Raw genomic sequence first — 72,089 nt, forward strand, 5'->3', positions numbered from 1 at the left:
AGTTGCAAGTTACTATGTAGGAACAAGTTTGTATAGGTATTTCAAAGATGCCCAGAACTGAGCTAAACGTGGTATGTCTCCAACTCCTAGAAATAAGTTCATGCCCCATCTCACTTACTTCCAGCTAGTAAGGATCACATAATTCCTAACAAAGTTTTGACACAGATTCCCAATTCGGGCATTCAGAACATATAGCACTTTGCTGTAAGCAAGCACATTCTCATTCAAAGTTGCAAGTTACTATGTAGGAACAAGTTTGTATAGGTATTTCAAAGATGCCCAGAACTGAGCTAAACGTTGTATGTCTTCAACTCCTTGAAATAACTTCATGCCCAATCTCCCTTACTTCCAGCTAGTAAGGATCACATCATTCCTAACAAAGTTTTGACACAGATTCCCAATTCGGGCATGCAGAACATATAGCACGTTGATGTAAGCAAGCACATTGTCATTCAAAGTTGCAAGTTACTATGTAGGAACAAGTTTGTATAGGTATTTCAAAGATGCCCAGAACTGAGCTAAACTTGGTGTGTCTCCAACTCCTAGAAATAACTTCATGCCCCATCTCCCTTACTTACAGCTAGTAAGGATCACATAATTCCTAACAAAGTTTTGACACAGATTCCCAATTCGGGCATTCAGAACATGTAGCACGTTGCTGTAAGCAAGCACATTCAATTCAAAGTTGCAAGTTACTATGTAGGAACAAGTTTGTATAGGTATTTCAAAGATGCCCAAAACTGAGCTAAACGTTGTATGTCTCCAACTCCTAGAAATAACTTCATGCCCCATCTCCCTTACTTCCAGCTAGTAAGGATCACATAATTCCTAACAAAGTTTTGACACAGATTCCCAATTCGGGCATTCAGAACATATAGCACGTTGCTGTAAGCAAGCACATTCTCATTCAAAGTTGCAAGTTACTATGTAGGAACAAGTTTGTATAGGACTTTCAAATATGCCCAGAACTGAGCTAAACTTGGTATGTGTCCAACTCCTAGAAATACCTTCATACCCCAACTCCCTTACTTCCAACTATTAAGGATCACATAATTCCTAACAAATTTTGACACAGATTCCCAATTCGGGCATTCAGAACATATAGCACGTTGCTGTAAGCAATCACATTCTCATTCAAGTTGCAAGTTACTCTGTAGGAACAAGTTTGTATAGGTATTTCAAAGATGCCCAGAACTGAGCTAAACTTGGAATGTCTCCAACTCCTAGAAATAACTTCATGCCCCATCTCCCTTACGTCCAGCTAGTAAGGATCACATAATTCCTACCAAAGTTTTGACACAGATTCCCAATTCGGGCATTCACAACATATAGCACGTTGCTGTAAGCAAGCACATTCTCACTCAAAGTTGCAAGTTACTATGTAGGAACAAGTTTGTATAGGTATTTCAAAGATGCCCAGAACTGAGCTAAAAGATGTATGTCTCCAACTCCTAGAAATAACTTCATGCCCCATCTCCCTTACTTCCAGCTAGTAAGGATCACATAATTTTTAACAAAGTTTTGACAGATTCCCAATTCGGGCATTCAGAACATATAGCACGTTGCTGTAAGCAAGCACATTCTCATTCAAAGTTGAAAGTTACTATGTAGGAACAAGTTTGTATAGGTATTTCAAAGATGCCCAGAACTGAGCTAAACGTTGTATATCTCCAACTCCTTGAAATAATTTCATGCCCAATCTCCCTTACTTCCAGCTAGTAAGGATCACATAATTCCTAACAAAGTTTTGACACAGATTCCCAATTCGGGCATTCAGAACATATAGCACGTTGCTGTAAGCAATCACATTCTCATTCAAAGTTGCAAGTTAATAGGTAGGAACAAGTTTGTATAGGTATTTCAAAGATGCCCAGAACTGAGCTAAACTTGATATGTGTCCAAATCCTAGAAATAATTTCATGCCCCATCTCCCTTACTTCCAGCTAGTAAGGATCACATAATTCCTAACAAAGTTTTGACACAGATTCCCAATTCGGGCATTCAGAACATGTAGCACGTTGCTGTAAGCAAGCACATTCTCATTAAAGTTGCAACTTACTATGTAGGAACAAGTTTGTAAAGGTATTTCAAAGATGCCCAGAACTGAGCTAAAGGTTGTATGTCTCCAACTCCTAGAAATAACTTCATGCCTCATCACCCTTACTTCCAGCTAGTAAGGATCACATAATTCCTAACAATGTTTTGACACAGATTCCCAATTCGGGCATTCAGAACATATAGCACGTTGCTGTAAGCAAGCACATTCTGATTCAAAGTTGCAAGTTACTATGTAGGAACAAGTTTGTATAGGTATTTCAAAGATGCCCAGAACTGAGCTAATCGTTGTATGTCTCCAACTCCTTGAAATAACTTCATGCCCTGTCTCCCTTACTTCCAGCTAGTAAGGATCACATCATTCCTAACAAAGTTTTGACACAGATTCCCAATTCGGGCATTCGGAACATATAGCAAGTTGCTGTAAGCTATCACATTCTCATTCAAAGTTGCAAAATAATATGTAGGAACAAGTTTGTATAGGTAATTCAAAGATACCCAGAACTGAGCTAAACTTGGTATGTATCGAAATCCTAGAAATAATTTCATGCCCCATCTCCCTTACTTCCAGCTAGTAAGGATCACATAATTCCTAACAATGTTTTGACACAGATTCCCAATTCGGGCATTCAGAACATACAGCACGTTGCTGTAAGCAAGCACATTCTCATTCAAAGTTGCAAGTTACTATGTAGGAACAAGTTTGTATAGGTATTTCAAAGATGCCCAGAACTGAGCTAAACTTGGTATGTCTCCAACTCCTCGAAATAACTTCATGCCCCATCTCCCTTACTTCCAGCTAGTAAGGAGCACATAATTCCTACCAAAGTTTTGACACAGATTCCCAATTCAGGCATTCAGAACATATAGCACGTTGCTGTAAGCAAGCACATTCTCATTCAAAGTTGCAAGTTACTATGTAGGCACAAGTTTGAATAGGACATTCAAAGATGCCCAGAACTGAGCTAAACTTGGTATGTGTCCAACTCCTAGAATTAACTTCATGCCCCAACTCCCTTACATCCAGCATGTAAGGATCACATAATTCCTAACAAAATTTCGACACAGATTCCCAATTCGGGCATTCAGAACATATAACACGTTCCTGTAAGCAAACACATTCTCATTCAAAGTTGCAAGTTACTATGTAGGAACAAGTTTCTATAGGTATTTGAAAGATGCCCAGAACTGTGCTAAACTTGGTATGTGTCCAACTCCTAGAAATACCTTCATACCCCAACTCCCTTACATCCAACTAGTAATGATCACATAATTCCTAACAAATTTTGACACAGATTCCCAATTCGGGCATTCAGAAGGTATAGCACGTTGCTGTAAGCAATCACATTCTCATTCAAAGTTGCAAGTTACTCTGCAGGAACAAGTTTGTATAGGTATTTCAAAGATGCCCAGAACTGAGCTAAACTTGGTATGTGTCCAAATCCTAGAAATAATTTCATGCCCCATCTCCCTTACTTCCAGCTAGTAAGGATCACATAATTCCTAACAATGTTTTGACACAGATTCCCAATTCGGGCATTCAGAACATACAGCACGTTGCTGTCAGCAAGCACATTCTCATTCAAAGTTGCAAGTTACTATGTAGGAACAAGTTTGTATAGGTATTTCAAAGATGCCCAGAACTGAGCTAAACGTGGTATGTCTCCAACTCCTAGAAATAAGTTCATGCCCCATCTCACTTACTTCCAGCTAGTAAGGATCACATAATTCCTAACAAAGTTTTGACACAGATTCCCAATTCGGGCATTCAGAACATATAGCACTTTGCTGTAAGCAAGCACATTCTCATTCAAAGTTGCAAGTTACTATGTAGGAACAAGTTTGTATAGGTATTTCAAAGATGCCCAGAACTGAGCTAAACGTTGTATGTCTTCAACTCCTTGAAATAACTTCATGCCCAATCTCCCTTACTTCCAGCTAGTAAGGATCACATCATTCCTAACAAAGTTTTGACACAGATTCCCAATTCGGGCATGCAGAACATATAGCACGTTGATGTAAGCAAGCACATTGTCATTCAAAGTTGCAAGTTACTATGTAGGAACAAGTTTGTATAGGTATTTCAAAGATGCCCAGAACTGAGCTAAACTTGGTGTGTCTCCAACTCCTAGAAATAACTTCATGCCCCATCTCCCTTACTTACAGCTAGTAAGGATCACATAATTCCTAACAAAGTTTTGACACAGATTCCCAATTCGGGCATTCAGAACATGTAGCACGTTGCTGTAAGCAAGCACATTCAATTCAAAGTTGCAAGTTACTATGTAGGAACAAGTTTGTATAGGTATTTCAAAGATGCCCAAAACTGAGCTAAACGTTGTATGTCTCCAACTCCTAGAAATAACTTCATGCCCCATCTCCCTTACTTCCAGCTAGTAAGGATCACATAATTCCTAACAAAGTTTTGACACAGATTCCCAATTCGGGCATTCAGAACATATAGCACGTTGCTGTAAGCAAGCACATTCTCATTCAAAGTTGCAAGTTACTATGTAGGAACAAGTTTGTATAGGACTTTCAAATATGCCCAGAACTGAGCTAAACTTGGTATGTGTCCAACTCCTAGAAATACCTTCATACCCCAACTCCCTTACTTCCAACTATTAAGGATCACATAATTCCTAACAAATTTTGACACAGATTCCCAATTCGGGCATTCAGAACATATAGCACGTTGCTGTAAGCAATCACATTCTCATTCAAGTTGCAAGTTACTCTGTAGGAACAAGTTTGTATAGGTATTTCAAAGATGCCCAGAACTGAGCTAAACTTGGAATGTCTCCAACTCCTAGAAATAACTTCATGCCCCATCTCCCTTACGTCCAGCTAGTAAGGATCACATAATTCCTACCAAAGTTTTGACACAGATTCCCAATTCGGGCATTCACAACATATAGCACGTTGCTGTAAGCAAGCACATTCTCACTCAAAGTTGCAAGTTACTATGTAGGAACAAGTTTGTATAGGTATTTCAAAGATGCCCAGAACTGAGCTAAAAGATGTATGTCTCCAACTCCTAGAAATAACTTCATGCCCCATCTCCCTTACTTCCAGCTAGTAAGGATCACATAATTTTTAACAAAGTTTTGACAGATTCCCAATTCGGGCATTCAGAACATATAGCACGTTGCTGTAAGCAAGCACATTCTCATTCAAAGTTGAAAGTTACTATGTAGGAACAAGTTTGTATAGGTATTTCAAAGATGCCCAGAACTGAGCTAAACGTTGTATATCTCCAACTCCTTGAAATAATTTCATGCCCAATCTCCCTTACTTCCAGCTAGTAAGGATCACATAATTCCTAACAAAGTTTTGACACAGATTCCCAATTCGGGCATTCAGAACATATAGCACGTTGCTGTAAGCAATCACATTCTCATTCAAAGTTGCAAGTTAATAGGTAGGAACAAGTTTGTATAGGTATTTCAAAGATGCCCAGAACTGAGCTAAACTTGATATGTGTCCAAATCCTAGAAATAATTTCATGCCCCATCTCCCTTACTTCCAGCTAGTAAGGATCACATAATTCCTAACAAAGTTTTGACACAGATTCCCAATTCGGGCATTCAGAACATGTAGCACGTTGCTGTAAGCAAGCACATTCTCATTCAAAGTTGCAACTTACTATGTAGGAACAAGTTTGTAAAGGTATTTCAAAGATGCCCAGAACTGAGCTAAAGGTTGTATGTCTCCAACTCCTAGAAATAACTTCATGCCTCATCACCCTTACTTCCAGCTAGTAAGGATCACATAATTCCTAACAATGTTTTGACACAGATTCCCAATTCGGGCATTCAGAACATATAGCACGTTGCTGTAAGCAAGCACATTCTGATTCAAAGTTGCAAGTTACTATGTAGGAACAAGTTTGTATAGGTATTTCAAAGATGCCCAGAACTGAGCTAATCGTTGTATGTCTCCAACTCCTTGAAATAACTTCATGCCCTGTCTCCCTTACTTCCAGCTAGTAAGGATCACATCATTCCTAACAAATTTTTGACACAGATTCCCAATTCGGGCATTCGGAACATATAGCAAGTTGCTGTAAGCAATCACATTCTCATTCAAAGTTGCAAAATAATATGTAGGAACAAGTTTGTATAGGTAATTCAAAGATACCCAGAACTGAGCTAAACTTGGTATGTATCGAAATCCTAGAAATAATTTCATGCCCCATCTCCCTTACTTCCAGCTAGTAAGGATCACATAATTCCTAACAAAGTTTTGACACAGATTCCCAATACGGGCATTCAGAACATGTACCACGTTGCTGTAAGCAAGCACATTCTCATTCAAAGTTGCAAGTTACTATGTAGGAACAAGTTTGTATAGGTATTTCAAAGATGCCCAGAACTGAGCTAAACTTGGTATGTCTCCAACTCCTCGAAATAACTTCATGCCCCATCTCCCTTACTTCCAGCTAGTAAGGATCACATAATTCCTAACAAAGTTTTGACACAGATTCCCAATTCGGGCATTCAGAAATTATAGCACGTTGCTGTAAGCAAGCACATTCAATTCAAAGTTGCAAGTTACTATGTAGGAACAAGTTTGTATAGGTATTTCAAAGATGCCCAGAACTGAGCTAAACGTTGTATGTCTCCAACTCCTAGAAATAACTTCATGCCCCATCTCCCTTACTTCCAGCTAGTAAGGATCACATAATTCCTAACAAAGTTTTGACACAGATTCCCAATTCGGGTATTCAGAACATATAGCACGTTGCTGTAAGCAAGCACATTCTCATTCAAAGATGCAAGTTACTATGTAGGAACTAGTTTGAATAGGACTTTCAAATATGCCCAGAACTGAGCTAAACTTGGTATGTCTCCAACTCCTAGAAATACCTTCATACCCCAACTCCCTTACCTCCAACTATTAAGGATCACATATTTCCTAACAAATTTTGACACAGATTCCTAATTCGGGCATTCAGAACATATAGCACGTTGCTGTAAGCAATCACATTCTCATTCAAAGTTGCAAGTTACTCTGTAGGAACAAGTTTGTATAGGTATTTCAAAGATGCCCAGAACTGAGCTAAACTTGGTATGTGTCCAAATCCAAGAAATAATTTCATGCCCCATCTCCCTTACTTCCAGCTAGTAAGGATCACATAATTCCTAACAAATTTTTGACACAGATTCCCAATTCGGGCATTCAGAACATGTAGCACGTTGCTGTAAGCAAGCACATTCTCATTCAAAGTTGCAACTTACTATGTAGGAACAAGTTTGTAAAGGTATTTCAAAGATGCCCAGAACTGAGCTAAACGTTTTATGTCTCCAACTCCTTGAAATAACTTCATGCCCCATCTCCCTTACTTCCAGATAGTAAGGATCACATAATTCCTAACAAAGTTTTGACACAGATTCCAATTCGGGCATTCAGAACATGTAGCACGTTGCTGTAAGCAAGCACATTCAATTCAAAGTTGCAAGTTACTCTGTAGGATCAAGTTTGTATAGGTATTTCAAAAAAGCCCAGAACTGAGCTAAACGTTGTATGTCTCCAACTGCTAGAAATAACTTCATGCCCCATCTCCCTTACTTCCAGCTAGTAAGGATCACATAATTCCTAACAAAGTTTTGACACAGATTCCCAATTCGGGCATTCAGAACATATAGCACGTTGTTGTAAGCAAGCACATTCTCATTCAAAGTTGCAAGTTACTATGTAGGAACAAGTTTGTATAGGTATTTCAAAGATGCCCAGAACTGAGCTAAACTTGGAATGTCTCCAACTCCTAGAAATAACTTCATGCCCCAACTCCCTTACTTCCAGCAAGGAAGGATCACATAATTCCTAACAAAGTTTTGACACAGATTCCCAATTCGGGCATTCAGAACATATAGCACGTTGCTGTAAGCAAGCACATTCTCATTCAAAGTTGCATGTTACTATGTAGGAACAAGTTTGTATACGTATTTCAAAGATGCCCACAACTGAGCTAAACTTGGTATGTCCTAAACTCCTAGAAATATCTTCATGCCCCAACTCCCTTACTTCCAGCTAGTAAGGATCACATAATTCCTACCAAAGTTTTGACACAGATTCTCAATTCGGGCATTCAGAAAATATAGCACGTTGCTGTAAGCAAGCACATTCTCACTCAAAGTTGCAAGTTACTATGTAGGAACAAGTTTGTATAGGTATTTCAAAGATGCCCAGAACTGAGCTAAAAGATGTATGTCTCCAACTCCTAGAAATAACTTCATGCCCCATCTCCCTTACTTCCAGCTAGTAAGGATCACATAATTTTTAACAAAGTTTTGACAGATTCCCAATTCGGGCATTCAGAACATATAGCACGTTGCTGTAAGCAAGCACATTCTCATTCAAAGTTGAAAGTTACTATGTAGGAACAAGTTTGTATAGGTATTTCAAAGATGCCCAGAACTGAGCTAAACGTTGTATATCTCCAACTCCTTGAAATAATTTCATGCCCAATCTCCCTTACTTCCAGCTAGTAAGGATCACATAATTCCTAACAAAGTTTTGACACAGATTCCCAATTCGGGCATTCAGAACATATAGCACGTTGCTGTAAGCAATCACATTCTCATTCAAAGTTGCAAGTTAATAGGTAGGAACAAGTTTGTATAGGTATTTCAAAGATGCCCAGAACTGAGCTAAACTTGATATGTGTCCAAATCCTAGAAATAATTTCATGCCCCATCTCCCTTACTTCCAGCTAGTAAGGATCACATAATTCCTAACAAAGTTTTGACACAGATTCCCAATTCGGGCATTCAGAACATGTAGCACGTTGCTGTAAGCAAGCACATTCTCATTCAAAGTTGCAACTTACTATGTAGGAACAAGTTTGTAAAGGTATTTCAAAGATGCCCAGAACTGAGCTAAAGGTTGTATGTCTCCAACTCCTAGAAATAACTTCATGCCTCATCACCCTTACTTCCAGCTAGTAAGGATCACATAATTCCTAACAATGTTTTGACACAGATTCCCAATTCGGGCATTCAGAACATATAGCACGTTGCTGTAAGCAAGCACATTCTGATTCAAAGTTGCAAGTTACTATGTAGGAACAAGTTTGTATAGGTATTTCAAAGATGCCCAGAACTGAGCTAATCGTTGTATGTCTCCAACTCCTTGAAATAACTTCATGCCCTGTCTCCCTTACTTCCAGCTAGTAAGGATCACATCATTCCTAACAAATTTTTGACACAGATTCCCAATTCGGGCATTCGGAACATATAGCAAGTTGCTGTAAGCAATCACATTCTCATTCAAAGTTGCAAAATAATATGTAGGAACAAGTTTGTATAGGTAATTCAAAGATACCCAGAACTGAGCTAAACTTGGTATGTATCGAAATCCTAGAAATAATTTCATGCCCCATCTCCCTTACTTCCAGCTAGTAAGGATCACATAATTCCTAACAAAGTTTTGACACAGATTCCCAATACGGGCATTCAGAACATGTACCACGTTGCTGTAAGCAAGCACATTCTCATTCAAAGTTGCAAGTTACTATGTAGGAACAAGTTTGTATAGGTATTTCAAAGATGCCCAGAACTGAGCTAAACTTGGTATGTCTCCAACTCCTCGAAATAACTTCATGCCCCATCTCCCTTACTTCCAGCTAGTAAGGATCACATAATTCCTAACAAAGTTTTGACACAGATTCCCAATTCGGGCATTCAGAAATTATAGCACGTTGCTGTAAGCAAGCACATTCAATTCAAAGTTGCAAGTTACTATGTAGGAACAAGTTTGTATAGGTATTTCAAAGATGCCCAGAACTGAGCTAAACGTTGTATGTCTCCAACTCCTAGAAATAACTTCATGCCCCATCTCCCTTACTTCCAGCTAGTAAGGATCACATAATTCCTAACAAAGTTTTGACACAGATTCCCAATTCGGGTATTCAGAACATATAGCACGTTGCTGTAAGCAAGCACATTCTCATTCAAAGATGCAAGTTACTATGTAGGAACTAGTTTGAATAGGACTTTCAAATATGCCCAGAACTGAGCTAAACTTGGTATGTCTCCAACTCCTAGAAATACCTTCATACCCCAACTCCCTTACCTCCAACTATTAAGGATCACATATTTCCTAACAAATTTTGACACAGATTCCTAATTCGGGCATTCAGAACATATAGCACGTTGCTGTAAGCAATCACATTCTCATTCAAAGTTGCAAGTTACTCTGTAGGAACAAGTTTGTATAGGTATTTCAAAGATGCCCAGAACTGAGCTAAACTTGGTATGTGTCCAAATCCAAGAAATAATTTCATGCCCCATCTCCCTTACTTCCAGCTAGTAAGGATCACATAATTCCTAACAAATTTTTGACACAGATTCCCAATTCGGGCATTCAGAACATGTAGCACGTTGCTGTAAGCAAGCACATTCTCATTCAAAGTTGCAACTTACTATGTAGGAACAAGTTTGTAAAGGTATTTCAAAGATGCCCAGAACTGAGCTAAACGTTTTATGTCTCCAACTCCTTGAAATAACTTCATGCCCCATCTCCCTTACTTCCAGATAGTAAGGATCACATAATTCCTAACAAAGTTTTGACACAGATTCCAATTCGGGCATTCAGAACATGTAGCACGTTGCTGTAAGCAAGCACATTCAATTCAAAGTTGCAAGTTACTCTGTAGGATCAAGTTTGTATAGGTATTTCAAAAAAGCCCAGAACTGAGCTAAACGTTGTATGTCTCCAACTGCTAGAAATAACTTCATGCCCCATCTCCCTTACTTCCAGCTAGTAAGGATCACATAATTCCTAACAAAGTTTTGACACAGATTCCCAATTCGGGCATTCAGAACATATAGCACGTTGTTGTAAGCAAGCACATTCTCATTCAAAGTTGCAAGTTACTATGTAGGAACAAGTTTGTATAGGTATTTCAAAGATGCCCAGAACTGAGCTAAACTTGGAATGTCTCCAACTCCTAGAAATAACTTCATGCCCCAACTCCCTTACTTCCAGCAAGGAAGGATCACATAATTCCTAACAAAGTTTTGACACAGATTCCCAATTCGGGCATTCAGAACATATAGCACGTTGCTGTAAGCAAGCACATTCTCATTCAAAGTTGCATGTTACTATGTAGGAACAAGTTTGTATACGTATTTCAAAGATGCCCACAACTGAGCTAAACTTGGTATGTCCTAAACTCCTAGAAATATCTTCATGCCCCAACTCCCTTACTTCCAGCTAGTAAGGATCACATAATTCCTACCAAAGTTTTGACACAGATTCTCAATTCGGGCATTCAGAAAATATAGCACGTTGCTGTAAGCAAGCACATTCTCACTCAAAGTTGCAAGTTACTATGTAGGAACAAGTTTGTATAGGTATTTCAAAGATGCCCAGAACTGAGCTAAAAGATGTATGTCTCCAACTCCTAGAAATAACTTCATGCCCCATCTCACTTACTTCCAGCTAGTAAGGATCACATAATTTTTAACAAAGTTTTGACACAGATTCCCAATTCGGGCATTCAGAACATATAGCACGTTGCTGTAAGCAAACACATTCTCATTCAAAGTTGCAAGTTACTATGTAGGAACAAGTTTGTATAGGTATTTCAAAGATGCCCAGAACTGAGCTAAACGTTGTATATCTCCAACTCCTTGAAATAACTTCATGCCCAATCTCCCTTATTTCCAGCTAGTAAGGATCACATAATTCCTAACAAAGATTTGACACATATTCCCAATTTGGCATTCAGAACATATAGCACGTTGCTGTAAGCAAGCACATTCTCATTCAAAGTTGCATGTTACTATGTAGGAACAAGTTTCTATAGGTATTTCAAAGATGCCCAGATCTGTGCTAAACTTGGTATGTGTCCAACTCCTAGAAATACCTTCATACCCCAACTCCCTTACTTCCAGCTAGTAAGGATCACATAATTCCTAACAAATTTTGACACAGATTCCCAATTCGGGCATTCAGAACATATAGCACGTTGCTGTAAGCAATCACATTCTCATTCAAAGTTGCAAGTTAATAGGTAGGAACAAGTTTGTATAGGTATTTCAAAGATGCCCAGAACTGAGCTAAACTTAATATGTGTCCAAATCCTAGAAATAATTTCATGCCCCATCTCCCATACTTCCAGCTAGTAAGGATCACATAATTCCTAACAAAGTTTTGACACAGATTCCCAATTAGGGCATTCAGAACATGTAGCACGTTGCTGTAAGCAAGCACAATCTCATTCAAAGTTGCAACTTACTATGTAGGAACAAGTTTGTAAAGGTATTTCAAAGATGCCCAGAACTGAGCTAAATGTTTTATGTCTCCAACTCCTAGAAATAACTTCATGCCTCATCACCCTTACTTCCAGCAAGTAAGGATCACATAATTTCTAACAATGTTTTGACACAGATTCCCAATTCGGGCATTCAGAACATATAGCACATTGCTGTAAGCAAGCACATTCTGATTCAATGTTGCAAGTTACTATGTAGGAAGAAGTTTGTATAGGTATTTCAAAGATGCCCAGAACTGAGCTAATCGTTGTATGTCTCCAACTCCTTGAAATAACTTCATGCCCAATCTCCCTTACTTCCAGCTAGTAAGGATCACATAATTCCTAACACAGTTTTGACACAGATTCCCAATACGGGCATTCAGAACATGTACCACGTTGCTGTAAGCAAGAACATTCTCATTCAAAGTTGCAAGTTACTACGTAGGAACAAGTTTGTAAAGGTATTTCAAAGATGCCCAGAACTGAGCTAAACGTTGTATGTCTCCAACTCCTAGAAATAACTTCATGCCTCATGACACTTACTTCCAGCTAGTAAGGATCACATCATTCCTAACAATGTTTTGACACAGATTCCCAATTCGGGCATTCAGAACATATAGCACGTTGCTGTAAGCAAGCACATTCTCATTCAAAGTTGCAAGTTACTATGTAGGAACAAGTTTGTATAGGTATTTCAAAGATGCCCAGAACTGAGCTAAAAGTTGTATGTCTCCAACTCCTAGAAATAACATCATGCCCAATCTCCCTTACTTCCAGCTAGTAAGGATCACATAATTCTTAACAAAGTTTTGACACAGATTCCCAATTCGGGCTTTCAGAACATATAGGACGTTGCTGTAAGCAAGCACATTCTCATTCAAAGTTGCAAGTTACTATGTAGGAACAAGTTTGTATAGGTATTTCAAAGATGCCCAGAACTGAGCTAAACGTTGTATGTCTCCAACTCCTAGAAATAACTTCATGTCCCATCTCCCTTTCTTCCATCTTGTAAGGATCACATAATTCCTAACAAAGTTTTGACACAGATTCCCAATTCGGGCATTCAGAACATGTAGCACGTTGCTGTAAGCAAGCACATTCTCATTCAAAGTTGCAAGCTACTATATAGGAACAAGTTTGTATAGGTATTTCAAAGATGCCCAGAACTGAGCTAAACGTTGTATGTCTCCAACTCCTAGAAATAACTTCATGCCCCATCAGCCTTACTTCCAGCTAGTAAGGATCACATAATTCCTAACAATGTTTTGACACAGAATCCCAATTCGGGCATTCAGAACATATAGCACGTTGCTGTAAGCAAACACATTCTCATTCAAAGTTGCAAGTTACTATGTAGGAACAAGTTTGTATAGGTATTTCAAAGATGCCCAGAACTGAGCTAAACGTTGTATATCTCCAACTCCTTGAAATAACTTCATGCCCAATCTCCCTTATTTCCAGCTAGTAAGGATCACATAATTCCTAACAAAGATTTGACACAGATTCCCAATTTGGCATTCAGAACATATAGCACGTTGCTGTAAGCAAGCACATTCTCATTCAAAGTTGCAAGTTACTATGTAGGAACAATTTTCTATAGGTATTTCAAAGATGCCCAGAACTGTGCTAAACTTGGATTGTGTCCAACTCCTAGAAATACCTTCATACCCCAACTCCCTTACTTCCAGCTAGTAAGGATCACATAATTCCTAACAAATTTTGACACAGATTCCCAATTCGGGCATTCAGAACATATAGCACGTTGCTGTAAGCAATCACATTCTCATTCAAAGTTGCAAGTTAATAGGTAGGAACAAGTTTGTATAGGTATTTCAAAGATGCCCAGAACTGAGCTAAACTTAATATGTGTCCAAATCCTAGAAATAATTTCATGCCCCATCTCCCATACTTCCAGCTAGTAAGGATCACATAATTCCTAACAAAGTTTTGACACAGATTCCCAATTCGGGCATTCAGAACATGTAGCACGTTGCTGTAAGCAAGCACATTCTCATTCAAAGTTGCAACTTACTATGTAGGAACAAGTTTGTAAAGGTATTTCAAAGATGCCCAGAACTGAGCTAAACGTTGTATGTCTCCAACTCCTAGAAATAACTTCATGCCTCATCACCCTTACTTCCAGCAAGTAAGGATCACATAATTCCTAACAATGTTTTGACACAGATTCCCAATTCGGGCATTCAGAACATATAGCACATTGCTGTAAGCAAGCACATTCTGATTCAAAGTTGCAAGTTACTATGTAGGAAGAAGTTTGTATAGGTATTTCAAAGATGCCCAGAACTGAGCTAATCGTTGTCTGTCTCCAACTCCTTGAAATAACTTCATGCCCAATCTCCCTTACTTCCAGCTAGTAAGGATCACATAATTCCTAACAAAGTTTTGACACAGATTCCGAATACGGGCTTTCAGAACATGTACCACGTTGCTGTAAGCAAGAACATTCTCATTCAAAGTTGCAAGTTACTATGTAGGAACAAGTTTGTAAAGGTATTTCAAAGATGCCCAGAACTGAGCTAAACGTTGTATGTCTCCAACTCCTAGAAATAACTTCATGCCTCATGACACTTACTTCCAGCTAGTAAGGATCACATCATTCCTAACAATGTTTTGAAACAGATTCCCAATTCGGGCATTCAGAACATATAGCACGTTGCTGTAAGCAAGCACATTCTCATTCAAAGTTGCAAGATAGTATGTAGGAACAAGTTTGTATAGGTATTTCAAAGATGCCCTGAACTGAGCTAAACTTGGTATGTCTCCAACTCCTCGAAATAACATCATGCCCCATCTCCCTTACTTCCAGCTAGTAAGGATCACATAATTCCTAACAAAGTTTTGACACAGATTCCCAATTCGGGCATTCAGAACTTATAGCACGTTGCTGTAAGCAAGCACATTGAATTCAAAGTTGCAAGTTACTATGTAGGAACAAGTTTGTATAGGTATTTCAAAGATGCCCAGAACTGAGCTAAACGTTGTATGTCTCCAACTCCTAGAAATAACTTCATGCCCCATCTCCCTTACTTCCAGCTAGTAAGGATCACATAATTCCTAACAAAGTTTTGACACAGATTCCCAATTCAGGCTTTCAGAACATATAGGACGTTGCTGTAAGCAAGCACATTCTCATTCAAAGTTGCAAGTTACTATGTAGGAACAAGTTTGTATATGTATTTCAAAGATTCCCAGAACTGAGCTAAACGTTGTATGTCTCCAACTCCTAGAAATAACTTCATGTCCCATCTCCCTTTCTTCCATCTTGTAAGGATCACATAATTCCTAACAAAGTTTTGACACAGATTCCCAATTCGGGCATTCAGAACATGTAGCACGTTGCTGTAAGCAAGCACATTCTCATTCACAGTTGCAAGTTACTATGTAGGAACAAGTTTGTATAGGTATTTCAAAGATGCCCAGAACGGAGCTAAACTTGGTATGTGTCCAACCTCTAGAAATAACTTCATGCCACAACTCCCTTACTTCCAGCTACTAAGGATCACATAATTCCTAACAATGTTTTGACACAGATTCCCAATTCGGGCATTCAGAACATATAGCAAGTTGCTGTAAGCAAGCACATTCTCATTCAAAGTTGCAAGTTACTATGTAGGAACAAGTTTGTATAGGTATTTCAAAGATGCACAGAACTAAGCTAAAAGTTGTATGTCTCCAACTCCTAGAAATAACTTCATGCCCCATCTCACTTACTTCCGGCTAGTAAGGATCACATAATTTTTAACAAAGTTTTGACACAGATTCCCAATACGGGCATTCAGAACATGTACCACGTTGCTGTAAGCAAGCACATTCTCATTCAAAGTTGCAAGTTACTATGTAGGAACAAGTTTGTATAGGTATTTCAAAGATGCCCAGAACTGAGCTAAACTTGGTATGTCTCCAACTCCTCGAAATAACTTCATGCCCCATCTCCCTTACTTCCAGCTAGTAAGGATCACATAATTCCTAACAAAGTTTTGACACAGATTCCCAATTCGGGCATTCAGAAATTATAGCACGTTGCTGTAAGCAAGCACATTCTCATTCAAAGATGCAAGTTACTATGTAGGAACTAGTTTGAATAGGACTTTCAAATATGCCCAGAACTGAGCTAAACTTGGTATGTCTCCAACTCCTAGAAATACCTTCATACCCCAACTCCCTTACCTCCAACTATTAAGGATCACATATTTCCTAACAAATTTTGACACAGATTCCCAATTCGGGCATTCAGAACATATAGCACGTTGCTGTAAGCAATCACATTCTCATTCAAAGTTGCAAGTTACTCTGTAGGAACAAGTTTGAATAGGTATTTCAAAGATGCCCAGAACTGAGCTAAACTTGGTATGTCTCCAACTCCTCGAAATAACATCATGCCCCATCTCCCTTACTTCCAGCTAGTAAGGATCACATAATTCCTAACAAAGTTTTGACACAGATTCCCAATTCGGGCATTCAGAACTTATAGCACGTTGCTGTAAGCAAGCACATTGAATTCAAAGTTGCAAGTTACTATGTAGGAACAAGTTTGTATAGGTATTTCAAAGATGCCCAGAACTGAGCTAAACTTGGTTTGTGTCCAACTCCTAGAAATACCTTCATGATCCAACTCCCTTACTTCCAGCTAGTAAGGATCACATAATTACTAACAAAGTTTTGACACAGATTCCCAATTCGGGCATTCAGAACATATAGCACATTGCTGTAAGCAAGCACATTCTCATTCAAAGTTGCAAGTTACTATGTAGGAACAAGTTTGTATAGGTATTTCACAGTTGCCCAGAACTGAGCTAAACATTGTATGTCTCCAACTCCTAGAAATAACTTCATGCCCCATCTCCCTTACTTCCAGCTAGTAAGGATCACATAATTCCTAACAAAGTTTTGACACAGATTCCCAATTCGGGCATTCAGAACATATAGCACGTTGCTGTAAGCAAGCACATTCTCATTCAAAGATGCAAGTTACTATGTAGGAACAAGTTTGAATAGGACTTTCAAAGATGCCCAGAACTGAGCTAAACTTGGTATGTCTCCAACTCCTAGAAATAACTTCATGCCCAATCTCCCTTACTTCCAGCTAGTAAGGATCACATCATTCGTAACAAAGTTTTGACACAGATTCCCAATTCGGGCAATCAGAACATATAGCACGTTGCTGTAAGCAAGCACATTCTCATTCGAAGTTGCAAGTTACTATGTAGGAACAAGTTTGTATAGGTATTTCAAAGATGCCCAGAACTGAGCTAAACGTTGTATATCTCCAACTCCTTGAAATAACTTCATGCCCAATCTCCCTTATTTCCAGCTAGTAAGGATCACATAATTCCTAACAAAGATTTGACACAGATTCCCAATTTGGCATTCAGAACATATAGCACGTTGCTGTAAGCAAGCACATTCTCATTCAAAGTTGCAAGTTACTATGTAGGAACAATTTTCTATAGGTATTTCAAAGATGCCCAGAACTGTGCTAAACTTGGATTGTGTCCAACTCCTAGAAATACCTTCATACCCCAACTCCCTTACTTCCAGCTAGTAAGGATCACATAATTCCTAACAAATTTTGACACAGATTCCCAATTCGGGCATTCAGAACATATAGCACGTTGCTGTAAGCAATCACATTCTCATTCAAAGTTGCAAGTTAATAGGTAGGAACAAGTTTGTATAGGTATTTCAAAGATGCCCAGAACTGAGCTAAACTTAATATGTGTCCAAATCCTAGAAATAATTTCATGCCCCATCTCCCATACTTCCAGCTAGTAAGGATCACATAATTCCTAACAAAGTTTTGACACAGATTCCCAATTCGGGCATTCAGAACATGTAGCACGTTGCTGTAAGCAAGCACATTCTCATTCAAAGTTGCAACTTACTATGTAGGAACAAGTTTGTAAAGGTATTTCAAAGATGCCCAGAACTGAGCTAAACGTTGTATGTCTCCAACTCCTAGAAATAACTTCATGCCTCATCACCCTTACTTCCAGCAAGTAAGGATCACATAATTCCTAACAATGTTTTGACACAGATTCCCAATTCGGGCATTCAGAACATATAGCACATTGCTGTAAGCAAGCACATTCTGATTCAAAGTTGCAAGTTACTATGAAGGAAGAAGTTTGTATAGGTATTTCAAAGATGCCCAGAACTGAGCTAATCGTTGTCTGTCTCCAACTCCTTGAAATAACTTCATGCCCAATCTCCCTTACTTCCAGCTAGTAAGGATCACATAATTCCTAACAAAGTTTTGACACAGATTCCGAATACGGGCTTTCAGAACATGTACCACGTTGCTGTAAGCAAGAACATTCTCATTCAAAGTTGCAAGTTACTATGTAGGAACAAGTTTGTAAAGGTATTTCAAAGATGCCCAGAACTGAGCTAAACGTTGTATGTCTCCAACTCCTAGAAATAACTTCATGCCTCATGACACTTACTTCCAGCTAGTAAGGATCACATCATTCCTAACAATGTTTTGAAACAGATTCCCAATTCGGGCATTCAGAACATATAGCACGTTGCTGTAAGCAAGCACATTCTCATTCAAAGTTGCAAGATAGTATGTAGGAACAAGTTTGTATAGGTATTTCAAAGATGCCCTGAACTGAGCTAAACTTGGTATGTCTCCAACTCCTCGAAATAACATCATGCCCCATCTCCCTTACTTCCAGCTAGTAAGGATCACATAATTCCTAACAAAGTTTTGACACAGATTCCCAATTCGGGCATTCAGAACTTATAGCACGTTGCTGTAAGCAAGCACATTGAATTCAAAGTTGCAAGTTACTATGTAGGAACAAGTTTGTATAGGTATTTCAAAGATGCCCAGAACTGAGCTAAACGTTGTATGTCTCCAACTCCTAGAAATAACTTCATGCCCCATCTCCCTTACTTCCAGCTAGTAAGGATCACATAATTCCTAACAAAGTTTTGACACAGATTCCCAATTCAGGCTTTCAGAACATATAGGACGTTGCTGTAAGCAAGCACATTCTCATTCAAAGTTGCAAGTTACTATGTAGGAACAAGTTTGTATATGTATTTCAAAGATTCCCAGAACTGAGCTAAACGTTGTATGTCTCCAACTCCTAGAAATAACTTCATGTCCCATCTCCCTTTCTTCCATCTTGTAAGGATCACATAATTCCTAACAAAGTTTTGACACAGATTCCCAATTCGGGCATTCAGAACATGTAGCACGTTGCTGTAAGCAAGCACATTCTCATTCACAGTTGCAAGTTACTATGTAGGAACAAGTTTGTATAGGTATTTCAAAGATGCCCAGAACGGAGCTAAACTTGGTATGTGTCCAACCTCTAGAAATAACTTCATGCCACAACTCCCTTACTTCCAGCTACTAAGGATCACATAATTCCTAACAATGTTTTGACACAGATTCCCAATTCGGGCATTCAGAACATATAGCAAGTTGCTGTAAGCAAGCACATTCTCATTCAAAGTTGCAAGTTACTATGTAGGAACAAGTTTGTATAGGTATTTCAAAGATGCACAGAACTAAGCTAAAAGTTGTATGTCTCCAACTCCTAGAAATAACTTCATGCCCCATCTCACTTACTTCCGGCTAGTAAGGATCACATAATTTTTAACAAAGTTTTGACACAGATTCCCAATACGGGCATTCAGAACATGTACCACGTTGCTGTAAGCAAGCACATTCTCATTCAAAGTTGCAAGTTACTATGTAGGAACAAGTTTGTATAGGTATTTCAAAGATGCCCAGAACTGAGCTAAACTTGGTATGTCTCCAACTCCTCGAAATAACTTCATGCCCCATCTCCCTTACTTCCAGCTAGTAAGGATCACATAATTCCTAACAAAGTTTTGACACAGATTCCCAATTCGGGCATTCAGAAATTATAGCACGTTGCTGTAAGCAAGCACATTCTCATTCAAAGATGCAAGTTACTATGTAGGAACTAGTTTGAATAGGACTTTCAAATATGCCCAGAACTGAGCTAAACTTGGTATGTCTCCAACTCCTAGAAATACCTTCATACCCCAACTCCCTTACCTCCAACTATTAAGGATCACATATTTCCTAACAAATTTTGACACAGATTCCCAATTCGGGCATTCAGAACATATAGCACGTTGCTGTAAGCAATCACATTCTCATTCAAAGTTGCAAGTTACTCTGTAGGAACAAGTTTGAATAGGTATTTCAAAGATGCCCAGAACTGAGCTAAACTTGGTATGTCTCCAACTCCTCGAAATAACATCATGCCCCATCTCCCTTACTTCCAGCTAGTAAGGATCACATAATTCCTAACAAAGTTTTGACACAGATTCCCAATTCGGGCATTCAGAACTTATAGCACGTTGCTGTAAGCAAGCACATTGAATTCAAAGTTGCAAGTTACTATGTAGGAACAAGTTTGTATAGGTATTTCAAAGATGCCCAGAACTGAGCTAAACTTGGTTTGTGTCCAACTCCTAGAAATACCTTCATGATCCAACTCCCTTACTTCCAGCTAGTAAGGATCACATAATTACTAACAAAGTTTTGACACAGATTCCCAATTCGGGCATTCAGAACATATAGCACATTGCTGTAAGCAAGCACATTCTCATTCAAAGTTGCAAGTTACTATGTAGGAACAAGTTTGTATAGGTATTTCACAGTTGCCCAGAACTGAGCTAAACATTGTATGTCTCCAACTCCTAGAAATAACTTCATGCCCCATCTCCCTTACTTCCAGCTAGTAAGGATCACATAATTCCTAACAAAGTTTTGACACAGATTCCCAATTCGGGCATTCAGAACATATAGCACGTTGCTGTAAGCAAGCACATTCTCATTCAAAGATGCAAGTTACTATGTAGGAACAAGTTTGAATAGGACTTTCAAAGATGCCCAGAACTGAGCTAAACTTGGTATGTCTCCAACTCCTAGAAATAACTTCATGCCCAATCTCCCTTACTTCCAGCTAGTAAGGATCACATCATTCGTAACAAAGTTTTGACACAGATTCCCAATTCGGGCAATCAGAACATATAGCACGTTGCTGTAAGCAAGCACATTCTCATTCGAAGTTGCAAGTTACTATGTAGGAACAAGTTTGTATAGGTATTTTAAAGATGCCCAGAACTGAGCTAAACTTGGTATGTGTCCAGCTCCTAGAAATAACTTCGTGCCCCATCTCCCTTACTTCCAGCTAGTAAGGATCACATAATTCCTAACAAAGTTTTGACACAGATTCTTAATTCGGGCATTCAGAACATATAGCACGTTGCTGTAAGCAAGCACATTCTCACTCAAAGTTGCAAGTTACTATGTAGGAACAAGTTTGTATAGGTATTTCAAAGATGCCCAGAACTGAGCTAAACTTGGTATGTCTCCAACTTCTAGAAATAACTTCATGCCCCATCTCCATTACTTCCAGCTAGTAAGGATCACATAATTCCTAACAAATTTTGACACAGATTCCCAATTCGGGCATTCAGAACATGTAGCACGTTGCTGTAAGCAAGCACATTCTCATTCAAAGCTGCAAGTTACTATGTAGGAAGAAGTTTGTAAAGGTATTTCAAAGATGCCCAGAACTGAGCTAAACGTTGTATGTCTCCAACTTCCTTGAAATAACTTCATGCCCAATCTCCCTTACTTCCAGCTAGTAAGGATCACATCATTCCTAACAAAGTTTTGACACAGATTCCCAATTCGGGCATTCAGAACATATAGCACGTTGATGTAAGCAAGCACATTGTCATTCAAAGTTGCAAGTTACTATGTAGGAACAAGTTTGTATAGGTATTTCAAAGATGCCCAGATCTGAGCTAAACTTGGTATGTCTCCAACTCCTAGAAATAATTTCATGCCCCATCTCCCTTACTTCCAGCTAGTAAGGATCACATAATTCCTAACAAAGTTTTGACACAGATTCCCAATTCGGGCATTCAGAAAATGTAGCACGTTGCTGTAAGCAAGCACATTCAATTCAAAGTTGCAAGTTACTATGTAGGAACAAGTTTGTATAGGTATTTCAAAGATGCCCAGAACTGAGCTAAACGTTGTATGTCTCCAACTCCTTGAAATAACTTCATGCCCCATCTCCCTTACTACCAGCTAGTAAGGATCACATAATTCCTAACAAAGTTTTGACACAGATTCCCAATTCGGGCATTCAGAACATATAGCACGTTGCTGTAAGCAAGCACATTCTCATTCAAAGTTGCAAGTTACTATGTAGGAACAAGTTTGTATACGTATTTCAAAGATGCCCAGAACTGAGCTAAACGTTGTATGTCTCCAACTCCTAGAAATAACTTCATGCCCCATCTCCATTACTTCCATCTAGTAAGGATCACATAATTCCTAACAAAGTTTTGACACAGATTCCCAATTCGGGCATTCAGAACATATAGCACGTTGCTGTAAGCAAGCACATTCTCATTCGAAGTTGCAAGTTACGATGTAGGAACAAGTTTGTATAGGTATTTCAAAGATGCCCAGAACTGAGCTAAACTTGGTATGTCTCCAACTCCTAGAAATAACTTCATGCCCCATCTCCCTTACTTCCAGCTAGTAAGGATCACATAATTCCTACCAAAGTTTTGACACAGATTCCCAATTCGGGCATTCAGAACATATAGCACGTTGCTGTAAGCAAGCACATTCTCATTCAAAGTTGCAAGTTACTATGTAGGCACAAGTTTGAATAGGACATTCAAAGATGCCCAGAACTGAGCTAAACTTGGTATGTGTCCAACTCCTAGAATTAACTTCATGCCCCAACTCCCTTACATCCAGCTTGTAAGGATCACATAATTCCTAACAAAATTTCGACACAGATTCCCAATTCGGGCATTCAGAACATATACCACGTTGCTGTAAGCAAGCACATTCTCATTCAAAGTTGCAAGTTACTATGTAGGAACAAGTTTGAATATGACTTTCAAATATGCCCAGAACTGAGCTAAACTTGGTATGTCTCCAACTCCTAGAAATAACTTCATGCCCAATCTCCCTTACTTCCAGCTAGTAAGGATCACATCATTCGTAACAAAGTTTTGACACAGATTCCCAATTCGGGCAATCAGAACATATAGCACGTTGCTGTAAGCAAGCACATTCTCATTCGAAGTTGCAAGTTACTATGTAGGAACAAGTTTGTATAGGTATTTCAAAGATGCCCAGAACTGAGCTAAACTTGGTATGTGTCCAGCTCCTAGAAATAACTTCATGCCCCATCTCCCTTACTTCCAGCTAGTAAGGATCACATAATTCCTAACAAAGTTTTGACACAGATTCTTAATTCGGGCATTCAGAACATATAGCACGTTGCTGTAAGCAAGCACATTCTCACTCAAAGTTGCAAGTTACTATGTAGGAACAAGTTTGTATAGGTATTTCAAAGATGCCCAGAACTGAGCTAAACTTGGTATGTCTCCAACTCCTAGAAATAACTTCATGCCCCATCTCCCTTACTTCCAGCTAGTAAGGATCACATAATTCCTAACAAAGTTTTGACACAGATTCCCAATTCGGGCATTCAGAAAATGTAGCACGTTGCTGTAAGCAAGCACATTCTCATTCAAAGCTGCAAGTTACTATGTAGGAAGAAGTTTGTAAAGGTATTTCAAAGATGCCCAGAACTGAGCTAAACGTTGTATGTCTCCAACTCCTTGAAATAACTTCATGCCCAATCTCCCTTACTTCCAGCTAGTAAGGATCACATCATTCCTAACAAAGTTTTGACACAGATTCCCAATTCGGGCATTCAGAACATATAGCACGTTGATGTAAGCAAGCACATTGTCATTCAAAGTTGCAAGTTACTATGTAGGAACAAGTTTGTATAGGTATTTCAAAGATGCCCAGATCTGAGCTAAACTTGGTATGTCTCCAACTCCTAGAAATAATTTCATGCCCCATCTCCCTTACTTCCAGCTAGTAAGGATCACATAATTCCTAACAAAGTTTTGACACAGATTCCCAATTCGGGCATTCAGAAAATGTAGCACGTTGCTGTAAGCAAGCACATTCAATTCAAAGTTGCAAGTTACTATGTAGGAACAAGTTTGTATAGGTATTTCAAAGATGCCCAGAACTGAGCTAAACGTTGTATGTCTCCAACTCCTTGAAATAACTTCATGCCCAATCTCCCTTATTTACATCTAGTAAGGATCACATAATTCCTAACAAAGTTTTGACACAGATTCCCAATTCGGGCATTCAGAACATATAGCACGTTGCTGTAAGCAAGCACATTCTCATTCGAAGTTGCAAGTTACGATGTAGGAACAAGTTTGTATAGGTATTTCAAAGATGCCCAGAACTGAGCTAAACTTGGTATGTCTCCAACTCATAGAAATAACTTCATGCCCCATCTCCCTTACTTCCAGCTAGTAAGGAGCACATAATTCCTAACAAAGTTTTGACACAGATTCCCAATTCAGGCATTCAGAACATATAGCACGTTGCTGTAAGCAAGCACATTCTCATTCAAAGTTGCAAGTTACTATGTAGGCACAAGTTTGAATAGGACATTCAAAGATGCCCAGAACTGAGCTAAACTTGGTATGTGTCCAACTCCTAGAATTAACTTCATGCCCCAACTCCCTTACATCCAGCTTGTAAGGATCACTTAATTCCTAACAAAATTTCGACACAGATTCCCAATTCGGGCATTCAGAACATATAACACGTTCCTGTAAGCAAGCACATTCTCATTCAAAGTTGCAAGTTACTATGTAGGAACAAGTTTCTATAGGTATTTGAAAGATGCCCAGAACTGTGCTAAACTTGGTATGTGTCCAACTCCTAGAAATACCTTCATACCCCAACACCCTTACATCCAACTAGTAATGATCACATAATTCCTAACAAATTTTGACACAGATTCCCAATTCGGGCATTCAGAAGGTATAGCACGTTGCTGTAAGCAATCACATTCTCATTCAAAGTTGCAAGTTACTCTGCAGGAACAAGTTTGTATAGGTATTTCAAAGATGCCCAGAACTGAGCTAAACTTGGTATGTGTCCAAATCCTAGAAATAATTTCATGCCCCATCTCCCTTACTTCCAGCTAGTAAGGATCACATAATTCCTAACAATGTTTTGACACAGATTCCCAATTCGGGCATTCAGAACATACAGCACGTTGCTGTAAGCAAGCACATTCTCATTCAAAGTTGCAAGTTACTATGTAGGAACAAGTTTGTATAGGTATTTCAAAGATGCCCAGAACTGAGCTAAACGTGGTATGTCTCCAACTCCTAGAAATAAGTTCATGCCCCATCTCACTTACTTCCAGCTAGTAAGGATCACATAATTCCTAACAAAGTTTTGACACAGATTCCCAATTCGGGCATTCAGAACATATAGCACGTTGCTGTAAGCAAGCACATTCTCATTCAAAGTTGCAAGTTACTATGTAGGAACAAGTTTGTATAGGTATTTCAAAGATGCCCAGAACTGAGCTAAACGTTGTATGTCTTCAACTCCTTGAAATAACTTCATGCCCAATCTCCCTTACTTCCAGCTAGTAAGGATCACATCATTCCTAACAAAGTTTTGACACAGATTCCCAATTCGGGCATTCAGAACATATAGCACGTTGATGTAAGCAAGCACATTGTCATTCAAAGTTGCAAGTTACTATGTAGGAACAAGTTTGTATAGGTATTTCAAAGATGCCCAGAACTGAGCTAAACTTGGTGTGTCTCCAACTCCTAGAAATAACTTCATGCCCCATCTCCCTTACTTACAGCTAGTAAGGATCACATAATTCCTAACAAAGTTTTGACACAGATTCCCAATTCGGGCATTCAGAACATGTAGCACGTTGCTGTAAGCAAGCACATTCAATTCAAAGTTGCAAGTCACTATGTAGGAACAAGTTTGTATAGGTATTTCAAAGATGCCCAAAACTGAGCTAAACGTTGTATGTCTCCAACTCCTAGAAATAACATCATGCCCCATCTCCCTTACTTCCAGCTAGTAAGGATCACATAATTTTTAACAAAGTTTTGACACAGATTCCCAATTCGGGCATTCAGAACATATAGCACGTTGCTGTAAGCAAGCACATTCTCATTCAAAGTTGAAAGTTACTATGTAGGAACAAGTTTGTATAGGTATTTCAAAGATGCCCAGAACTGAGCTAAACGTTGTATATCTCCAACTCCTTGAAATAATTTCATGCCCAATCTCCCTTACTTCCAGCTAGTAAGGATCACATAATTCCTAACAAAGTTTTGACACAGATTCCCAATTCGGGCATTCAGAACATATAGCACGTTGCTGTAAGCAATCACATTCTCATTCAAAGTTGCAAGTTAATAGGTAGGAACAAGTTTGTATAGGTATTTCAAAGATGCCCAGAACTGAGCTAAACTTGATATGTGTCCAAATCCTAGAAATAATTTCATGCCCCATCTCCCTTACTTCCAGCTAGTAAGGATCACATAATTCCTAACAAAGTTTTGACACAGATTCCCAATTCGGGCATTCAGAACATGTAGCACGTTGCTGTAAGCAAGCACATTCTCATTCAAAGTTGCAACTTACTATGTAGGAACAAGTTTGTAAAGGTATTTCAAAGATGCCCAGAACTGAGCTAAAGGTTGTATGTCTCCAACTCCTAGAAATAACTTCATGCCTCATCACCCTTACTTCTAGCTAGTAAGGATCACATAATTCCTAACAATGTTTTGACACAGATTCCCAATTCGGGCATTCAGAACATATAGCACGTTGCTGTAAGCAAGCACATTCTGATTCAAAGTTGCAAGTTACTATGTAGGAAGAAGTTTGTATAGGTATTTCAAAGATGCCCAGAACTGAGCTAATCGTTGTATGTCTCAAACTCCTTGAAATAACTTCATGCCCAATCTCCCTTACTTCCAGCTAGTAAGGATCACATAATTCCTAACAAAGTTTTGACACAGATTCCGAATACGGGCTTTCAGAACATGTACCACGTTGCTGTAAGCAAGAACATTCTCATTCAAAGTTGCAAGTTACTATGTAGGAACAAGTTTGTAAAGGTATTTCAAAGATGCCCAGAACTGAGCTAAACGTTGTATGTCTCCAACTCCTAGAAATAACTTCATGCCTCATGACACTTACTTCCAGCTAGTAAGGATCACATCATTCCTAACAATGTTTTGAAACAGATTCCCAATTCGGGCATTCAGAACATATAGCACGTTGCTGTAAGCAAGCACATTCTCATTCAAAGTTGCAAGATAGTATGTAGGAACAAGTTTGTATAGGTATTTCAAAGATGCCCTGAACTGAGCTAAACTTGGTATGTCTCCAACTCCTCGAAATAACATCATGCCCCATCTCCCTTACTTCCAGCTAGTAAGGATCACATAATTCCTAACAAAGTTTTGACACAGATTCCCAATTGGGGCATTCAGAACTTATAGCACGTTGCTGTAAGCAAGCACATTGAATTCAAAGTTGCAAGTTACTATGTAGGAACAAGTTTGTATAGGTATTTCAAAGATGCCCAGAACTGAGCTAAAAGTTGTATGTCTCCAACTCCTAGAAATAACTTCATGCCCCATCTCCCTTACTTCCAGCTAGTAAGGATCACATAATTCCTAACAAAGTTTTGACACAGATTCCCAATTCAGGCTTTCAGAACATATAGGACGTTGCTGTAAGCAAGCACATTCTCATTCAAAGTTGCAAGTTACTATGTAGGAACAAGTTTGTATATGTATTTCAAAGATTCCCAGAACTGAGCTAAACGTTGTATGTCTCCAACTCCTAGAAATAACTTCATGTCCCATCTCCCTTTCTTCCATCTTGTAAGGATCACATAATTCCTAACAAAGTTTTGACACAGATTCCCAATTCGGGCATTCAGAACATGTAGCACGTTGCTGTAAGCAAGCACATTCTCATTCACAGTTGCAAGTTACTATGTAGGAACAAGTTTGTATAGGTATTTCAAAGATGCCCAGAACGGAGCTAAACTTGGTATGTGTCCAACCTCTAGAAATAACTTCATGCCACAACTCCCTTACTTCCAGCTACTAAGGATCACATAATTCCTAACAATGTTTTGACACAGATTCCCAATTCGGGCATTCAGAACATATAGCAAGTTGCTGTAAGCAAGCACATTCTCATTCAAAGTTGCAAGTTACTATGTAGGAACAAGTTTGTATAGGTATTTCAAAGATGCACAGAACTAAGCTAAAAGTTGTATGTCTCCAACTCCTAGAAATAACTTCATGCCCCATCTCACTTACTTCCAGCTAGTAAGGATCACATAATTTTTAACAAAGTTTTGACACAGATTCCCAATACGGGCATTCAGAACATGTACCACGTTGCTGTAAGCAAGCACATTCTCATTCAAAGTTGCAAGTTACTATGTAGGAACAAGTTTGTATAGGTATTTCAAAGATGCCCAGAACTGAGCTAAACTTGGTATGTCTCCAACTCCTCGAAATAACTTCATGCCCCATCTCCCTTACTTCCAGCTAGTAAGGATCACATAATTCCTAACAAAGTTTTGACACAGATTCCCAATTCGGGCATTCAGAAATTATAGCACGTTGCTGTAAGCAAGCACATTCAATTCAAAGTTGCAAGTTACTATGTAGGAACAAGTTTGTATAGGTATTTCAAAGATGCCCAGAACTGAGCTAAACGTTGTATGTCTCCAACTCCTAGAAATAACTTCATGCCCCATCTCCCTTACTTCCAGCTAGTAAGGATCACATAATTCCTAACAAAGTTTTGACACAGATTCCCAATTCGGGTATTCAGAACATATAGCACGTTGCTGTAAGCAAGCACATTCTCATTCAAAGATGCAAGTTACTATGTAGGAACTAGTTTGAATAGGACTTTCAAATATGCCCAGAACTGAGCTAAACTTGGTATGTCTCCAACTCCTAGAAATACCTTCATACCCCAACTCCCTTACCTCCAACTATTAAGGATCACATATTTCCTAACAAATTTTGACACAGATTCCCAATTCGGGCATTCAGAACATATAGCACGTTGCTGTAAGCAATCACATTCTCATTCAAAGTTGCAAGTTACTCTGTAGGAACAAGTTTGAATAGGTATTTCAAAGATGCCCAGAACTGAGCTAAACTTGGTATGTCTCCAACTCCTCGAAATAACATCATGCCCCATCTCCCTTACTTCCAGCTAGTAAGGATCACATAATTCCTAACAAAGTTTTGACACAGATTCCCAATTCGGGCATTCAGAACTTATAGCACGTTGCTGTAAGCAAGCACATTGAATTCAAAGTTGCAAGTTACTATGTAGGAACAAGTTTGTATAGGTATTTCAAAGATGCCCAGAACTGAGCTAAACTTGGTTTGTGTCCAACTCCTAGAAATACCTTCATGATCCAACTCCCTTACTTCCAGCTAGTAAGGATCACATAATTACTAACAAAGTTTTGACACAGATTCCCAATTCGGGCATTCAGAACATATAGCACATTGCTGTAAGCAAGCACATTCTCATTCAAAGTTGCAAGTTACTATGTAGGAACAAGTTTGTATAGGTATTTCACAGTTGCCCAGAACTGAGCTAAACATTGTATGTCTCCAACTCCTAGAAATAACTTCATGCCCCATCTCCCTTACTTCCAGCTAGTAAGGATCACATAATTCCTAACAAAGTTTTGACACAGATTCCCAATTCGGGCATTCAGAACATATAGCACGTTGCTGTAAGCAAGCACATTCTCATTCAAAGATGCAAGTTACTATGTAGGAACAAGTTTGAATAGGACTTTCAAAGATGCCCAGAACTGAGCTAAACTTGGTATGTCTCCAACTCCTAGAAATAACTTCATGCCCAATCTCCCTTACTTCCAGCTAGTAAGGATCACATCATTCGTAACAAAGTTTTGACACAGATTCCCAATTCGGGCAATCAGAACATATAGCACGTTGCTGTAAGCAAGCACATTCTCATTCGAAGTTGCAAGTTACTATGTAGGAACAAGTTTGTATAGGTATTTTAAAGATGCCCAGAACTGAGCTAAACTTGGTATGTGTCCAGCTCCTAGAAATAACTTCGTGCCCCATCTCCCTTACTTCCAGCTAGTAAGGATCACATAATTCCTAACAAAGTTTTGACACAGATTCTTAATTCGGGCATTCAGAACATATAGCACGTTGCTGTAAGCAAGCACATTCTCACTCAAAGTTGCAAGTTACTATGTAGGAACAAGTTTGTATAGGTATTTCAAAGATGCCCAGAACTGAGCTAAACTTGGTATGTCTCCAACTTCTAGAAATAACTTCATGCCCCATCTCCATTACTTCCAGCTAGTAAGGATCACATAATTCCTAACAAATTTTGACACAGATTCCCAATTCGGGCATTTAGAACATGTAGCACGTTGCTGTAAGCAAGCACATTCTCATTCAAAGCTGCAAGTTACTATGTAGGAAGAAGTTTGTAAAGGTATTTCAAAGATGCCCAGAACTGAGCTAAACGTTGTATGTCTCCAACTTCCTTGAAATAACTTCATGCCCAATCTCCCTTACTTCCAGCTAGTAAGGATCACATCATTCCTAACAAAGTTTTGACACAGATTCCCAATTCGGGCATTCAGAACATATAGCACGTTGATGTAAGCAAGCACATTGTCATTCAAAGTTGCAAGTTACTATGTAGGAACAAGTTTGTATAGGTATTTCAAAGATGCCCAGATCTGAGCTAAACTTGGTATGTCTCCAACTCCTAGAAATAATTTCATGCCCCATCTCCCTTACTTCCAGCTAGTAAGGATCACATAATTCCTAACAAAGTTTTGACACAGATTCCCAATTCGGGCATTCAGAAAATGAAGCACGTTGCTGTAAGCAAGCACATTCAATTCAAAGTTGCAAGTTACTATGTAGGAACAAGTTTGTATAGGTATTTCAAAGATGCCCAGAACTGAGCTAAACGTTGTATGTCTCCAACTCCTTGAAATAACTTCATGCCCCATCTCCCTTACTACCAGCTAGTAAGGATCACATAATTCCTAACAAAGTTTTGACACAGATTCCCAATTCGGGCATTCAGAACATATAGCACGTTGCTGTAAGCAAGCACATTCTCATTCAAAGTTGCAAGTTACTATGTAGGAACAAGTTTGTATACGTATTTCAAAGATGCCCAGAACTGAGCTAAACGTTGTATGTCTCCAACTCCTAGAAATAACTTCATGCCCCATCTCCATTACTTCCATCTAGTAAGGATCACATAATTCCTAACAAAGTTTTGACACAGATTCCCAATTCGGGCATTCAGAACATATAGCACGTTGCTGTAAGCAAGCACATTCTCATTCGAAGTTGCAAGTTACGATGTAGGAACAAGTTTGTATAGGTATTTCAAAGATGCCCAGAACTGAGCTAAACTTGGTATGTCTCCAACTCCTAGAAATAACTTCATGCCCCATCTCCCTTACTTCCAGCTAGTAAGGATCACATAATTCCTACAAAAGTTTTGACACAGATTCCCAATTCGGGCATTCAGAACATATAGCACGTTGCTGTAAGCAAGCACATTCTCATTCAAAGTTGCAAGTTACTATGTAGGCACAAGTTTGAATAGGACATTCAAAGATGCCCAGAACTGAGCTAAACTTGGTATGTGTCCAACTCCTAGAATTAACTTCATGCCCCAACTCCCTTACATCCAGCTTGTAAGGATCACATAATTCCTAACAAAATTTCGACACAGATTCCCAATTCGGGCATTCAGAACATATACCACGTTGCTGTAAGCAAGCACATTCTCATTCAAAGTTGCAAGTTACTATGTAGGAACAAGTTTGAATATGACTTTCAAATATGCCCAGAACTGAGCTAAACTTGGTATGTCTCCAACTCCTAGAAATAACTTCATGCCCAATCTCCCTTACTTCCAGCTAGTAAGGATCACATCATTCGTAACAAAGTTTTGACACAGATTCCCAATTCGGGCAATCAGAACATATAGCACGTTGCTGTAAGCAAGCACATTCTCATTCGAAGTTGCAAGTTACTATGTAGGAACAAGTTTGTATAGGTATTTCAAAGATGCCCAGAACTGAGCTAAACTTGGTATGTGTCCAGCTCCTAGAAATAACTTCATGCCCCATCTCCCTTACTTCCAGCTAGTAAGGATCACATAATTCCTAACAAAGTTTTGACACAGATTCTTAATTCGGGCATTCAGAACATATAGCACGTTGCTGTAAGCAAGCACATTCTCACTCAAAGTTGCAAGTTACTATGTAGGAACAAGTTTGTATAGGTATTTCAAAGATGCCCAGAACTGAGCTAAACTTGGTATGTCTCCAACTCCTAGAAATAACTTCATGCCCCATCTCCCTTACTTCCAGCTAGTAAGGATCACATAATTCCTAACAAAGTTTTGACACAGATTCCCAATTCGGGCATTCAGAAAATGTAGCACGTTGCTGTAAGCAAGCACATTCTCATTCAAAGCTGCAAGTTACTATGTAGGAAGAAGTTTGTAAAGGTATTTCAAAGATGCCCAGAACTGAGCTAAACGTTGTATGTCTCCAACTCCTTGAAATAACTTCATGCCCAATCTCCCTTACTTCCAGCTAGTAAGGATCACATCATTCCTAACAAAGTTTTGACACAGATTCCCAATTCGGGCATTCAGAACATATAGCACGTTGATGTAAGCAAGCACATTGTCATTCAAAGTTGCAAGTTACTATGTAGGAACAAGTTTGTATAGGTATTTCAAAGATGCCCAGATCTGAGCTAAACTTGGTATGTCTCCAACTCCTAGAAATAATTTCATGCCCCATCTCCCTTACTTCCAGCTAGTAAGGATCACATAATTCCTAACAAAGTTTTGACACAGATTCCCAATTCGGGCATTCAGAAAATGTAGCACGTTGCTGTAAGCAAGCACATTCAATTCAAAGTTGCAAGTTACTATGTAGGAACAAGTTTGTATAGGTATTTCAAAGATGCCCAGAACTGAGCTAAACGTTGTATGTCTCCAACTCCTTGAAATAACTTCATGCCCAATCTCCCTTATTTCCATCTAGTAAGGATCACATAATTCCTAACAAAGTTTTGACACAGATTCCCAATTCGGGCATTCAGAACATATAGCACGTTGCTGTAAGCAAGCACATTCTCATTCGAAGTTGCAAGTTACGATGTAGGAACAAGTTTGTATAGGTATTTCAAAGATGCCCAGAACTGAGCTAAACTTGGTATGTCTCCAACTCATAGAAATAACTTCATGCCCCATCTCCCTTACTTCCAGCTAGTAAGGAGCACATAATTCCTACCAAAGTTTTGACGCAGATTCCCAATTCAGGCATTCAGAACATATAGCACGTTGCTGTAAGCAAGCACATTCTCATTCAAAGTTGCAAGTTACTATGTAGGCACAAGTTTGAATAGGACATTCAAAGATGCCCAGAACTGAGCTAAACTTGGTATGTGTCCAACTCCTAGAATTAACTTCATGCCCCAACTCCCTTACATCCAGCTTGTAAGGATCACATAATTCCTAACAAAATTTCGACACAGATTCCCAATTCGGGCATTCAGAACATATAACACGTTCCTGTAAGCAAGCACATTCTCATTCAAAGTTGCAAGTTACTATGTAGGAACAAGTTTCTATAGGTATTTGAAAGATGCCCAGAACTGTGCTAAACTTGGTATGTGTCCAACTCCTAGAAATACCTTCATACCCCAACACCCTTACATCCAACTAGTAATGATCACATAATTCCTAACAAATTTTGACACAGATTCCCAATTCGGGCATTCAGAAGGTATAGCACGTTGCTGTAAGCAATCACATTCTCATTCAAAGTTGCAAGTTACTCTGCAGGAACAAGTTTGTATAGGTATTTCAAAGATGCCCAGAACTGAGCTAAACTTGGTATGTGTCCAAATCCTAGAAATAATTTCATGCCCCATCTCCCTTACTTCCAGCTAGTAAGGATCACATAATTCCTAACAATGTTTTGACACAGATTCCCAATTCGGGCATTCAGAACATACAGCACGTTGCTGTAAGCAAGCACATTCTCATTCAAAGTTGCAAGTTACTATGTAGGAACAAGTTTGTATAGGTATTTCAAAGATGCCCAGAACTGAGCTAAACGTGGTATGTCTCCAACTCCTAGAAATAAGTTCATGCCCCATCTCACTTACTTCCAGCTAGTAAGGATCACATAATTCCTAACAAAGTTTTGACACAGATTCCCAATTCGGGCATTCAGAACATATAGCACGTTGCTGTAAGCAAGCACATTCTCATTCAAAGTTGCAAGTTACTATGTAGGAACAAGTTTGTATAGGTATTTCAAAGATGCCCAGAACTGAGCTAAACGTTGTATGTCTTCAACTCCTTGAAATAACTTCATGCCCAATCTCCCTTACTTCCAGCTAGTAAGGATCACATCATTCCTAACAAAGTTTTGACACAGATTCCCAATTCGGGCATTCAGAACATATAGCACGTTGATGTAAGCAAGCACATTGTCATTCAAAGTTGCAAGTTACTATGTAGGAACAAGTTTGTATAGGTATTTCAAAGATGCCCAGAACTGAGCTAAACTTGGTGTGTCTCCAACTCCTAGAAATAACTTCATGCCCCATCTCCCTTACTTACAGCTAGTAAGGATCACATAATTCCTAACAAAGTTTTGACACAGATTCCCAATTCGGGCATTCAGAACATGTAGCACGTTGCTGTAAGCAAGCACATTCAATTCAAAGTTGCAAGTCACTATGTAGGAACAAGTTTGTATAGGTATTTCAAAGATGCCCAAAACTGAGCTAAACGTTGTATGTCTCCAACTCCTAGAAATAACTTCATGCCCCATCTCCCTTACTTCCAGCTAGTAAGGATCACATAATTTTTAACAAAGTTTTGACACAGATTCCCAATTCGGGCATTCAGAACATATAGCACGTTGCTGTAAGCAAGCACATTCTCATTCAAAGTTGAAAGTTACTATGTAGGAACAAGTTTGTATAGGTATTTCAAAGATGCCCAGAACTGAGCTAAACGTTGTATATCTCCAACTCCTTGAAATAATTTCATGCCCAATCTCCCTTACTTCCAGCTAGTAAGGATCACATAATTCCTAACAAAGTTTTGACACAGATTCCCAATTCGGGCATTCAGAACATATAGCACGTTGCTGTAAGCAATCACATTCTCATTCAAAGTTGCAAGTTAATAGGTAGGAACAAGTTTGTATAGGTATTTCAAAGATGCCCAGAACTGAGCTAAACTTGATATGTGTCCAAATCCTAGAAATAATTTCATGCCCCATCTCCCTTACTTCCAGCTAGTAAGGATCACATAATTCCTAACAAAGTTTTGACACAGATTCCCAATTCGGGCATTCAGAACATGTAGCACGTTGCTGTAAGCAAGCACATTCTCATTCAAAGTTGCAACTTACTATGTAGGAACAAGTTTGTAAAGGTATTTCAAAGATGCCCAGAACTGAGCTAAAGGTTGTATGTCTCCAACTCCTAGAAATAACTTCATGCCTCATCACCCTTACTTCTAGCTAGTAAGGATCACATAATTCCTAACAATGTTTTGACACAGATTCCCAATTCGGGCATTCAGAACATATAGCACGTTGCTGTAAGCAAGCACATTCTGATTCAAAGTTGCAAGTTACTATGTAGGAACAAGTTTGTATAGGTATTTCAAAGATGCCCAGATCTGAGCTAATCGTTGTATGTCTCCAACTCCTTGAAATAACTTCATGCCCTGTCTCCCTTACTTCCAGCTAGTAAGGATCACATCATTCCTAACAAAGTTTTGACACAGATTCCCAATTCGGGCATTCGGAACATATAGCAAGTTGCTGTAAGCAATCACATTCTCATTCAAAGTTGCAAAATAATATGTAGGAACAAGTTTGTATAGGTAATTCAAAGATACCCAGAACTGAGCTAAACTTGGTATGTATCGAAATCCTAGAAATAATTTCATGCCCCATCTCCCTTACTTCCAGCTAGTAAGGATCACATAATTCCTAACAAAGTTTTGACACAGATTCCCAATACGGGCATTCAGAACATGTACCACGTTGCTGTAAGCAAGCACATTCTCATTCAAAGTTGCAAGTTACTATGTAGGAACAAGTTTGTATAGGTATTTCAAAGATGCCCAGAACTGAGCTAAACTTGGTATGTCTCCAACTCCTCGAAATAACTTCATGCCCCATCTCCCTTACTTCCAGCTAGTAAGGATCACATAATTCCTAACAAAGTTTTGACACAGATTCCCAATTCGGGCATTCAGAAATTATAGCACGTTGCTGTAAGCAAGCACATTCAATTCAAAGTTGCAAGTTACTATGTAGGAACAAGTTTGTATAGGTATTTCAAAGATGCCCAGAACTGAGCTAAACGTTGTATGTCTCCAACTCCTAGAAATAACTTCATGCCCCATCTCCCTTACTTCCAGCTAGTAAGGATCACATAATTCCTAACAAAGTTTTGACACAGATTCCCAATTCGGGTATTCAGAACATATAGCACGTTGCTGTAAGCAAGCACATTCTCATTCAAAGTTGCAAGTTACTATGTAGGAACAAGTTTGTATAGGTATTTCAAAGATGCCCAGAACTGAGCTAAACGTTGTATATCTCCAACTCCTTGAAATAACTTCTTGCCCAATCTCCCTTATTTCCAGCTAGTAAGGATCACATAATTCCTAACAAAGATTTGACACAGATTCCCAATTTGGCATTCAGAACATATAGCACGTTGCTGTAAGCAAGCACATTCTCATTCAAAGTTGCATGTTACTATGTAGGAACAAGTTTATATAGGTATTTCAAAGATGCCCAGATCTGTGCTAAACTTGGCATGTGTCCAACTCCTAGAAATACCTTCATACCCCAACTCCCTTACTTCCAGCTAGTAAGGATCACATAATTCCTATCAAATTTTGACACAGATACCCAATTCGGGCATTCAGAACATATAGCACGTTGCTGTAAGCAATCACATTCTCATTCAAAGTTGCAAGTTAATAGGTAGGAACAAGTTTGTATAGGTATTTCAAAGATGCCCAGAACTGAGCTAAACTTAATATGTGTACAAATCCTAGAAATAATTTCATGCCCCATCTCCCATACTTCCAGCTATTAAGGATCACATAATTCCTAACAAAGTTTTGACACAGATTCCCAATTCGGGCATTCAGAACATGTAGCACGTTGCTGTAAGCAAGCACATTCTCATTCAAAGTTGCAAGTTACTATGAAGGAACAAGTTTGTATAGGTATTTCAAAGATGCCCAGAACTGAGCTAAATGTTTTATGTCTCCAACTCCTAGAAATAACTTCATGCCTCATCACCCTTACTTCCAGCAAGTAAGGATCACATAATTTATAACAATGTTTTGACACAGATTCCCAATTCGGGCTTTCAGAACATATAGGACGTTGCTGTAAGCAAGCACATTCTCATTCAAAGTTGCAAGTTACTATGTAGGAACAAGTTTGTATAGGTATTTCAAAGATGCCCAGAACTGAGCTAAACGTTGTATGTCTCCAACTCCTAGAAAGAACTTCATGTCCCATCTCCCTTTCTTCCATCTTGTAAGGATCACATAATTCCTAACAAAGTTTTGACACAGATTCCAAATTCGGGCATTCAGAACATGTAGCACGTTGCTGTAAGCAAGCACATTCTCATTCAAAGTTGCAAGCTACTATATAGGAACAAGTTTGTATAGGTATTTCAAAGATGCCCAGAACTGAGCTAAACGTTGTATGTCTCCAACTCCTAGAAATAACTTCATGCCCCATCTCCCATACTTCCAGCTAGTAAGGATCACATAATTCCTAACAAAGTTTTGACACAGATTCCCAATTCGGGCATTCAGAACATGTAGCACGTTGCTGTAAGCAAGCACATTCTCATTCAAAGTTGCAACTTACTATGTAGGAACAAGTTTGTAAAGGTATTTCAAAGATGCCCAGAACTGAGCTAAACGTTGTATGTCTCCAACTCCTAGAAATAACTTCATGCCTCATCACCCTTACTTCCAGCAAGTAAGGATCACATCATTCCTAACAATGTTTTGAAACAGATTCCCAATTCGGGCATTCAGAACATATAGCACGTTGCTGTAAGCAAGCACATTCTCATTCAAAGTTGCAAGATAGTATGTAGGAACAAGTTTGTATAGGTATTTCAAAGATGCCCTGAACTGAGCTAAACTTGGTATGTCTCCAACTCCTCGAAATAACATCATGCCCCATCTCCCTTACTTCCAGCTAGTAAGGATCACATAATTCCTAACAAAGATTTGACACAGATTCCCAATTCGGGCATTCAGAACTTATAGCACGTTGCTGTAAGCAAGCACATTGAATTCAAAGTTGCAAGTTACTATGTAGGAACAAGTTTGTATAGGTATTTTAAAGATGCCCAGAACTGAGCTAAACGTTGTATGTCTCCAACTCCTAGAAATAACTTCATGCCCCATCTCCCTTACTTCCAGCTAGTAAGGATCACATAATTCCTAACAAAGTTTTGACACAGATTCCCAATTCAGGCTTTCAGAACATATAGGACGTTGCTGTAAGCAAGCACATTCTCATTCAAAGTTGCAAGTTACTATGTAGGAACAAGTTTGTATAGGTATTTCAAAGATGCCCAGAACTGAGCTAAACGTTGTATGTCACCAACTCCTAGAAATAACTTCATGCCCCATCAGCCTTACTTCCAGCTAGTAAGGATCACATAATTCCTAACAATGTTTTGACACAGAATCCCAATTCGGGCATTCAGAACATATAGCACGTTGCTGTAAGCAAGCACATTCTCATTCACAGTTGCAAGTTACTATGTAGGAACAAGTTTGTATAGGTATTTCAAAGATGCCCAGAACGGAGCTAAACTTGGTATGTGTCCAACCTCTAGAAATAACTTCATGCCACAACTCCCTTACTTCCAGCTACTAAGGATCACATAATTCCTAACAATGTTTTGACACAGATTCCCAATTCGGGCATTCAGAACATATAGCAAGTTGCTGTAAGCAAGCACATTCTCATTCAAAGTTGCAAGTTACTATGTAGGAACAAGTTTGTATAGGTATTTCAAAGATGCACAGAACTAAGCTAAAAGTTGTATGTCTCCAACTCCTAGAAATAACTTCATGCCCCATCTCACTTACTTCCAGCTAGTAAGGATCACATAATTTTTAACAAAGTTTTGACACAGATTCCCAATACGGGCATTCAGAACATGTACCACGTTGCTGTAAGCAAGCACATTCTCATTCAAAGTTGCAAGTTACTATGTAGGAACAAGTTTGTATAGGTATTTCAAAGATGCCCAGAACTGAGCTAAACTTGGTATGTCTCCAACTCCTCGAAGTAACTTCATGCCCCATCTCCCTTACTTCCAGCTAGTAAGGATCACATAATTCCTAACAAAGTTTTGACACAGATTCCCAATTCGGGCATTCAGAAATTATAGCACGTTGCTGTAAGCAAGCACATTCAATTCAAAGTTGCAAGTTACTATGTAGGAACAAGTTTGTATAGGTATTTCAAAGATGCCCAGAACTGAGCTAAACGTTGTATGTCTCCAACTCCTAGAAATAACTTCATGCCCCATCTCCCTTACTTCCAGCTAGTAAGGATCACATAATTCCTAACAAAGTTTTGACACAGATTCCCAATTCGGGTATTCAGAACATATAGCACGTTGCTGTAAGCAAGCACATTCTCATTCAAAGATGCAAGTTACTATGTAGGAACTAGTTTGAATAGGACTTTCAAATATGCCCAGAACTGAGCTAAACTTGGTATGTCTCCAACTCCTAGAAATACCTTCATACCCCAACTCCCTTACCTCCAACTATTAAGGATCACATATTTCCTAACAAATTTTGACACAGATTCCCAATTCGGGCATTCAGAACATATAGCACGTTGCTGTAAGCAATCACATTCTCATTCAAAGTTGCAAGTTACTCTGTAGGAACAAGTTTGAATAGGTATTTCAAAGATGCCCAGAACTGAGCTAAACTTGGTATGTGTCCAAATCCAAGAAATAATTTCATGCCCCATCTCCCTTACTTCCAGCTAGTAAGGATCACATAATTCCTAACAAATTTTTGACACAGATTCCCAATTCGGGCATTCAGAACATGTAGCACGTTGCTGTAAGCAAGCACATTCTCATTCAAAGTTGCAACTTACTATGTAGGAACAAGTTTGTAAAGGTATTTCAAAGATGCCCAGAACTGAGCTAAAAGTTTTATGTCTCCAACTCCTTGAAATAACTTCATGCCCCATCTCCCTTACTTCCAGCTAGTAAGGATCACATAATTCCTAACAAAGTTTTGACACAGATTCCAATTCGGGCATTCAGAACATGTAGCACGTTGCTGTAAGCAAGCACATTCAATTCAAAGTTGCAAGTTACTCTGTAGGATCAAGTTTGTATAGGTATTTCAAAAATGCCCAGAACTGAGCTAAACGTTGTATGTCTCCAACTGCTAGAAATAACTTCATGCCCCATCTCCCTTACTTCCAGCTAGTAAGGATCACATAATTCCTAACAAAGTTTTGACACAGATTCCCAATTCGGGCATTCAGAACATATAGCACGTTGTTGTAAGCAAGCACATTCTCATTCAAAGTTGCAAGTTACTATGTAGGAACAAGTTTGTATAGGTATTTCAAAGATGCCCAGAACTGAGCTAAACTTGGAATGTCTCCAACTCCTAGAAATAACTTCATGCCCCAACTCCCTTACTTCCAGCAAGGAAGGATCACATAATTCCTAACAAAGTTTTGACACAGATTCCCAATTCGGGCATACAGAACATATAGCACGTTGCTGTAAGCAAGCACATTCTCATTCAAAGTTGCATGTTACTATGTAGGAACAAGTTTGTATACGTATTTCAAAGATGCCCACAACTGAGCTAAACTTGGTATGTCCTAAACTCCTAGAAATATCTTCATGCCCCAACTCCCTTACTTCCAGCTAGTAAGGATCACATAATTCCTACCAAAGTTTTGACACAGATTCTCAATTCGGGCATTCAGAAAATATAGCAAGTTGCTGTAAGCAAGCACATTCTCACTCAAAGTTGCAAGTTACTATGTAGGAACAAGTTTGTATAGGTATTTCAAAGATGCCCAGAACTGAGCTAAAAGATGTATGTCTCCAACTCCTAGAAATAACTTCATGCCCCATCTCACTTACTTCCAGCTAGTAAGGATCACATAATTTTTAACAAAGTTTTGACACAGATTCCCAATTCGGGCATTCAGAACATATAGCACGTTGCTGTAAGCAAACACATTCTCATTCAAAGTTGCAAGTTACTATGTAGGAACAAGTTTGTATAGGTATTTCAAAGATGCCCAGATCTGAGCTAAACGTTGTATATCTCCAACTCCTTGAAATAACTTCATGCCCAATCTCCCTTATTTCCAGCTAGTAAGGATCACATAATTCCTAACAAAGATTTGACACAGATTCCCAATTTGGCATTCAGAACATATAGCACGTTGCTGTAAGCAAGCACATTCTCATTCAAAGTTGCATGTTACTATGTAGGAACAAGTTTCTATAGGTATTTCAAAGATGCCCAGATCTGTGCTAAACTTGGTATGAGTCCAACTCCTAGAAATACCTTCATACCCCAACTCCCTTACTTCCAGCTAGTAAGGATCACATAATTCCTAACAAATTTTGACACAGATTCCCAATTCGGGCATTCAGAACATATAGCACGTTGCTGTAAGCAATCACATTCTCATTCAAAGTTGCAAGTTAATAGGTAGGAACAAGTTTGTATAGGTATTTCAAAGATGCCCAGAACTGAGCTAAACTTAATATGTGTCCAAATCCTAGAAATAATTTCATGCCCCATCTCCCATACTTCCAGCTAGTAAGGATCACATAATTCCTAACAAAGTTTTGACACAGATTCCCAATTCGGGCATTCAGAACATGTAGCACGTTGCTGTAAGCAAGCACATTCTCATTCAAAGTTGCAACTTACTATGTAGGAACAAGTTTGTAAAGGTATTTCAAAGATGCCCAGAACTGAGCTAAACGTTGTATGTCTCCAACTCCTAGAAATAACTTCATGCCTCATCACCCTTACTTCCAGCAAGTAAGGATCACATAATTCCTAACAATGTTTTGACACAGATTCCCAATTCGGGCATTCAGAACATATAGCACATTGCTGTAAGCAAGCACATTCTGATTCAAAGTTGCAAGTTACTATGTAGGAAGAAGTTTGTATAGGTATTTCAAAGATGCCCAGAACTGAGCTAATCGTTGTATGTCTCCAACTCCTTGAAATAACTTCATGCCCAATCTCCCTTACTTCCAGCTAGTAAGGATCACATAATTCCTAACAAAGTTTTGACACAGATTCCGAATACGGGCTTTCAGAACATGTACCACGTTGCTGTAAGCAAGAACATTCTCATTCAAAGTTGCAAGTTACTATGTAGGAACAAGTTTGTAAAGGTATTTCAAAGATGCCCAGAACTGAGCTAAACGTTGTATGTCTCCAACTCCTAGAAATAACTTCATGCCTCATGAAACTTACTTCCAGCTAGTAAGGATCACATCATTCCTAACAATGTTTTGAAACAGATTCCCAATTCGGGCATTCAGAACATATAGCACGTTGCTGTAAGCAAGCACATTCTCATTCAAAGTTGCAAGATAGTATGTAGGAACAAGTTTGTATAGGTATTTCAAAGATGCCCTGAACTGAGCTAAACTTGGTATGTCTCCAACTCCTCGAAATAACATCATGCCCCATCTCCCTTACTTCCAGCTAGTAAGGATCACATAATTCCTAACAAAGTTTTGACACAGATTCCCAATTCGGGCATTCAGAACTTATAGCACGTTGCTGTAAGCAAGCACATTGAATTCAAAGTTGCAAGTTACTATGTAGGAACAAGTTTGTATAGGTATTTTAAAGATGCCCAGAACTGAGCTAAACGTTGTATGTCTCCAACTCCTAGAAATAACTTCATGCCCCATCTCCCTTACTTCCAGCTAGTAAGGATCACATAATTCCTAACAAAGTTTTGACACAGATTCCCAATTCAGGCTTTCAGAACATATAGGACGTTGCTGTAAGCAAGCACATTCTCATTCAAAGTTGCAAGTTACTATGTAGGAACAAGTTTGTATAGGTATTTCAAAGATGCCCAGAACTGAGCTAAACGTTGTATGTCACCAACTCCTAGAAATAACTTCATGCCCCATCAGCCTTACTTCCAGCTAGTAAGGATCACATAATTCCTAACAATGTTTTGACACAGAATCCCAATTCGGGCATTCAGAACATATAGCACGTTGCTGTAAGCAAGCACATTCTCATTCACAGTTGCAAGTTACTATGTAGGAACAAGTTTGTATAGGTATTTCAAAGATGCCCAGAACGGAGCTAAACTTGGTATGTGTCCAACCTCTAGAAATAACTTCATGCCACAACTCCCTTACTTCCAGCTACTAAGGATCACATAATTCCTAACAATGTTTTGACACAGATTCCCAATTCGGGCATTCAGAACATATAGCAAGTTGCTGTAAGCAAGCACATTCTCATTCAAAGTTGCAAGTTACTATGTAGGAACAAGTTTGTATAGGTATTTCAAAGATGCACAGAACTCAGCTAAAAGTTGTATGTCTCCAACTCCTAGAAATAACTTCATGCCCCATCTCACTTACTTCCAGCTAGTAAGGATCACATAATTTTTAACAAAGTTTTGACACAGATTCCCAATACGGGCATTCAGAACATGTACCACGTTGCTGTAAGCAAGCACATTCTCATTCAAAGTTGCAAGTTACTATGTAGGAACAAGTTTGTATAGGTATTTCAAAGATGCCCAGAACTGAGCTAAACTTGGTATGTCTCCAACTCCTCGAAATAACTTCATGCCCCATCTCCCTTACTTCCAGCTAGTAAGGATCACATAATTCCTAACAAAGTTTTGACACAGATTCCCAATTCGGGCATTCAGAAATTATAGCACGTTGCTGTAAGCAAGCACATTCAATTCAAAGTTGCAAGTTACTATGTAGGAACAAGTTTGTATAGGTATTTCAAAGATGCCCAGAACTGAGCTAAACGTTGTATGTCTCCAACTCCTAGAAATAACTTCATGCCCCATCTCCCTTACTTCCAGCTAGTAAGGATCACATAATTCCTAACAAAGTTTTGACACAGATTCCCAATTCGGGTATTCAGAACATATAGCACGTTGCTGTAAGCAAGCACATTCTCATTCAAAGATGCAAGTTACTATGTAGGAACTAGTTTGAATAGGACTTTCAAATATGCCCAGAACTGAGCTAAACTTGGTATGTCTCCAACTCCTAGAAATACCTTCATACCCCAACTCCCTTACCTCCAACTATTAAGGATCACATATTTCCTAACAAATTTTGACACAGATTCCCAATTCGGGCATTCAGAACATATAGCACGTTGCTGTAAGCAATCACATTCTCATTCAAAGTTGCAAGTTACTCTGTAGGAACAAGTTTGAATAGGTATTTCAAAGATGCCCAGAACTGAGCTAAACTTGGTATGTGTCCAAATCCAAGAAATAATTTCATGCCCCATCTCCCTTACTTCCAGCTAGTAAGGATCACATAATTCCTAACAAATTTTTGACACAGATTCCCAATTCGGGCATTCAGAACATGTAGCACGTTGCTGTAAGCAAGCACATTCTCATTCAAAGTTGCAACTTACTATGTAGGAACAAGTTTGTAAAGGTATTTCAAAGATGCCCAGAACTGAGCTAAAAGTTTTATGTCTCCAACTCCTTGAAATAACTTCATGCCCCATCTCCCTTACTTCCAGCTAGTAAGGATCACATAATTCCTAACAAAGTTTTGACACAGATTCCAATTCGGGCATTCAGAATATGTAGCACGTTGCTGTAAGCAAGCACATTCAATTCAAAGTTGCAAGTTACTCTGTAGGATCAAGTTTGTATAGGTATTTCAAAAATGCCCAGAACTGAGCTAAACGTTGTATGTCTCCAACTGCTAGAAATAACTTCATGCCCCATCTCCCTTACTTCCAGCTAGTAAGGATCACATAATTCCTAACAAAGTTTTGACACAGATTCCCAATTCGGGCATTCAGAACATATAGCACATTGTTGTAAGCAAGCACATTCTCATTCAAAGTTGCAAGTTACTATGTAGGAACAAGTTTGTATAGGTATTTCAAAGATGCCCAGAACTGAGCTAAACTTGGAATGTCTCCAACTCCTAGAAATAACTTCATGCCCCAACTCCCTTACTTCCAGCAAGGAAGGATCACATAATTCCTAACAAAGTTTTGACACAGATTCCCAATTCGGGCATTCAGAACATATAGCACGTTGCTGTAAGCAAGCACATTCTCATTCAAAGTTGCATGTTACTATGTAGGAACAAGTTTGTATACGTATTTCAAAGATGCCCACAACTGAGCTAAACTTGGTATGTCCTAAACTCCTAGAAATATCTTCATGCCCCAACTCCCTTACTTCCAGCTAGTAAGGATCACATAATTCCTACCAAAGTTTTGACACAGATTCTCAATTCGGGCATTCAGAAAATATAGCACGTTGCTGTAAGCAAGCACATACTCACTCAAAGTTGCAAGTTACTATGTAGGAACAAGTTTGTATAGGTATTTCAAAGATGCCCAGAACTGAGCTAAAAGATGTATGTCTCCAACTCCTAGAAATAACTTCATGCCCCATCTCACTTACTTCCAGCTAGTAAGGATCACATAATTTTTAACAAAGTTTTGACACAGATTCCCAATTCGGGCATTCAGAACATATAGCACGTTGCTGTAAGCAAACACATTCTCATTCAAAGTTGCAAGTTACTATGTAGGAACAAGTTTGTATAGGTATTTCAAAGATGCCCAGATCTGAGCTAAACGTTGTATATCTCCAACTCCTTGAAATAACTTCATGCCCAATCTCCCTTATTTCCAGCTAGTAAGGATCACATAATTCCTAACAAAGATTTGACACAGATTCCCAATTTGGCATTCAGAACATATAGCACGTTGCTGTAAGCAAGCACATTCTCATTCAAAGTTGCATGTTACTATGTAGGAACAAGTTTCTATAGGTATTTCAAAGATGCCCAGATCTGTGCTAAACTTGGTATGTGTCCAACTCCTAGAAATACCTTCATACCCCAACTCCCTTACTTCCAGCTAGTAAGGATCACATAATTCCTAACAAATTTTGACACAGATTCCCAATTCGGGCATTCAGAACATATAGCACGTTGCTGTAAGCAATCACATTCTCATTCAAAGTTGCAAGTTAATAGGTAGGAACAAGTTTGTATAGGTATTTCAAAGATGCCCAGAACTGAGCTAAACTTAATATGTGTCCAAATCCTAGAAATAATTTCATGCCCCATCTCCCATACTTCCAGCTAGTAAGGATCACATAATTCCTAACAAAGTTTTGACACAGATTCCCAATTCGGGCATTCAGAACATGTAGCACGTTGCTGTAAGCAAGCACATTCTCATTCAAAGTTGCAACTTACTATGTAGGAACAAGTTTGTAAAGGTATTTCAAAGATGCCCAGAACTGAGCTAAATGTTTTATGTCTCCAACTCCTAGAAATAACTTCATGCCTCATCACCCTTACTTCCAGCAAGTAAGGATCACATAATTTCTAACAATGTCTTGACACAGATTCCCAATTCGGGCATTCAGAACATATAGCACATTGCTGTAAGCAAGCACATTCTGATTCAATGTTGCAAGTTACTATGTAGGAAGAAGTTTGTATAGGTATTTCAAAGATGCCCAGAACTGAGCTAATCGTTGTATGTCTCCAACTCCTTGAAATAACTTCATGCCCAATCTCCCTTACTTCCAGCTAGTAAGGATCACATAATTCCTAACACAGTTTTGACACAGATTCCCAATACGGGCATTCAGAACATGTACCACGTTGCTGTAAGCAAGAACATTCTCATTCAAAGTTGCAAGTTACTACGTAGGAACAAGTTTGTAAAGGTATTTCAAAGATGCCCAGAACTGAGCTAAACGTTGTATGTCTCCAACTCCTAGAAATAACTTCATGCCTCATGACACTTACTTCCAGCTAGTAAGGATCACATCATTCCTAACAAAGTTTTGACACAGATTCCCAATTCGGGCATTCAGAACATATAGCACGTTGCTGTAAGCAAGCACATTCTCATTCAAAGTTGCAAGTTACTATGTAGGAACAAGTTTGTATAGGTATTTCAAAGATGCCCAGAACTGAGCTAAACGTTGTATGTCTCCAACTCCTAGAAATAACTTCATGCCCAATCTCCCTTACTTCCAGCTAGTAAGGATCACATAATTCTTAACAAAGTTTTGACACAGATTCCCAATTCGGGCTTTCAGAACATATAGGACGTTGCTGTAAGCAAGCACATTCTCATTCAAAGTTGCAAGTTACTATGTAGGAACAAGTTTGTATAGGTATTTCAAAGATGCCCAGAACTGAGCTAAACGTTTTATGTCTCCAACTCCTAGAAATAACTTCATGTCCCATCTCCCTTTCTTCCATCTTGTAAGGATCACATAATTCCTAACAAAGTTTTGACACAGATTCCCAATTCGGGCATTCAGAACATGTAGCACGTTGCTGTAAGCAAGCACATTCTCATTCAAAGTTGCAAGTTACTATATAGGAACAAGTTTGTATAGGTATTTCAAAGATGCCCAGAACTGAGCTAAACGTTGTATGTCTCCAACTCCTAGAAATATCTTCATGCCCCATCAGCCTTACTTCCAGCTAGTAAGGATCACATAATTCCTAACAATGTTTTGACACAGAATCCCAATTCGGGCATTCAGAACATATAGCACGTTGCTGTAAGCAAACACATTCTCATTCAAAGTTGCAAGTTACTATGTAGGAACAAGTTTGTATAGGTATTTCAAAGATGCCCAGAACTGAGCTAAACGTTGTATATCTCCAACTCCTTGAAATAACTTCATGCCCAATCTCCCTTATTTCCAGCTAGTAAGGATCACATAATTCCTAACAAAGATTTGACACAGATTGCCAATTTTGGCATTCAGAACATATAGCACGTTGCTGTAAGCAAGCACATTCTCATTCAAAGTTGCAAGTTACTATGTAGGAACAAGTTTCTATAGGTATTTCAAAGATGCCCAGAACTGTGCTAAACTTGGTATGTGTCCAACTCCTAGAAATACCTTCATACCCCAACTCCCTTACTTCCAGCTAGTAAGGATCACATAATTCCTAACAAATTTTGACACAGATTCCCAATTCGGGCATTCAGAACATATAGCACGTTGCTGTAAGCAATCACATTCTCATTCAAAGTTGCAAGTTAATAGGTAGGAACAAGTTTGTATAGGTATTTCAAAGATGCCCAGAACTGAGCTAAACTTAATATGTGTCCAAATCCTAGAAATAATTTCATGCCCCATCTCCCCTACTTCCATTTAGTAAGGATCACATAATTCCTAACAAAGTTTTGACACAGATTCCCAATTCGGGCATTCAGAACATGTAGCACGGTGCTGTAAGCAAGCACATTCTCATTCAAAGTTGCAACTTACTATGTAGGAACAAGTTTGTAAAGGTATTTCAAAGATGCCCAGAACTGAGCTAAACGTTGTATGTCTCCAACTCCTAGAAATAACTTCATGCCTCATCACCCTTACTTCCAGCAAGTAAGGATCACATAATTCCTAACAATGTTTTGACACAGATTCCCAATTCGGGCATTCAGAACATATAGCACATTGCTGTAAGCAAGCACATTCTGATTCAAAGTTGCAAGTTACTATGTAGGAAGAAGTTTGTATAGGTATTTCAAAGATGCCCAGAACTGAGCTAATCGTTGTATGTCTCCAACTCCTTGAAATAACTTCATGCCCAAACTCCCTTACTTCCAGCTAGTAAGGATCACATAATTCCTAACAAAGTTTTGACACAGATTCCGAATACGGGCTTTCAGAACATGTACCACGTTGCTGTAAGCAAGAACATTCTCATTCAAAGTTGCAAGTTACTATGTAGGAACAAGTTTGTAAAGGTATTTCAAAGATGCCCAGAACTGAGCTAAACGTTGTATGTCTCCAACTCCTAGAAATAACTTCATGCCTCATGACACTTACTTCCAGCTAGTAAGGATCACATCATTCCTAACAATGTTTTGAAACAGATTCCCAATTCGGGCATTCAGAACATATAGCACGTTGCTGTAAGCAAGCACATTCTCATTCAAAGTTGCAAGATAGTATGTATTAACAAGTTTGTATAGGTATTTCAAAGATGCCCTGAACTGAGCTAAACTTGGTATGTCTCCAACTCCTCGAAATAACATCATGCCCCATCTCCCTTACTTCCAGCTAGTAAGGATCACATAATTCCTAACAAAGTTTTGACACAGATTCCCAATTCGGGCATTCAGAACTTATAGCACGTTGCTGTAAGCAAGCACATTGAATTCAAAGTTGCAAGTTACTATGTAGGAACAAGTTTGTATAGGTATTTCAAAGATGCCCAGAACTGAGCTAAACGTTGTATGTCTCCAACTCCTAGAAATAACTTCATGCCCCATCTCCCTTACTTCCAGCTAGTAAGGATCACATAATTCCTAACAAAGTTTTGACACAGATTCCCAATTCAGGCTTTCAGAACATATAGGACGTTGCTGTAAGCAAGCACATTCTCATTCAAAGTTGCAAGTTACTATGTAGGAACAAGTTTGTATAGGTATTTCAAAGATGCCCAGAACTGAGCTAAACGTTGTATGTCTCCAACTCCTAGAAATAACTTCATGTCCCATCTCCCTTTCTTCCATCTTGTAAGGATCACATAATTCCTAACAAAGTTTTGACACAGATTCCCAATTCGGGCATTCAGAACATGTAGCACGTTGCTGTAAGCAAGCACATTCTCATTCAAAGTTGCAAGTTACTATATAGGAACAAGTTTGTATAGGTATTTCAAAGATGCCCAGAACTGAGCTAAACGTTGTATGTCTCCAACTCCTAGAAATAACTTCATGCCCCATCAGCCTTACTTCCAGCTAGTAAGGATCACATAATTCCTAACAATGTTTTGACACAGAATCCCAATTCGGGCATTCAGAACATATAGCACGTTGCTGTAAGAAAGCACATTCTCATTCACAGTTGCAAGTTACTATGTAGGAACAAGTTTGTATAGGTATTTCAAAGATGCCCAGAACGGAGCTAAACTTGGTATGTGTCCAACCTCTAGAAATAACTTCATGCCACAACTCCCTTACTTCCAGCTACTAAGGATCACATAATTCCTAACAATGTTTTGACACAGATTCCCAATTCGGGCATTCAGAACATATAGCAAGTTGCTGTAAGCAAGCACATTCTCATTCAAAGTTGCAAGTTACTATGTAGGAACAAGTTTGTATAGGTATTTCAAAGATGCACAGAACTAAGCTAAAAGTTGTATGTCTCCAACTCCTAGAAATAACTTCATGCCCCATCTCACTTACTTCCAGCTAGTAAGGATCACATAATTTTTAACAAAGTTTTGACACAGATTCCCAATTCGGTCATTCAGAACATATAGCACGTTGCTGTAAGCAAGCACATTCTCATTCAAAGTTGCAAGTTACTATGTAGGAACAAGATTGTATAGGTATTTCAAAGATGCCCAGAACTGAGCTAAACGTTGTATGTCTCCAACTGCTAGAAATAACTTCATGCCCAATCTCCCTTACTTCCAGCTAGTAAGGATCACATAATTCCTAACAAAGTTTTGACACAGATTCCCAATTCGGGCATTCAGAACATATAGCACGTTGATGTAAGCAAGCACATTCTCATTCAAAGTTGCAAGTTACTATGTAGGACCAAGTTTGTATAGGTATTTCAAAGATGCCCAGAACTGAGCTAAACTTGGTATGTCTCCAACTCCTAGAAATAACTTCATGCCCCATCTCCCTTACTTCCAGCTATTAAGGATCACATAATTCCTAACAAAGTTTTGACACAGATTCCCAATTCGGGCATTCAGAACATGTAGCACGTTGCTGTAAGCAAGCACATTCAATTCAAAGTTGCAAGTTACTATGTAGGAACAAGTTTGTGTAGGTATTTCAAAGATGCCCAGAACTGAGGTAAACGTCGTAGGTCTCCAACTCCTTGAAATAACTTCATGCCCAATCTCCCTTACTTCCAGCTAGTAAGGATCACATCATTCCTAACAATGTTTTGACACAGATTCCCAATTCGGGCATTCAGAACATATAGCACATTGCTGTAAGCAAGCACATTCTCATTCAAAGTTGCAAGTTACTATGTAGGAACAAGTTTGTATAGGTATTTCAAAGATGCCCAGAACTGAGCTAAACTTGGTATTTCCTCAACTGCTAGAAATAACTTCATGCCCCAACTCCCTTACTTCCAGCTAGTAAGGATCACATAATTCCTAACAAAGTTTTGACACAGATTCCCAATTCGGGCATTCAGAACATATAGCACGTTGCTGTAAGCAAGCACATTCTCATGCAAACATGCAAGTTACTATGTAGGAACAAGTTTGAATAGGACTTTCAAAGATGCCCAGAACTGAGCTAAACTTGGTATGTCTCCAACTCCTAGAAATAACTTCATGCCCAATCTCCCTTACTTCCAGCTAGTAAGGATCACATAATTCCAAACACAGTTTTGACACAGATTCCCAATACGGGCATTCAGAACATGTACCACGTTGCTGTAAGCAAGAACATTCTCATTCAAAGTTGCAAGTTACTACGTAGGAACAAGTTTGTAAAGGTATTTCAAAGATGCCCAGAACTGAGCTAAACCTTGTATGTCTCCAACTCCTAGAAATAACTTCATGCCTCATGACACTTACTTCCAGCTAGTAAGGATCACATCATTCCTAACAATGTTTTGACACAGATTCCCAATTCGGGCATTCAGAACATATAGCACGTTGCTGTAAGCAAGCACATTCTCATTCAAAGTTGCAAGTTACTATGTAGGAACAAGTTTGTATAGGTATTTCAAAGATGCCCAGAACTGAGCTAAACGTTGTATGTCTCCAACTCCTAGAAATAACTTCATGCCCAATCTCCCTTACTTCCAGCTAGTAAGGATCACATAATTCTTAACAAAGTTTTGACACAGATTCCCAATTCGGGCTTTCAGAACATATAGGACGTTGCTGTAAGCAAGCACATTCTCATTCAAAGTTGCAAGTTACTATGTAGGAACAAGTTTGTATAGGTATTTCAAAGATGCCCAGAACTGAGCTAAACGTTGTATGTCTCCAACTCCTAGAAATAACTTCATGTCCCATCTCCCTTTCTTCCATCTTGTAAGGATCACATAATTCCTAACAAAGTTTTGACACAGATTCCCAATTCGGGCATTCAGAACATGTAGCACGTTGCTGTAAGCAAGCACATTCTCATTCAAAGTTGCAAGTTACTATATAGGAACAAGTTTGTATAGGTATTTCAAAGATGCCCAGAACTGAGCTAAACGTTGTATGTCTCCAACTCCTAGAAATAACTTCATGCCCCATCAGACTTACTTCCAGCTAGTAAGGATCACATAATTCCTAACAATGTTTTGACACAGAATCCCAATTCGGGCATTCAGAACATATAGCACGTTGCTGTAAGCAAACACATTCTCATTCAAAGTTGCAAGTTACTATGTAGGAACAAGTTTGTATAGGTATTTCAAAGATGCCCAGAACTGAGCTAAACGTTGTATATCTCCAACTCCTTGAAATAACTTCATGCCCAATCTCCCTTATTTCCAGCTAGTAAGGATCACATAATTCCTAACAAAGATTTGACACAGATTCCCAATTTGGCTTTCAGAACATATAGCACGTTGCTGTAAGCAAGCACATTCTCATTCAAAGTTGCAAGTTACTATGTAGGAACAAGTTTCTATAGGTATTTCAAAGATGCCCAGAACTGTGCTAAACTTGGTATGTGTCCAACTCCTAGAAATACCTTCATACCCCAACTCCCTTACTTCCAGCTAGTAAGGATCACATAATTCCTAACAAATTTTGACACAGATTCCCAATTCGGGCATTCAGAACATATAGCACGTTGCTGTAAGCAATCACATTCTCATTCAAAGTTGCAAGTTAATAGGTAGGAACAAGTTTGTATAGGTATTTCAAAGATGCCCAGAACTGAGCTAAACTTAATATGTGTCCAAATCCTAGAAATAATTTCATGCCCCATCTCCCATACTTCCAGCTAGTAAGGATCACATAATTCCTAACAAAGTTTTGACACAGATTCCCAATTCGGGCATTCAGAACATGTAGCACGTTGCTGTAAGCAAGCACATTCTCATTCAAAGTTGCAACTTACTATGTAGGAACAAGTTTGTAAAGGTATTTCAAAGATGCCCAGAACTGAGCTAAACGTTGTATGTCTCCAACTCCTAGAAATAACTTCATGCCTCATCACCCTTACTTCCAGCAAGTAAGGATCACATAATTCCTAACAATGTTTTGACACAGATTCCCAATTCGGGCATTCAGAACATATAGCACATTGCTGTAAGCAAGCACATTCTGATTCAAAGTTGCAAGTTACTATGTAGGAAGAAGTTTGTATAGGTATTTCAAAGATGCCCAGAACTGAGCTAATCGTTGTATGTCTCCAACTGCTTGAAATAACTTCATGCCCAATCTCCCTTACTTCCAGCTAGTAAGGATCACATAATTCCTAACAAAGTTTTGACACAGATTCCCAATACGGGCTTTCAGAACATGTACCACGTTGCTGTAAGCAAGAACATTCTCATTCACAGTTGCAAGTTACTATGTAGGAACAAGTTTGTATAGGTATTTCAAAGATGCCCAGAACGGAGCTAAACTTGGTAAGTGTCCAACCTCTAGAAATAACTTCATGCCCCAACTCCCTTACTTCCAGCTACTAAGGATCACATAATTCCTAACAAAGTTTTGACACAGATTCCCAATTCGGGCATTCAGAACATATAGCAAGTTGCTGTAAGCAAGCACATTCTCATTCAAAGTTGCAAGTTACTATGTAGGAACAAGTTTGTATAGGTATTTCAAAGATGCACAGAACTAAGCTAAAAGTTGTATGTCTCCAACTCCTAGAAATAACTTCATGCCCCATCTCACTTACTTCCAGCTAGTAAGGATCACATAATTTTTAACAAATTTTTGACACAGATTCCCAATTCGGTCATTCAGAACATATAGCACGTTGCTGTAAGCAAGCACATTCTTATTCAAAGTTGCAAGTTACTATGTAGGAACAAGATTGTATAGGTATTTCAAAGATGCCCAGAACTGAGCTAAACGTTGTATGTCTCCAACTGCTAGAAATAACTTCATGCCCAATCTCCCTTACTTCCAGCTAGTAAGGATCACATAATTCCTAACAAAGTTTTGACACAGATTCCCAATTCGGGCATTCAGAACATATAGCACGTTGATGTAAGCAAGCACATTCTCATTCAAAGTTGCAAGTTACTATGTAGGACCAAGTTTGTATAGGTATTTCAAAGATGCCCAGAACTGAGCTAAACTTGGTATGTCTCCAACTCCTAGAAATAACTTCATGCCCCATCTCCCTTACTTCCAGCTTTTAAGGATCACATAATTCCTAACAAAGTTTTGACACAGATTCCCAATTCGGGCATTCAGAACATGTAGCACGTTGCTGTAAGCAAGCACATTCAATTCAAAGTTGCAAGTTACTATGTAGGAACAAGTTTGTGTAGGTATTTCAAAGATGCCCAGAACTGAGCTAAACGTTGTAGGTCTCCAACTCCTTGAAATAACTTCATGCCCAATCTCCCTTACTTCCAGCTAGTAAGGATCACATCATTCTTAACAATATTTTGACACAGATTCCCAATTCGGGCATTCAGAACATATAGCACATTGCTGTAAGCAAGCACATTCTCATTCAAAGTTGCAAGTTACTATGTAGGAACAAGTTTGTATAGGTATTTCAAAGATGCCCAGAACTGAGCTAAACTTGGTATTTCCTCAACTGCTAGAAATAACTTCATGCCCCAACTCCCTTACTTCCAGCTAGTAAGGATCACATAATTCCTAACAAAGTTTTGACACAGATTCCCAATTCGGGCATTCAGAACATATAGCACGTTGCTGTAAGCAAGCACATTCTCATGCAAACATGCAAGTTACTATGTAGGAACAAGTTTGAATAGGACTTTCAAAGATGCCCAGAACTGAGCTAAACTTGGTATGTCTCCAACTCCTAGAAATAACTTCATGCCCCATCTCCCTTACTTCCAGCTAGTAAGGATCACATAATTCCTAACAAAGTTTTGACACAGATTCCCAATTCGGGCATTCAGAACATATAGCACGTTGCTGTAAGCAAGCACATTCTAATACAAACTTGCAAGTTACTATGTAGGAACAAGTTTGTATAGGTATTTCAAAGATGCCCAGAACTGTGCTAAACTTGGTATGTGTCCAACTCCTAGAAATACCTTCATGCCACAACTCCCTTACTTCCAGTTAGTAAGGATCACATAATTCCTAACAAATTTTGACACAGATTCCCAATTCGGGCATTCAGAACATGTAACACCTTGCTGTAAGCAAGCACATTCTCATTCAAAGTTGCAAGTTACTATGTAGGAACAAGTTTGTAAAGGTATTTCAAAGATGCCCAGAACTGAGCTAAACGTTGTATGTCTCCAACTCCTAGAAATAACTTCATGCCCCATCTCCCTTACTTCCAGCTAGTAAGGATCACATAATTCCTAACAATGTTTTGACACAGAATCCCAATTCGGGCATTCAGAACATAAAGCACGTTGCTGTAAGCAAGCACATTCTCATTCAAAGTTGCAAGTTACTATGTAGGAACAAGTTTGTATAGGTATTTCAAAGATGCCCAGAACTGAGCTAAACTTGGTATGTCTCCAACTCCTAGAAATAACTTCATACCCCATCTCCCTTACTTCTAGCTAGTAAGGATCACATAATTCCTAACAAAGTTTTGACACAGATTCCCAATTCGGGCATTCAGAACATATAGCACGTTGTTGAAAGCAAGCACATTCTCATTCAAAGTTGCAAGTTACTGTGTAGGAACAAGTTTGTATAGGTATTTCAAAGATGCCCAGAACTGTGCTAAAATTGGTATGTGTCCAACTCCTAGAAATACCTTCATGCCACAACTCCCTTACTTCCAGCTAGTAAGGATCACATAATTCCTAACAAATTTTGACACAGATTCCCAATTCGGGCATTCAGAACATATAGCACGTTGCTGTAAGCAAACACATTCTCATTCAAAGTTGCAAGTTACTATGTAGGAACAAGTTTGTATAGGTATTTCAAAGATGCCCAGAACAGAGCTAAACTTGTATGTGTCCAACTCCTAGAAATAACTTCATGCCCCATCTCCCTTACTTCCAGCTAGTAAGGATCACATAATTCCTAACAAAGTTTTGACACAGATTCCCAATTCGGGCAATCAGAACATGTAGCACGTTGCTGTAAGCAAGCACATTTTTATTCAAAGTTGCAAGTTACTATGTAGGGACAAGTTTGTAAAGGTATTTCAAAGATGCCCAGAACTGAGCTAAACTTGGTATGTCTCCAACTCCTAGAAATAACTTCATGTCCCATCTCCCTTTCTTCCATCTTGTAAAGATCACATAATTCCTAACAAAGTTTTGACACAGATTCCCAATTCGGGCATTCAGAACATGTAGCACGTTGCTGTAAGCAAGCACATTCTCATTCAAAGTTGCAAGTTACTATATAGGAACAAGTTTGTATAGGTATTTCAAAGATGCCCAGAATTGAGCTAAACGTTGTATGTCTCCAACTCCTAGAAATATCTTCATGCCCCATCAGCCTTACTTCCAGCTAGTAAGGATCACATAATTCCTAACAATGTTTTGACACAGAATCCCAATTCGGGCATTCAGAACATATAGCACGTTGCTGTAAGCAAACACATTCTCATTCAAAGTTGCAAGTTACTATGTAGGAACAAGTTTGTATAGGTATTTCAAAGATGCCCAGAACTGAGCTAAACGTTGTATATCTCCAACTCCTTGAAATAACTTCATGCCCAATCTCCCTTATTTCCAGCTAGTAAGGATCACATAATTCCTAACAAAGATTTGACACAGATTCCCAATTTTGGCATTCAGAACATATAGCACGTTGCTGTAAGCAAGCACATTCTCATTCAAAGTTGCAAGTTACTATGTAGGAACAAGTTTCTATAGGTATTTCAAAGATGCCCAGAACTGTGCTAAACTTGGTATGTGTCCAACTCCTAGAAATACCTTCATACCCCAACTCCCTTACTTCCAGCTAGTAAGGATCACATAATTCCTAACAAATTTTGACACAGATTCCCAATTCGGGCATTCAGAACATATAGCACGTTGCTGTAAGCAATCACATTCTCATTCAAAGATGCAAGTTAATAGGTAGGAACAAGTTTGTATAGGTATTTCAAAGATGCCCAGAACTGAGCTAAACTTAATATGTGTCAAAATCCTAGAAATAATTTCATGCCCCATCTCCCATACTTCCAGCTAGTAAGGATCACATAATTCCTAACAAAGTTTTGACACAGATTCCCAATTCGGGCATTCAGAACATGTAGCACGTTGCTGTAAGCAAGCACATTCTCATTCAAAGTTGCAACTTACTATGTAGGAACAAGTTTGTAAAGGTATTTCAAAGATGCCCAGAACTGAGCTAAACGTTGTATGTCTCCAACTCCTAGAAATAACTTCATGCCTCATCACCCTTACTTCCAGCAAGTAAGGATCACATAATTCCTAACAATGTTTTGACACAGATTCCCAATTCGGGCATTCAGAACATATAGCACATTGCTGTAAGCAAGCACATTCTGATTCAAAGTTGCAAGTTACTATGTAGGAAGAAGTTTGTATAGGTATTTCAAAGATGCCCAGAACTGAGCTAATCGTTGTATGTCTCCAACTCCTTGAAATAACTTCATGCCCAATCTCCCTTACTTCCAGCTAGTAAGGATCACATAATTCCTAACAAAGTTTTGACACAGATTCCGAATACGGGCTTTCAGAACATGTACCACGTTGCTGTAAGCAAGAACATTCTCATTCAAAGTTGCAAGTTACTATGTAGGAACAAGTTTGTAAAGGTATTTCAAAGATGCCCAGAACTGAGCTAAACGTTGTATGTCTCCAACTCCTAGAAATAACTTCATGCCTCATGACACTTACTTCCAGCTAGTAAGGATCACATCATTCCTAACAATGTTTTGAAACAGATTCCCAATTCGGGCATTCAGAACATATAGCACGTTGCTGTAAGCAAGCACATTCTCATTCAAAGTTGCAAGATAGTATGTAGGAACAAGTTTGTATAGGTATTTCAAAGATGCCCTGAACTGAGCTAAACTTGGTATGTCTCCAACTCCTCGAAATAACATCATGCCCCATCTCCCTTACTTCCAGCTAGTAAGGATCACATAATTCCTAACAAAGTTTTGACACAGATTCCCAATTCGGGCATTCAGAACTTATAGCACGTTGCTGTAAGCAAGCACATTGAATTCAAAGTTGCAAGTTACTATGTAGGAACAAGTTTGTATAGGTATTTCAAAGATGCCCAGAACTGAGCTAAACGTTGTATGTCTCCAACTCCTAGAAATAACTTCATGCCCCATCTCCCTTACTTCCAGCTAGTAAGGATCACATAATTCCTAACAAAGTTTTGACACAGATTCCCAATTCAGGCTTTCAGAACATATAGGACGTTGCTGTAAGCAAGCACATTCTCATTCAAAGTTGCAAGTTACTATGTAGGAACAAGTTTGTATAGGTATTTCAAAGATGCCCAGAACTGAGCTAAACGTTGTATGTCTCCAACTCCTAGAAATAACTTCATGTCCCATCTCCCTTTCTTCCATCTTGTAAGGATCACATAATTCCTAACAAAGTTTTGACACAGATTCCCAATTCGGGCATTCAGAACATGTAGCACGTTGCTGTAAGCAAGCACATTCTCATTCAAAGTTGCAAGTTACTATATAGGAACAAGTTTGTATAGGTATTTCAAAGATGCCCAGAACTGAGCTAAACGTTGTATGTCTCCAACTCCTAGAAATAACTTCCTGCCCCATCAGCCTTACTTCCAGCTAGTAAGGATCACATAATTCCTAACAATGTTTTGACACAGAATCCCAATTCGGGCATTCAGAACATATAGCACGTTGCTGTAAGCAAGCACATTCTCATTCACAGTTGCAAGTTACTATGTAGGAACAAGTTTGTATAGGTATTTCAAAGATGCCCAGAACGGAGCTAAACTTGGTATGTGTCCAACCTCTAGAAATAACTTCATGCCACAACTCCCTTACTTCCAGCTACTAAGGATCACATAATTCCTAACAAAGTTTTGACACAGATTCCCAATTCGGGCATTCAGAACATATAGCAAGTTGCTGTAAGCAAGCACATTCTCATTCAAAGTTGCAAGTTACTATGTAGGAACAAGTTTGTATAGGTATTTCAAAGATGCACAGAACTAAGCTAAAAGTTGTATGTCTCCAACTCCTAGAAATAACTTCATGCCCCATCTCACTTACTTCCAGCTAGTAAGGATCACATAATTTTTAACAAAGTTTGGCACAGATTCCCAATTCGGTCATTCAGAACATATAGCACGTTGCTGTAAGCAAGCACATTCTCATTCAAAGTTGCAAGTTACTATGTAGGAACAAGATTGTATAGGTATTTCAAAGATGCCCAGAACTGAGCTAAACGTTGTATGTCTCCAACTGCTAGAAATAACTTCATGCCCAATCTCCCTTACTTCCAGCTAGTAAGGATCACATAATTCCTAACAAAGTTTTGACACAGATTCCCAATTCGGGCATTCAGAACATATAGCACGTTGATGTAAGCAAGCACATTCTCATTCAAAGTTGCAAGTTACTATGTAGGACCAAGTTTGTATAGGTATTTCAAAGATGCCCAGAACTGAGCTAAACTTGGTATGTCTCCAACTCCTAGAAATAACTTCATGCCCCATCTCCCTTACTTCCAGCTATTAAGGATCACATAATTCCTAACAAAGTTTTGACACAGATTCCCAATTCGGGCATTCAGAACATGTAGCACGTTGCTGTAAGCAAGCACATTCAATTCAAAGTTGCAAGTTACTATGTAGGAACAAGTTTGTGTAGGTATTTCAAAGATGCCCAGAACTCAGGTAAACGTTGTAGGTCTCCAACTCCTTGAAATAACTTCATGCCCAATCTCCCTTACTTCCAGCTAGTAAGGATCACATCATTCCTAACAATGATTTGACACAGATTCCCAATTCGGGCATTCAGAACATATAGCACATTGCTGTAAGCAAGCACATTCTCATTCAAAGTTGCAAGTTACTATGTAGGAACAAGTTTGTATAGGTATTTCAAAGATGCCCAGAACTGAGCTAAACTTGGTATTTCCTCAACTGCTAGAAATAACTTCATGCCCCAACTCCCTTACTTCCAGCTAGTAAGGATCACATAATTCCTAACAATGTTTTGACACAGAATCCCAATTCGGGCATTCAGAACATATAGCACGTTGCTGTAAGCAAGCACATTCTCATTCAAAGTTGCAAGTTACTATGTAGGAACAAGTTTGTATAGGTATTTCAAAGATGCCCAGAACTGAGCTAAACTTGGTATGTCTCCAACTCCTAGAAATAACTTCATACCCCATCTCCCTTACTTCTAGCTAGTAAGGATCACATAATTCCTAACAAAGTTTTGACACAGATTCCCAATTCGGGCATTCAGAACATATAGCACGTTGTTGAAAGCAAGCACATTCTCATTCAAAGTTGCAAGTTACTGTGTAGGAACAAGTTTGTATAGGTATTTGAAAGATGCCCAGAACTGTGCTAAAATTGGTATATGTCCAACTCCTAGAAATACCTTCATGCCACAACTCCCTTACTTCCAGCTAGTAAGGATCACATAATTCCTAACAAATTTTGACACAGATTCCCAATTCGGGCATTCAGAACATATAGCACGTTGCTGTAAGCAAACACATTCTCATTCACAGTTGCAAGTTACTATGTAGGAACAAGTTTGTATAGGTATTTCAAAGATGCCCAGAACAGAGCTAAACTTGTATGTGTCCAACTCCTAGAAATAACTTCATGCCCCATCTCCCTTACTTCCAGCTAGTAAGGATCACATAATTCCTAACAAAGTTTTGACACAGATTCCCAATTCGGGCAATCAGAACATGTAGCACGTTGCTGTAAGCAAGCACATTCTTATTCAAAGTTGCAAGTTACTATGTAGGGACAAGTTTGTAAAGGTATTTCAAAGATGCCCAGAACTGAGCTAAACGTTGTATGTCTCCAACTCCTTGAAATAACTTCATGCCCAATCTCCCTTACTTCCAGCTAGTAAGGATCACATCATTCCTAACAATGTTTTGACACAGATTCCCAATTCGGGCATTCAGAACATATAGCACATTGCTGTAAGCAAACACATTCTCTTTTAAAGTTGCAAGTTACTATGTAGGAACAAGTTTGTATAGGTATTTCAAAGATGCCCAGAACTGAGCTAAACTTGGTATTTCCTCAACTCCTAGAAATAACTTCATGCCCCAACTCCCTTACTTCCAGCTAGTAAGGTTCACATAATTCCTAACAAAGTTTTGACACAGATTCCCAATTCGGGCATTCAGAACATATAGCACGTTGCTGTAAGCAAGCACATTCTCATGCAAAGATGCAAGTTACTATGTAGGAACAAGTTTGAATAGGACTTTCAAAGATGCCCAGAACTGTGCTAAACTTGGTATGTGTCCAACTCCTAGAAATACCTTCATGCCACAACTCCCTTACTTCCAGTTAGTAAGGATCACATAATTCCTAACAAATTTTAACACAGATTCCCAATTCGGGCATTCAGAACATATAGCACGTTGCTGTAAGCAAGCACATTCTCATTCAAAGTTGCAAGTTACTATGTAGGAACAAGATTGTATAGGTATTTCAAAGATGCCCAGAACTGAGCTAAACGTTGTATGTCTCCAACTGCTAGAAATAACTTCATGCCCAATCTCCCTTACTTCCAGCTAGTAAGGATCACATAATTCCTAACAAAGTTTTGACACAGATTCCCAATTCGGGCATTCAGAACATATAGCACGTTGATGTAAGCAAGCACATTCTCATTCAAAGTTGCAAGTTACTATGTAGGAACAAGTTTGTATAGGTATTTCAAAGATGCCCAGAACTGAGCTAAACTTGGTATGTCTCCAACTCCTAGAAATAACTTCATGCCCCATCTCCCTTACTTCCAGCTATTAAGGATCACATCATTCCTAACAAAGTTTTGACACAGATTCCCAATTCGGGCATTCAGAACATGTAGCACGTTGCTGTAAGCAAGCACATTCAATTCAAAGTTGCAAGTTACTATGTAGGAACAAGTTTGTGTAGGTATTTCAAAGATGCCCAGAACTGAGCTAAACGTGGTAGGTCTCCAACTCCTTGAAATAACTTCATGCCCAATCTCCCTTACTTCCAGCTAGTAAGGATCACATCATTCCTAACAATGTTTTGACACAGATTCCCAATTCGGGCATTCAGAACATATAGCACATTGCTGTAAGCAAGCACATTCTCATTCAAAGTTGCAAGTTACTATGTAGGAACAAGTTTGTATAGGTATTTCAAAGATGCCCAGAACTGAGCTAAACTTGGTATTTCCTCAACTGCTAGAAATAACTTCATGCCCCAACTCCCTTACTTCCAGCTAGTAAGGATCACATAATTCCTAACAAAGTTTTGACACAGATTCCCAATTCGGGCATTCAGAACATAAAGCACGTTGCTGTAAGCAAGCACATTCTCATGCAAACATGCAAGTTACTATGTAGGAACAAGTTTGAATAGGACTTTCAAAGATGCCCAGAACTGAGCTAAACTTGGTATGTCTCCAACTCCTAGAAATAACTTCATGCCCCATCTCCCTTACTTCCAGCTAGTAAGGATCACATAATTCCTAACAAAGTTTTGACACAGATTCCCAATTCGGGCATTCAGAACATATAGCACGTTGCTGTAAGCAAGCACATTCTCATACAAACTTGCAAGTTACTATGTAGGAACAAGTTTGTATAGGTATTTCAAAGATGCCCAGAACTGTGCTAAACCTCGTATGTGTCCAGCTCCTAGAAATACCTTCATGCCACAACTCCCTTACTTCCAGTTAGTAAGGATCACATAATTCCTAACAAATTTTGACACAGATTCCCAATTCGGGCATTCAGAACATATAGCAAGTTGCTGTAAGCAAGCACATTCTCATTCAAAGTTGCAAGTTAATATGTAAGAACAAGTTTGTATAGGTATTTCAAAGATGCCCAGAACTGAGCTAAACGTTGTATGTGTCCAACTCCTAGAAATAATTTCATGCCCCATCTCCCTTACTTCCAGCTAGTAAGGATCACATAATTCCTAACAAAGTTTTGACACAGATTCCCAATTCGGGCATTCAGAACATGTAACACCTTGCTGTAAGCAAGCACATTCTCATTCAAAGTTGCAAGTTACTATGTAGGAACAAGTTTGTAAAGGTATTTCAAAGATGCCCAGAACTGAGCTAAACGTTGTATGTCTCCAACTCCTAGAAATAACTTCATGCCCCATCACCCTTACTTCCAGCTAGTAAGGATCACATAATTCCTAACAATGTTTTGACACAGAATCCCAATTCGGGCATTCAGAACATATAGCACGTTGCTGTAAGCAAGCACATTCTCATTCAAAGTTGCAAGTTACTATGTAGGAACAAGTTTGTATAGGTATTTCAAAGATGCCCAGAACTGAGCTAAACTTGGTATGTCTCCAACTCCTAGAAATAACTTCATACCCCATCTCCCTTACTTCTAGCTAGTAAGGATCACATAATTCCTAACAAAGTTTTGACACAGATTCCCAATTCGGGCATTCAGAACATATAGCACGTTGTTGAAAGCAAGCACATTCTCATTCAAAGTTGCAAGTTACTGTGTAGGAACAAGTTTGTATAGGTATTTCAAAGATGCCCAGAACTGTGCTAAAATTGGTATGTGTCCAACTCCTAGAAATACCTTCATGCCACAACTCCCTTACCTCCAGCTAGTAAGGGTCACATAATTCCTAACAAATTTTGACACAGATTCCCAATTCGGGCATTCAGAACATATAGCACGTTGCTGTAAGCAAACACATTCTCATTCAAAGTTGCAAGTTACTATGTAGGAACAAGTTTGTATAGGTATTTCAAAGATGCCCAGAACAGAGCTAAACTTGTATGTGTCCAACTCCTAGAAATAACTTCATGCCCCATCTCCCTTACTTCCAGCTAGTAAGGATCACATAATTCCTAACAAAGTTTTGACACAGATTCCCAATTCGGGCAATCAGAACATGTAGCACGTTGCTGTAAGCAAGCACATTCTTATTCAAAGTTGCAAGTTACTATGTAGGGACAAGTTTGTAAAGGTATTTCAAAGATGCCCAGAACTGTGCTAAACGTTGTATGTCTCCAACTCCTTGAAATAACTTCATGCCCAATCTCCCTTACTTCCAGCTAGTAAGGATCACATCATTCCTAACAATGTTTTGACACAGATTCCCAATTCGGGCATTCAGAACATATAGCACATTGCTGTAAGCAAGCACATTCTCTTTCAAAGTTGCAAGTTACTATGTAGGAACAAGTTTGTATAGGTATTTCAAAGATGCCCAGAACTGAGCTAAACTTGGTATTTCCTCAACTCATAGAAATAACTTCATGCCCCAACTCCCTTACTTTCAGCTAGTAAGGTTCACATTATTCCTAACAAAGTTTTGACACAGATTCCCAATTCGGGCATTCAGAACATATAGCACGTTGCTGTAAGCAAGCACATTCTCATGCAAAGATGCAAGTTACTATGTAGGAACAAGTTTGAATAGGACTTTCAAAGATGCCCAGAACTGAGCTAAACTTGGTATGTCTCCAACTCCTAGAAATAACTTCATGCCCCATCTCCCTTACTTCCAGCTAGTAAGGATCACATAATTCCTAACAAAGTTTTGACACAGATTCCCAATTCGGGCATTCAGAACATATAGCACGTTGCTGTAAGCAAGCACATTCTCATTCAAAGTTGCAAGTTACTATGTAGGAACAAGTTTGTATAGGTATTTCAAAGATGCCCAGAACTGTGCTAAACTTGGTATGTGTCCAACTCCTAGAAATACCTTCATGCCACAACTCCCTTACTTCCAGCTAGTAAGGATCACATAATTCCTAACAAATTTTGACACAGATTCCCAATTCGGGCATTCAGAACATATAGCACGTTGCTGTAAGCAAGCACATTCTCATTCAAAGTTGCAAGTTACTATGTAGGAACAAGTTTGTATAGGTATTTCAAAGATGCCCAGAACAGAGCTAAACTTGTATGTGTCCAACTCCTAGAAATAACTTCATGCCCCATCTCCCTTACTTCCAGCTAGTAAGGATCACATAATTCCTAACAAAGTTTTGACACAGATTCCCAATTCGGGCAATCAGAACATGTAGCACGTTGCTGTAAGCAAGCACATTCTTATTCAAAGTTGCAAGTTACTATGTAGGGACAAGTTTGTAAAGGTATTTCAAAGATGCCCAGAACTGAGCTAAACGTTGTATGTCTCCAACTCCTTGAAATAACTTCATGCCCAATCTCCCTTACTTCCAGATAGTAAGGATCACATCATTCCTAACAATGTTTTGACACAGATTCCCAATTCGGACATTCAGAACATATAGCACATTGCTGTAAGCAAGCACATTCTCTTTCAAAGTTGCAAGTTACTATGTAGGAACAAGTTTGTATAGGTATTTCAAAGATGCCCAGAACTGAGCTAAACTTGGTATTTCCTCAACTCCTAGAAATAACTTCATGCCCCAACTCCTTTACTTCCAGCTAGTAAGGATCACATAATTCCTAACAAAGTTTTGACACAGATTCCCAATTCGGGCATTCAGAACATATAGCACGTTGCTGTAAGCAAGCACATTCTCCTGCAAAGATGCAAGTTACTATGTAGGAACAAGTTTGAATAGGACTTTCAAAGATGCCCAGAACTGAGCTAAACTTGGTATGTCTCCAACTCCTAGAAATAACTTCATGCCCCATCTCCCTTACTTCCAGCTAGTAAGGATCACATAATTCCTAACAAAGTTTTGACACAGATTCCCAATTCGGGCATTCAGAACATATAGCACGTTGCTGTAAGCAAGCACATTCTCATTCAAAGTTGCAAGTTACTATGTAGGAACAAGTTTGTATAGGTATTTCAAAGATGCCCAGAACTGTGCTAAACTTGGTATGTGTCCAACTCCTAGAAATACCTTCATGCCACAACTCCCTTACTTCCAGTTAGTAAGGATCACATAATTCCTAACAAATTTTGACACAGATTCCCAATTCGGGCATTCAGAACATATAGCACGTTGCTGTAAGCAAGCACATTCTCATTCAAAGTTGCAAGTTACTATGTAGGAACAAGATTGTATAGGTATTTCAAAGATGCCCAGAACTGAGCTAAACGTTGTATGTCTCCAACTGCTAGAAATAACTTCATGCCCAATCTCTCTTACTTCCAGCTAGTAAGGATCACATAATTCCTAACAAAGTTTTGACACAGATTCCCAATTCGGGCATTCAGAACATATAGCACGTTGATGTAAGCAAGCACATTCTCATTCAAAGTTGCAAGTTACTATGTAGGAACAAGTTTGTATAGGTATTTCAAAGATGCCCAGAACTGAGCTAAACTTGGTATGTCTCCAACTCCAGAAATAACTTCATGCCCCATCTCCCTTACTTCCAGCTATTAAGGATCACATAATTCCTAACAAAGTTTTGACACAGATTCCCAATTCGGGCATTCAGAACATGTAGCACGTTGCTGTAAGCAAGCACATTCAATTCAAAGTTGCAAGTTACTATGTAGGAACAAGTTTGTGTAGGTATTTCAAAGATGCCCAGAACTGAGCTAAACGTTGTATGTCTCCAACTGCTAGAAATAACTTCATGCCCCAACTCCCTTACTTCCAGCTAGTAAGGATCACATCATTCCTAACAATGTTTTGACACAGATTCCCAATTCGGGCATTCAGAACATATAGCACATTGCTGTAAGCAAGCACAAACTCTTTCAAAGTTGCAAGTTACTATGTAGGAACAAGTTTGTATAGGTATTTCAAAGATGCCCAGAACTGAGCTAAACTTGGTATTTCCTCAACTCCTAGAAATAACTTCATGCCCCAACTCCCTTACTTCCAGCTAGTAAGGTTCACATAATTCCTAACCAAGTTTTGACACAGATTCCCAATTCGGGCATTCAGAACATATAGCACATTGCTGTAAGCAAGCACATTCTCTTTCAAAGTTGCAAGTTACTATGTAGGAACAAGTTTGTATAGGTATTTCAAAGATGCCCAGAACTGAGCTAAACTTGGTATTTCCTCAACTCCTAGAAATAACTTCATGCCCCAACTCCCTTACTTCCAGCTAGTAAGGATCACATAATTCCTAACAAAGTTTTGACACAGATTCCCAATTCGGGCATTCAGAACATATAGCACGTTGCTGTAAGCAAGCACATTCTCATGCAAAGATGCAAGTTACTATGTAGGAACAAGTTTGAATAGGACTTTCAAAGATGCCCAGAACTGAGCTAAACTTGGTATGTCTCCAACTCCTAGAAATAACTTCATGCCCCATCTCCCTTACTTCCAGCTAGTAAGGATCACATAATTCCTAACAAAATTTTGACACAGATTCCCAATTCGGGCATTCAGAACATATAGCACGTTGCTGTAAGCAAGCACATTCTCATTCAAAGTTGCAAGTTACTATGTAGGAACAAGTTTGTATAGGTATTTCAAAGATGCCCAGAACTGTGCTAAACTTGGTATGTGTCCAACTCCTAGAAATACCTTCATGCCACAACTCCCTTACTTCCAGTTAGTAAGGATCACATAATTCCTAACAAATTTTGACACAGATTCCCAATTCGGGCATTCAGAACATATAGCACGTTGCTGTAAGCAAGCACATTCTCATTCAAAGTTGCAAGTTACTATGTAGGAACAAGATTGTATAGGTATTTCAAAGATGCCCAGAACTGAGCTAAACGTTGTATGTCTCCAACTGCTAGAAATAACTTCATGCCCAATCTCTCTTACTTCCAGCTAGTAAGGATCACATAATTCCTAACAAAGTTTTGACACAGATTCCCAATTCGGGCATTCAGAACATATAGCACGTTGATGTAAGCAAGCACATTCTCATTCAAAGTTGCAAGTTACTATGTAGGAACAAGTTTGTATAGGTATTTCAAAGATGCCCAGAACTGAGCTAAACTTGGTATGTCTCCAACTCCTAGAAATAACTTCATGCCCCATCTCCCTTACTTCCAGCTAGTAAGGATCACATAATTCCTAACAAAGTTTTGACACAGATTCCCAATTCGGGCATTCAGAACATGTAACACCTTGCTGTAAGCAAGCACATTCTCATTCAAAGTTGCAAGTTACTATGTAGGAACAAGTTTGTAAAGGTATTTCAAAGATGCCCAGAACTGAGCTAAACGTTGTATGTCTCCAACTCCTAGAAATAACTTCATGCCCCATCACCCTTACTTCCAGCTAGTAAGGATCACATAATTCCTAACAATGTTTTGACACAGAATCCCAATTCGGGCATTCAGAACATATAGCACGTTGCTGTAAGCAAGCACATTCTCATTCAAAGTTGCAAGTTACTATGTAGGAACAAGTTTGTATAGGTATTTCAAAGATGCCCAGAACTGAGCTAAACTTGGTATGTCTCCAACTCCTAGAAATAACTTCATGCCCCATCTCCCTTACCTCCAGCTATTAAGGATCACATAATTCCTAACAAAGTTTTGACACAGATTCCCAATTCGGGCATTCAGAACATGTAGCACGTTGCTGTAAGCAAGCACATTCAATTCAAAGTTGCAAGTTACTATGTAGGAACAAGTTTGTGTAGGTATTTCAAAGATGCCCAGAACTGAGCTAAACGTTGTATGTCTCCAACTGCTAGAAATAACTTCATGCCCCAACTCCCTTACTTCCAGCTAGTAAGGATCACATCATTCCTAACAATGTTTTGACACAGATTCCCAATTCGGGCATTCAGAACATATAGCACATTGCTGTAAGCAAGCACATTCTCATTCAAAGTTGCAAGTTACTATGTAGGAACAAGTTTGTATAGGTATTTCAAAGATGCCCAGAACTGAGCTAAACTTGGTATTTCCTCAACTGCTAGAAATAACTTCATGCCCCAACTCCCTTACTTCCAGCTAGTAAGGATCACATAATTCCTAACAAAGTTTTGACACAGATTCCGAATTCGGGCATTCAGAACATATAGCACGTTGCTGTAAGCAAGCACATTCTCATGCAAACATGCAAGTTACTATGTAGGAACAAGTTTGAATAGGACTTTAAAAGATGCCCAGAACTGAGCTAAACTTGGTATGTCTCCAACTCCTAGAAATAACTTCATGTCCCATCTCCCTTACTTCCAGCTAGTAAGGATCACATAATTCCTAACAAAGTTTTGACACAGATTCCCAATTCGGGCATTCAGAACATATAGCACGTTGCTGTAAGCAAGCACATTCTCATACAAACTTGCAAGTTACTATGTAGGAACAAGTTTGTATAGGTATTTCAAAGATGCCCAGAACTGTGCTAAACTTGGTATGTGTCCAACTCCTAGAAATACCTTCATGCCACAACTCCCTTACTTCCAGTTAGTAAGGATCACATAATTCCTAACAAATTTTGACACAGATTCCCAATTCGGGCATTCAGAACATATAGCAAGTTGCTGTAAGCAAGCACATTCTCATTCAAAGTTGCAAGTTAATATGTAAGAACAAGTTTGTATAGGTATTTCAAAGATGCCCAGAACTGAGCTAAACGTTCTATGTGTCCAACTCCTAGAAATAATTTCATGCCCCATCTCCCTTACTTCCAGCTAGTAAGGATCACATAATTCCTAACAAAGTTTTGACACAGATTCCCAATTCGGGCATTCAGAACATGTAACACCTTGCTGTAAGCAAGCACATTCTCATTCAAAGTTGCAAGTTACTATGTAGGAACAAGTTTGTAAAGGTATTTCAATGATGCCCAGAACTCAGCTAAACGTTGTATGTCTCCAACTCCTAGAAATAACTTCATGCCCCATCACCCTTACTTCCAGCTAGTAAGGATCACATAATTCCTAACAATGTTTTGACACAGAATCCCAATTCGGGCATTCAGAACATATAGCACGTTGCTGTAAGCAAGCACATTCTCATTCAATGTTGCAAGTTACTATGTAGGAACAAGTTTATATAGGTATTTCAAAGATGCCCAGAACTGAGCTAAACTTGGGATGTCTCCAACTCCTAGAAATAACTTCATACCCCATCTCCCTTACTTCTAGCTAGTAAGGATCACATAATTCCTAACAAAGTTTTGACACAGATTCCCAATTCGGGCATTCAGAACATATAGCACGTTGTTGAAAGCAAGCACATTCTCATTCAAAGTTGCAAGTTACTGTGTAGGAACAAGTTTGTATAGGTATTTCAAAGATGCCCAGAACTGTGCTAAAATTGGTATGTGTCCAACTCCTAGAAATACCTTCATGCCACAACTCCCTTACTTCCAGCTAGTAAGGATCACATAATTCCTAACAAATTTTGACACAGATTCCCAATTCGGGCATTCAGAACATATAGCACGTTGCTGTAAGCAAACACATTCTCATTCAAAGTTGCAAGTTACTATGTAGGAACAAGTTTGTATAGGTATTTCAAAGATGCCCAGAACAGAGCTAAACTTGTATGTGTCCAACTCCTAGAAATAACTTCATGCCCCATCTCCCTTACTTCCAGCTAGTAAGGATCACATAAGTCCTAACAAAGTTTTGACACAGATTCCCAATTCGGGCAATCAGAACATGTAGCACGTTGCTGTAAGCAAGCACATTCTTATTCAAAGTTGCAAGTTACTATGTAGGGACAAGTTTGTAAAGGTATTTCAAAGATGCCCAGAACTGAGCTAAACGTTGTATGTCTCCAACTCCTTGAAATAACTTCATGCCCAATCTCCCTTACTTCCAGCTTGTAAGGATCACATCATTCCTAACAATGTTTTGACACAGATTCCCAATTCGGGCATTCAGAACATATAGCACATTGCTGTAAGCAAGCACATTCTCTTTCAAAGTTGCAAGTTACTATGTAGGAAAGAGTTTGTATAGGTATTTCAAAGATGCCCAGAACTGAGCTAAACTTGGTATTTCCTCAACTCCTAGAAATAACTTCATGCCCCAACTCCCTTACTTCCAGCTAGTAAGGTTCACATAATTCCTAACCAAGTTTTGACACAGATTCCCAATTCGGGCATTCAGAACATATAGCACGTTGCTGTAAGCAAGCACATTCTCCTGCAAAGATGCAAGTTACTATGTAGGAACAAGTTTGAATAGGACTTTCAAAGATGCCCAGAACTGAGCTAAACTTGGTATGTCTCCAACTCCTAGAAATAACTTCATGCCCCATCTCCCTTACTTCCAGCTAGTAAGGA

This window comes from Diceros bicornis, chromosome 6 (assembly GCF_020826845.1).
Source record: "Diceros bicornis minor isolate mBicDic1 chromosome 6, mDicBic1.mat.cur, whole genome shotgun sequence".
Taxonomy (NCBI): Eukaryota; Metazoa; Chordata; class Mammalia; order Perissodactyla; family Rhinocerotidae; genus Diceros; species Diceros bicornis.